The following is a 72,089-nucleotide window of genomic DNA, read 5'->3' on the forward strand; positions in this document are numbered from 1 at the left end:
AACATTAGTTTCCCAGATAATAAAGCAACAGAGTCAATTTTTTTTGCTTTATCATCTCTTGTTTACATCACAAAGAAAGATCCCAGACAGTCTATATTCATGTGAGGACATTGCTTGATGCATTTTTTGTATCTTTAGAGAAATTGTCAAGTAGCTTTAAAGGTTTTTCACCCTTGTTCAGAGACACAAAACAATTTATAAACTATTATCTTTATGAAGAGAAGTGAAATGAAGTGTTTGTTTTGTCAAGCTTTTAGCAGATTTTAGCTTAAATGGATTATTATACTTCTGATATGAAAGAGAAGAAAGGCTTTTTGTAACTGCTACAACTTGTTAGTCTCCAAAAAATGATTCAAATATTTTACTAGATTATTCCAGGAGGCAAAAAATATATGAACTTTTTTTTTAAAGGCATGTGGTTTTCTCTCTTGTGCAACATTCCTTGGTCTCCATCCCAATCCCTGCAAAGGGGCAGTGGTCCATGGCCAGGCTTGACTCCAATCTTACTGCTGTACAGTTGCTAATACATTACTAACCCATGATGCCTCTGGGGTAGTGATACCTTTCCTGTGATCATGATAAGCAGGTATTTTTTCTTCTTTAATTTACTTACTTGAAAGTGTCACACAGAGAAATGCAACAGCCAGTGTTAGGCAGGGAATTTCATTCGGGTCTCCCACATGGGTGACAGGGGCCCAAACACTTGGGCCATGTTCCGCTGCTTCTCCGAAACCATTACCCGGAGAAGCCGAGACGTGAACCTTCACCCATATGGTATGCTGGCTTCACAGGCAACGGCTTTGCTTGTATACCAAAAGGCTGGTCCCAGATATTCTTTTACCTTAGGCAGACATAGCCAGAAAACAAGAAACATAGAAAACAAGCTATTAGACCTCATTTGTAAACTTCATGTGCAAATATAAGGGAGAATTTTGGAGTATCACTCTCTAGAGTATTTGTGTATGTACAGATTTCATTGATCTTTATAACAGAGATATACATTTGGTGAGAAGAGGAATGATTTTTCAAAGGATGAAATTCAGATGGCCAACAGACACATGAAAAGATGCTCAGGATCACTAGCCATCAGGGAAATGCAAATAAAGTTTGCCTTTGGAGGCAGCAGGTGATGGCTCTAGTAGTTAGATCTCTGCCAACTGGGTTAAGTTCCTGTCTCTCAGTGTCAGCCTGGCACAGACACAGCTATTGCAGACAGCTGAGGCTTGACCAACAGATGGGAGATATCCCCCTCTTGTCCTTTTTTCTCTCACTCTCTCTCTCTTGCCTTTTAATTAATGAATAAAAAATAAGCTACCAAATAAACAAACATTAAGTATTCAGGAAGATATGCATGAATTACATGAAAATTATCTGCCATACAGAGGACTTGAACATACACAGAGTTTGGTGTTCACTAGGAGTCCTAGAACAAATCACTCATGGATACCAAATGATCATTATACGTCAATGTTTATAAATATTTATTAAATTTAATAAATAGAGTTTTAGCAATGCTGTTAGTAGTGTCACTTACTCTCATGTAAATCTTTTACGTATTGAACTTAAGAAAGTGACCCGGCCAGCACTGTGGCATAGCAGATAAAGCCGCTGCCTGCAATGCTGGCATCCTATATGAGCGCTGGTTTCTAGACCCAGCTGCTCCACTTCTGATCCAGTTCTCTGATATGGCCTGGGAAAGCAGTAAAAGACGGCCCAAGTCCTTGGGGCCCTGCGCCTGTGTGGGAGACCTGGAAGAAGCTCCTGGCTCCTGGCATCAGATCAGCTCAGCTCTGGCCGTTGCAGCTACTTGGGGAGTGAACCAGCAGATGGAAGACTTCTCTCTCTCTGCTTTTGCCTCTCGGTAACTCTGTCTTTCAAATAAATAAATAAATATTTTTTTAAAAAGTGACTTATTCTGTCTATTAAATAGAGTTACAAAATATTTCATGAGCTATTGGGAAAGTTTTATGTTTAAATACATTAGCTTTATGCTATGTGTGCATGAGATGATGGTGTATTTTATGTATACATATGTATATACTTTTCTACAGTGACCATAGCAAATAATTTTATAATTAATATGTTATAAAATTAATCGTCCTCATGCATCTATAAACCACAGATATAATTATGTTTATTATAAAATTAACTTATTTAATGCTATTAACTTCAGAAACATTTCAAGATTTTGCATCACTTGAAAAGTTACATTGGTATCTACCTTGAGGTCTAATTGAATTCTTTTAAAATGGTATTTTTAATAAATAATTATGAAATAAACGGATAGGACAGAATTTGGCACTGTACTTTGTCTTAGGCCCTGTTAGAATTAAGATATTTTCATGCATTTCTAATAAAATTTAATTACAAGTGATTCATTCTGTTCTCTGGTAAATTTATTTGCTGTTCATTGAACTGCTTGAGAGTCCATTACTGCGATTTTTACTAGGAGGACAATTACCTAACATCTCACACTGCATTAATTTAGGTTGTGAACTGATTCTGTGATAGAGAATATTAAATTTTCTCTCTACTGAATCTTTAGATTTAACATGCTTTGTGTTTGGGGAAGTGTCTTTTAACTTTCAAATAGGCTGTTTCTAGGCAGACCATTAAGATTTGCCAGAAAGATGAGATACTTGGCACTGCTGGTGTGGTTTTATGACTAAAGTGATGCTTGTAAACCTCAAAGACATGCTGTCCACTGCCTGTGAATTAGGTCCCTGTGCCTGCTGGTAGGGGACGATATAGGAAATACAGTCAGACTTGAAAAGGGTCAGATTGGAAAGGTCACAGTTGATTTGGGCAGCATGGGAAACACTTTGAAGCTTTAGTAGGCAGTGTGTGTTACTCTCTCACAGGCAGATTGTTTTTAGAGACTGGGATTCTTATCCGCAGTGCAATTTAAATAGGGACAGGTATAGTTATCTGTAGAGTTCCTGCACAAATTCTAAGTCTGTAACTTGTGGCTTAAAAAGCTGACATCAAAAGACAAAGTGTTTAAGAAACTATGTTGCAGTGTTGAGTTCAGCAGGAAGAAACTTATTTTGGCTTCTCTCTGTGCTAGCATTATTATTTTTAAACTATTTTTTGACATGGCCATTTACCTACCTGAGCACCAGATTGCTCAAATAATTATAATTCATAATGGATCCTCAGGGTTTGTAAATCTTTTAATTGACTACCCTAGGAATTATACATACATCAAAGCGTAACCTTACAGGGAATAATAATGCATCATAACATAGAGATTGCACTTGAAAATATTGTTTTTTTCCCCTTCAGTGCTTTCTCATTCTGACATCTGAAATTGCTTTTCTCAAATCGGTTGACAAGTTCAGATACAACATAGTTAAATGAGTTTCTGAGCATTTGAGGAAAGGATGAAGCTGGTTTGTAATGAGTTATAACTCTGAAGAAGCGAAATAAAACCCAAAGTCTCGCATTCTACAGTTTTGCTAGGGAATTTTTCAAAGATTAATCCCCCAAAGTTCCCATTTAACTGGAAATAGAGGGAATGAGACGCTGTTTGAGGTATTATTTGGCTGGCCTGTGAAATCATATGGGAAACTGGAAGTTTTGAGAATTACTAACTCCATACAACGTTTCACACAGTGTCTAACTTCTGATTTTTTTTTCAGGAAGTCCTGAAATACTGAACTGCTCTTGTTTTTCATGGTGTTTATCAGGAGTAACAAATGTTACTCTTTTACAAATGCAAATTCTCTAACAATAGCAATTCTGAAATCAATGTGGTTATCTGAATGATTCATTGGGCCATCATATGTAAAATTTAACCTACCAGAGACAACAGACATAAAATATCTGATAGACACTGAGATATGTGGGTTCTGTAATTGTGGTGCAGAGGGTTGAGCCACTAGGTGTGATGCCAGCATCCCATATCAGAGTGCAATTTCCAGGTCTGACTGCTTTGCTGCTGATCCAGCTTCCTGCTCATGTGCCTCGGAAGACAGTAGAAGATGGCCTAGTACTTGGGCAGTTCATGAGTGAGCTCTGAGTGAAGTTCCTGGCTTCTGGATTCCACCAGGCCTAATCCTCTCTCTCTATTCCTTTGCTTTTCAAATACATAAATACATACGTACATCTTTGAAAAATCCAGATGTATGACTTTGATTTGAACAAACCTTTAAGGATCATGTGATTTGCATGTTACTTTTTACCTTTGCATTATAATTATGGAAGAAGTCAAGTAAAGACTCTCGAAATTTAATCTCTTCCTGGATTATTTATTTCCATTTGAAAGTGACCATTACTCATTGTTAGTGGCACTTGAATTTCATCAAGTATTCTTAATCCATTGTCATAGTATTAAGTTTGATAGAAAAATAATGCTTCCTTTCAAATAGTTATATATCATTTAAAATTATAGGTATTGACATTAAATATGTATATTATTTCTCCATTAATATTGAAAAAGACATTTTTGTTAATAGACTAAAACCCAAGATTTAAATGAAAAACTCAACAAACATACCTACTCCTTTCTCAGAATTCTTGGTTATGCAAATTTTACTAGATGGAGATGATTGGCAAAGAAAATTTTTTGGAACTTGGGTAGAGTACTTGTGGATCTAAAGCTTCATTTTTTTTTTTTTTGCAAAATCATCTTACTATAGTTATTCCAACTTCATAGAATTTTACTTTTCTCCAGCCTTCGTTCACTCATTTTATTTGTTTTCATGTCAACATTTAAGTTGGAATTTATAAATTAGCAGAATTCCAGGAAGAAACATCTACATTTTGCTTCTTCTTGTCAAGAACAAAGAATGAAATTTTGTTTCTGTTGTCCTGTGGTATCTTGTTAGATAAAAGTACAAACTAATCTATAGGAAACACTCTATGAGATCAAAAAACAAATAAAATACATGGCCCCATTTCCAAGTCACTGACTCTTCACTTCAAAGCATAAGCTTTGAGGTTTATCAAAGGCTTATAGCCTTAGACTTGTCTTTGAAGAAACTATAGTCAAACACCCTGCAATGACACTTCATCAGTGTCAGCTCTAAATCTTTAAAGGTGAGAAGTTAGAGTGTGAAATACTTAATACCCTGAAATGAAAGTATTAACTCAGTCTTAACTACTGACTGTAGGTTGTTGGGAGACTGTAACCTGCTGTTACCACTCATCTCTCTCCTAATATCAGTTACATACTAGACCTGAATAAAAAGTTTCTTGAATGAATCTTGAATATGATAGATTAGATGTTTAATAACAAGCTATCACTTAATGAGAATTTAAATGGAGCACTACAGTATGGGAGCTCACAACACATGATGACAGTCTCAATGTGATAATGGGCAATGTCACTAGTACCATTTTTATTGAACATTCAATAGTTGTTTTTTGCAATTTTTCTTCAGGGTAAAATTTGTAAAAATGCACAGTCAAAACATAAAACTGAATTTTTCTAAGTCTACTACACCATACAAAAATCATGTTGAAGTAATATAGAAAAGTTACACATTTGTTAAGTTTTATAAAATATTAAGGCATCACATTCCACAAAAGATTTGAGACATAATCTGAGATAAGTACCCACTTCAAGAGATTTACAAATTTGAAAACTTGATGCCTTTCAATGTAAACATTAACACTTCTAAACTCTTATTTCTTTTGTTTTAAAATGCTAGCACAATGAAATACAATTATTTCCTAATTTTAACATATGACCATATGGAAATCCTGATATTTTGCTTTCTTAAGGAATTGATCCTTAGTGAACAACATGTTAGTAGTCCATGTCATACACATTGACTATTTCTTTGATTCATGTGGAAAGCATAGGACAAAGATAGCAAATTCAAAAGCATCCTAAGGCAGCAAGGAAAAGACAAGGAGTGAATTCAAGCCAGTGTTGGACTAAAGGGCACAAGTTTGCCTGAAGACAGCTATTTAGTCCTCTAGATATAGCTAACTTTTGCTATAAGAAGCAAGGCTCCAAGTCCCAAACATTATTTAACAGAATACAAGCTGGAAAATTAAATTTGAACATGAGGTTTCTTAGTTTTTAAAAGTTGTAAAATAGTTTGTAAATTTGAAAATTGTTCTAAGCCAAAACCAAAACCAAACTACAACAACAAAAGAACTAGGGCTAGGGGAAGGATATAGCAGAAACGCATGTGATTTTTAACCTCTGACCTGGGGATTAGTTATGTTCATTTAGAGCAGAACTAGGATCTCAGTAGAGTTGTATTCATGTAGTGTTACTAACAGTAATGTGGTTTTAGGAAGAAATCAATATAAGGTAACTTCAAAAGGTTTGTACAAATTGAAACTAAATGATGTTTATTTTGGTACAAAGTGTTGAAATGCATGCATAGTTTTCTCATAATATGTGTTTTTCATGAAAATTTTGAACACCCCTTATATTTATAAATTTGAAAAAAAGTTTGGACACCAATGTAAATTTATTTTTAACTTCACTTTCCATAAACTTTTGAAAATATCTTTATCTATGTAAAATAGTTTTGAACATTTAACCTTAACCACTTTGTTGTGGTGATAGGCAAGTGTACATGTGGACTTTTTGGTGTTCTATGCTATTGTTTTTTATTTTTATTTATTTATTTAGTTTTTGACAGGCAGAGTGGACAGTGAGAGAGAGAGACAGAGTGAAAGGTCTTCCTTTTCCATTGGTTCACCCACCAATGGCCACTGCAGCCAGTGTGCTACGGCCAGTGCACTGTGCTGATCCGAAGCCAGGAGCCAGGTGCTTCTCCTGGTCTCCCATGCGGGTGCAGGGCCCAAGGGCTTGGGCCATCCTCCACTGCACTCCTGGGCCATAGCAGAGAGCTGGACTGGAAGAGGAGCAACCGGGACCAGAACCCAGAGTGCTAGCGCTGCAGGCGGAGGATTAGCCTAGTGAGCCATGGCACTGGCTGTATGCTATTGTTAAGAAATGGGTAGTCTTAATCTGTATTTCTTTCCCATTATATTTATTATTATAAATAATTTGGTAAATTTAATATTAACAATATTTCAGCTTAAAATTTATTAGCTATGGTATTACTCCATTTACTGAGATTTTTATTAATCGGTGCTTTGTAATTTTCTTTCTTTTTTTTTTTTTTAACTTAACAGATAGAGTTAGACAGTGAGAGACAGAGAGAAAGGTCTTCCTTCCGTTGGTTCACCCCCCAAATGGCTGCTACAGCCAGAGCTATGCTATCCGAAGCCAGGAGCCAGGTGTTTCCTCCTGATCTCCCATGTGGGTGCAGGGGCCCAAGGACTTGGGCCATCCTCCACTGCCTTCCCGGGCCACAGCAGAGAGCTGGACTGGAAGAAGAGCAACAGGGACTAGAACCTGGCACCCATTTTATAATTTTCTATCTTATAGGGCAGGGTCTTTTTTTTTTTTAACTTCTGAAGGAGCTTCATAAAGCTCATTGAAAAACAGAATTATAAGATGTTTGATTTGGTGCAAAATTTTTTTGACATCCATACGTAGGGGCCGGTGCTGTGGCACAGTGAGTTAACACTGAAGCACTGGCATCCCCCATATGGGTGCCACTTCGAGACCTGGCTGCTTTACTTCCGATCCAGCTGTCTGCTATGGCATAGGAAAGCAGTAGAAGATGTCCCAAGTCCTTGAGTCCCTGCACCCATGTGAGAAACCCAGAAGAAGCTCCTGGCTTCTGGCTTATCAGCGCAGCTCCAGCTGTTGCAGCCAATTGGGGTGTGAACCAGCAGATGGAAGAGCTCAGTTTCTCTCTTTCTGCCTCTTCTCTCTCTGTGTAACTCTGAACTTTCAAATAAATAAAAATCTTTGTAGCTTTATCATAACATATTTACCATGAACTTTTTTAAGATATTTTGCGTTTAGGTAATTATCTTTTTTGGTGCTCTTATAAATGATGTTTTTATTAATTTCAAATTTCTGTTGTTTATTGTCAGCACTTAAGAAAACAACTGGCTTTTCAATAATGATTATGTATTTTACCTTATTACATTTTTATTTTAGTTCCAAGTTTTTTTTTTTTTTTTTTTTTTACAGAAGATCAGTTTAGTATATATTAGGTAACGATTTCAACAGTTTGCCACCATATAGCAACACATAGTGAAATAGCATTAAATAACAGCGTACAGCACATTAAAGACAGAGATCCTACATAATTTTTTTTCAAATTAATTAATTTTCTATGCCATTTCCATTTTAACACCAGGTTGTTTTTTTTCATTTCCAATTATCTTTATATACAGAAGATCACTTCAGTATATAATTAGTAAAGACCTCATCAGTTTGTGCCCACACAGAAACGCAAAGTATAAAAATACTGTTTCAGTACTAGTTATAGCATCACTTGGCTTTAGACGACACATTAGGGACAGATCCCACATGGGGTGTAAGTACACAGTGACTCCTGTTGCTGATTTAACAATTTGACACTCCTGTTCATGGCGTCAGTAATCTCCCTAGGCTCTAGTCATGAGTTGCCAGGGCTATGGAAGCCTTTAGAGTTCGCTGACTTTGATCTTATTCCGATAGGGTCATAGTCAAAGTGGAAGTTCTCTCCTCCCTTCGGAGAAGGGTACCTCCTTCTTTGATGGCCCGTTCTTTCCACTGGGATCTCACTCACAGAGATCATTCATTTAGGTCTGTTTTTTTTTTTTTCCCATGATATCTTGGCTTTCCATGCCTGCTATACTCTCATGGGCTCTTTCGCCAGATCCGAATGCCTTGAGGGCTGATTCTGAGGCCAGAGTGTTGTTTAGGACATCTGCCATTCTATGAGTCTGCTGTGTATCCCGCTTCCCATGTTGGATCTTTCTCTCCCTTTTTGATTCTATCAGTTAGTATTAGCAGACACTTGTCTTGTTTGTGTGATCTCTTTGACTCTTAGATCTATCAGAGCTATCAATTGTGAACTGAAATTGATCACTTGGACTAGTGCGATGGCATTAGTACATGCCATCTTGATGGGATTGTGTTGGAATCCCCTGGCACATTTCTAACTCCACCATTTGGGGCCAGTCCAATTGAGCATGTTTCAAATTGTTCATCTCCTCCCTCTCTTTTTCCACTCTTAGATTTAACAGGGATCACTTTTCAGTTAAAATTTAAACACCTAAGAATAATTGTGTGTTAATTACAGAGTTCAACCAATAGTACTAGAACAACAACAACAACAACAAATACTAAAAAGGATGAAGTATTACATTGTACATCTAAAGTCAGGACAGGAGCTGATCAGTTCATTGTTGCTTATAGTGTCCATTTCACTTAACAGGTTTCCCCTTTGGCACTCAGTTGTCACCGATCAGGGAAAACAAATGATATTTTTCTCTTTGGGACTGGCTTAATTCACTCAGCATGATGTTTTCCAGATTGCTCCATCTTGTTGCAAATGACTGGGTTTCGTTGTTTCTTACTGCTGTATAGTATTCTATGGAGTACATGTCCCATAATTTCTTTATCCAGTCTACTGTTGATGGGCATTTGGGTTGGTTCCAGGTCTTAGCTATTGTGAATTGAGCTGCAATAAACATTAATGTGCACATGGCTTCTTTGTTTGCCAATTTAATTTCCTTTGGGTAAATTCCAAGGAGTGGGATGGCTGGGTTGTATGGTAGGGTTATGTTCAGGTTTCTGAGGAATCTCCAGACAGACTTCCATAGTGGCTTAACCAGTTTGCATTCCCACCAACAGTGGGTTAGTGTCCCTTTTTCCCCACATCCTCTCCAGCATCTGTTGTTGGTAGATTTCTGAATGTGAGCCATTCTCACCGGGGTGAGATGGAACCTCATTGTGGTTTCGATTTGCATTTCTCTGATTGCTAGTGATCTTGAACATTTTTTCATGTGTCTGTTGGCCATTTGGATTTCCTCTTTTGAAAAATGTCTATTGAGGTCCTTGGCCCATCTCTTAAGTGGGTTGTTTGTTTTGTTGTTGTGGATTTTCTTGATTTCTTTGTAGATTCTGGTTATCAATCCTTTATCTGTAGTATAGTTTGCGAATAGTTCCAAGTTTGTACTTTGTTCCATGTAGATAACAATTTTGTCTATGAAACAAAAGGAATTTTCTTTATTCCTTTTTCCGTCTTCATGGTTTTTTGCTTAATTTTTTTTTGCCTTATTAGACTAATTAGGACTTAGAGTATGTTTTTGAATAGAACATTATAGATTTTTACTCTTGGCAAACTTGTCACTTTCCATTCTATCTCCACCAATGTATTTTGATATCTCAGCAGATTTTCTTAAATACCAAGGGCAACTTTAAGGCATTTCATCAGCCTTATTGCATTATTTTGGTTGTTGTCATAAGCTGTAGTATAATATTTGTTTTTGTTTGGAAAAGGTAAAATTACCTTTTAGTCACATCAAAAGGTCTCCATTCATGATGGGATTTTTGGTTCTCTAAAAGCAGGATATAGCAGGATGGTGTTATTCCCAGGGTAGGTGATCAAAATGCCATACTTCTAAATCATTTTTCCTTTCTGCTTTTCATTTATTTATTTAATTCTGTTTGATAGGCTGAGAGACAGAGACAAATGTTCTCTCTTTGAATTCATTCCCCCAGTGCTTACAGCAGCTAGAATTGGGCCAGGCTGAGATTGCAAGCCTGGAACCCAGTCTTGAGTGATCACTTGCTGCCTCCCAAGGTATGCATGGGCAGGAAGCTGGAAAAAGAAGCTGAAGAGCCAAAATTCAAACTAGGCACTGGGTTATGGGATGTATGGATCCCAAGGATGTCTAAACAGCTGCTCCAAAGATCAATCTCATCTATTTTACTGATTGTGTTTAACATGTGTGTTAGTCAGGGTTGTCCAGAGAAATGGAACCATACAATATATAAATTTCAGGGAGTCTTCCATGCAAAATCTGTGTTATGAAAAAGATGCATGAATTTCCAATGAATTTTGTATCAAAATAAGCTTTTTTCTACTTCCATTTTCCATGAATGTTTTGGAGTCGTCCCACGGATATTCGAGAGGGAAGTTATTATAGGAATTGGTTCACATGATTGTGAAGGCTGAAAAATCTCAGGATCATCTATCTACAGGCTAGTGACCCTCGAGTGCCAGTAAAATCTGTCTAAATGCAAAGGCCTCAAAACCAGTGCTGTGATTTCAGTCCTAAGCACCTGGCCAGCTGCTGCAGATGTAAGTCCTGTAGTTCAAAGCCAGGGATCTTGGAATTCTGATATCACAAGGAGCAGAAGAGTCCACTTCAGCTCTCAGAGAAGAGATCAGTTCGCTTGTGTATTTGTTCGCTTCAGGACTCTGCTGGCTGGATAATGCCAAACTACGCTGAACACGGCTCTTTCCTACTCAAATCTATTCAGTTTCTCATGTTAACCTCCTCCAAGATCACCATCACAGACACACACAAAATAATGTTTTGTCAGGTGATGAAGGATTTCTCAATCCAGCCAAATCGACAGCTAAAATAAACCATTACAGTATAATAACAACATTAAAGTTTTCTGAATAAGCAGAATCAATGATATAGTTAGTAGATTGATAGATAGACAGACAGATAGTAATTTATTATGAAGGACTGGCTGATGCAGTTGTAGAAGCTGGGGAACCCTACAATCTATCTGCTACAAGCTGATGTACAAGAAAACTGGTGATATAGTTCTTGTCAAATCAGGGAAGCCCGAAACCAGGGAATCCAGGGTTGAAGGTTTGAGAGCAGGAGCTCTGATGTATACAAGCAGTTCTAGCTGGAGATCCTGACTCACCAGGAGTGTTCAGCCTGTCTTTTTGTTCTATATAGACGCTCAATAGATTGGAGGATGCCTGCCCACCCATTTGCTTCAGTCAGTTCACTAATTCAAATACTAATCTCTTCTGGAAACACTCTCACACTGATAAATAATGTTTTGCCGGTTTCTTAGTTTCTTTCATGTTGCTATAACAGAATACCAGAGACTGGATGATTTATAAAGAATAGAAGTAAAAAAAAAACCCATAATAGTGACATTTTCTGGACATGATGCTTCAACTCATGGTGGAAAGAAGGACAATCACATGCATGCACAATGGAGGACAGTAAGGGGTAACCTAGTTCTGTGACAGCCTGCTCTTGTGGTAATTCATGGGGACCCAGGAAGCCAAGAAGTCATTCCCTTGAGAAGATGTTAATCCCTTCATGAGATCTCCACTCCCAAGATCCAAATTTCTACCACTGGGCCCCACCTCCCAACATTGCAACATTGAGCAACTAAGATTCCAGCACATGAACTCTAAGATTTACGCTCAAACTGCAGCACACTATCCCTTCTCACAATGCATTTTGCATTGATTCCAGATCAATAGAACAAAGTCTGAATTCATTCTGGCACCACCCCAAAAGTCCAATGTTCAAAATCTCACTTGACTAAAGGCAAACTCCTTCCAGTTGTGAGCCTATAAAATCAAACAAGCTATGTACTTCCAATATGATTGTTGGGTCAGGCAAAAGTGTATGCATTACCATTCCAAAACTGAATGTGAATATTTTATTTATGTGCCAAAAAAGTCTCCAGTAGAACATATTCTCAAACCATAAACTCTATGAAAAGATGAATAACATTGCAATGTAAGGAGTCTTCAAAACTTTATGGAAATGCATATTATGAAAATTCTCTGCATGGATTTCAAAAAAATTATACTACAATAAACATCTTTTGACTCCATTTCCTTAAAATTTCTAAAGTACCCTCATACATTGGGTGCTGCCTTGTTATCACTAACTCTGTAGTTGCTCTTCCTGAAACCTCAGCTTTGATGCTGCATTCAGGATAGAAAATTTCATATTCAAGACATCTTCAAAGGGGCTGTGACTCTGGCTTCAAATAGGTGCTCTCCTTTGAGTAGAGTGGGCTCCACAACCAATCACAATTCTTGGTCCTGTCCTCAGAACCCAAGCTTTCAGAGCACTGAAACTATTGAATGAGTATTTGGACTAAACGGAAAAATAGTGAAAATATATGCTACGGATTTTGAACATATGCAACTCTCTATGTAACTTAGTGGAAAGAAAGTTTACAAAAACCGGATTAAATATATAATGTGGTTAAGGGTTATGGCATATGACCTTTCTTAACCAAACTGCTTTATTGTATAAACAAAATTTTTAAACATATCCTTTCACGTTATTCTTTTTACCAATCACTTTACAATTAGCCAATAATAGCACACAGAATGGAAATATGTCCTTACATTGATTATGACAAAATTTCAATGTTTTGTGAAAGAGAATAGAGATGTTTGCATGTATTCACGTGCTTTCTATCTATGTCTAACAATTTCTGTGCTTTAAATTCAGTTGAGGTTGTGAAATGTGACTAAAATTCTAAGAAGAATTCTGTATTTTTATGGTAGTCTGTGAATGAAAGTATGGATGGGAGCAGTGTTTTGGGGAGTTTGTAGGCCATTGAACAATTTCAGCTTTATTAATGTCAACATATGTATATTATGTATTTTTAATTTGGATTTTATTCTTTTTCTCAAATTTTATAAAATAAGTTACTCCCCAGTTCATCATCTTTTTTTTTTCTCTCTTAAATATAGATTCTCTTGAAATATCACTGTCAATGATGTTTTTCCTTTAAATTTTCAACATTAGCTGTGGTAAATACGGCTAAAAGCTACGTATTGATTATGTATACAGCTAGTTTGAATTTCAAAGCTTTTTTTTGTTTGTTTTGAGCAATTGTAAACATGGATTTATAAGCTCTAAGTGAAGCACTTTAAATGCTATACAAACCACGGGATCATTTCATGCAGGAAAGCTTTGAAAGAACAATTTGTCAGAGACATTTAGACAGAACTCTCAAGTTTTGTATTTCCTGAGCATCTCCATGAAAGATATCTAAATCAACCTGGTAAGGTTTTACTCATTTGTTTTCTTGATTAAAATAGCCAACTCATCTGCATAAATTGTAGTGTAATAAATATATTTATTTATACTTAAGTTTACTTTGTGATGCTTGTCTTCTCAACTTCAAATTGATCTCCTGTGATTTTGAAAACTGTATGATGAACATATTCCTGGTGGATAAGGAGTAAGAACTTACACCATGTTCTTTTTTCTATATGAAAATATGTACTAGTTCAACATATGGAATAAAATATAATAAAATTTTTATATTTTGTAGCATATTAATATTATTTATAAATGCTAAGTATTTCAATAGTAGGGAATAATAGAAGTTGGTAGGTGTATTTTATATTTTATTTTCATATTTTTATATAGTTCTTGTGTTTTATTTGCTTGCTTTAGGATTGACAGAATAGTAGCAGTTGTTTAGCATGGGACCTATAATTAATAATATTAATTCTCTACTGAAAATTTGATGGCAGTAGATTTTAGATACTCTTATACACACACTTGGAGTATAACTATGCAAAGTGATCTATATGTTAATTTGTTTTCCTGTAATAATCATTCCACTATGTATACCAAAATGTGTTGTGTACATTACCTTAAATACATGTAATAAAAATAAATTTTAAAAATGTATAAAGTATTTTAAATTCTGACTTTATTTCACATTGTCAAATTAATATATGCTTGCTTAGTTAACCTAATTGTACTTAGTAAGGAATGTTAAATGTATAAGGTGTCTCCCAAAAGTTCATGAAATTGTGTATTTTGCAAAAACTATTATATGTTTCAACTTTTTAACACTAAAATAAATTTACCTTTTAATTTCTTTTTTTATGAACATTTGAAATACCCTTATTTATTGCTACAAGTTTGGAAGTACTTTTTTACAAAGTGTTTTGCTGCTGAAGAGGCTTTGGGCACTTTAAATAAAATTTACATTTTAGTCACATCGGTATAATTAGAAATAAGTAGCATCTTTATGTTACCTTAAATCTCAACCCTGGATAGAAACTATGCTTTATTTTTAGACTACAAATCAATTCCACATATATTATTTTGTTTGTTGTTAGGATTTCTTAAATTGAATTATTTTGTTTCATTTTCCCTATAGACATCCATAAAAGTTCTATGTTCTTGTTTTATTAAATAGAAAAAGAGCATATTCATCTACAACTACTAAAATTGTTATTGAAGAGTCTATTTCTCCAAATCATATATTTCACATTTTTTCTGCTTTTGTGATATTCCTCATTATAATAGCATTCTTTGAAATGAACTTGATAGAGACAAACCTATGTGACCTTTACAATCAATATTTTGTGGTATATACATTTTTTGTTTTGTTGATAACTTCATCCTAGGACTATTTAAATTTTTTTTTTAAATAAAATGTTAATACTCCATCTTGTGTTGTGTTTTTCCCTTGTGAACTTCTTTTCTCTAATTGAATACTTAGCTACACTTTCAGAGAATATTCCTGTTTTTACCTTTCATTTTTTAAAGACAAAATATGGATGGCAGTGAAGATACTGTGAACTGAAGGAGGAGGCTGTTAGTCCTTGTTTTGGGGCACGTAAACCACTGGAATGGTATCTTATAGAACTGACAGCCTTGCTGCATTAATCAGATTAAAAACATTTTTCCAGACATAATTAAAGTTATGTAGGGTTATTCTCCTTTCACTGTAAGGGTCTTTTAGATTAAAAGACTATCATAAATTTGTCTGAATATTAATATAATGAATTCTTATAATTAAACACCATGATTTGGGTTTTAATTAAAATTTTATTAATATAAACAGAAAAGATTTCATATAGTTCATTGATACAATTCTAAGACTATAAAGCTACTCCCCTCCCATACCTTCCTTCCTTTCTTTTTAAATTTTTATAATAGTGTATTTTTAATTTACTATATAGTCAAAAGATTGATGCTTCACAAAATAAGGAGTTCAATAAGTAAAAAGTGAAGGATCACTGTTCAGCAGGAATATAGACAAGGGTTATAAACACTAATAATATCATAATATGTCAATTAACTCATATATATTAATTTTTTAAACTCTACGTATTGGTTACCACAAATCAGAGAAAACATGTGATATTTACTTTTGTGAGTCCAGTTTATTTCACAAAGTATATTGATCTCTAGTTGCATCTATTTTGTTGAAAAACTTGGGATTTCATTCTTTTTTTTTTGGCTGAGTAGGATTCCCAGTTACAAATGCTATCAGGGAAAAATCAAAGAATAACAAACATTAGAGAGGATGGAAACAAAAAGTGCTCCAAAACACTGTTAGTGGGAAAGTAAACTGGTATAACCATTATGGAAGATGCTATGGAAGTTCCTCAGAAAACTGAAAACAGATCTGTCATATGACCCAGCTATCCCACTCCTAGGAATTTACCCAGCTAAACGAAATCAGCGTATGAACGAGATACCTGTACCCCCTTGCTTATAACAGCTTAGCTCACAACAAACAAGGTGTGGAATCAACCAAGATTTCCCTTCAACTGATGACTGGTAAAGACAATGTGGTACATACACATGATGGAACACTACTCAGCCATAAACACTATTATTTTTAGAGTGGCTTATAGGGCATTGGTGTTTTAGTGATTATGATTGCCAATGCTATAATGATCAGTGTTTTAGAGGTGATTAATCTGAAACAAATGCTTTTTTTTTTGCTGGGCTCTCATAACTGGAAAATGCATTGAATGATCCAATTCATTGTGCAACTTCTACATCCTTTCTCACCTGTCAGATCTGCTCACTTTTCTATTACTTTCAGTTTAAATTCTTCTGTAGAGTCATTTTTCCTTTTCTTTCATCTTTTTTTTTTACAAAATTCAAATTCTTTTTTTTTCATTTTTGTCTATCCCTTCATTTTCTGTTGCTCTGATTCTGATTAATCTGCTCTTTCATATCACTTTGCAATGCATTTTATGCATTTTTTCTCCGTTGAGCTCAGTGAACTTCAGTTGCACATAACCTATGTGTCATGTTGGAACCCAATGGCTTTTCTTCTCCTTTGCAGGGAGGCTTCTAAGTAGATGATTGGTACTTTGACTTCAGGATTCAAAGATTCCTTTCATCGTTGTTTATAAAATGTGTTAAAGAGTTTGATCACTCTATTTTCTGGAAGCTTCCTTTCTATTATTTCTATCATGCGTTACGACTTCCTTTACCTTGCTGTTAGTTTCCCTAACTGTTGTGGTTGAATTCTCATCCCAGGGGATTCCCTTTGTTGTAGGTCTGTTCTCTGAAACAGAGTCATGTGTTGGGGACTTTGGTGAGTTTCTTCTTCCTAGGCTATGCCAGCATCGTTGGATCTCCTTGCAATCCTGCAAGCCTCACCTCACCTTCACTAATTTCATCTTCTGTCTTCAAGCCATCCCACCATGTCTCCCCTCTGGATGAAGGCTTCCCTTTTCATAGGGAATCCTGGTTCCCCTTCCTTTCAGGATGTCCACTCTCACTGACTTCTGTTTCATCACAATTGGTCACGTTACTCAGGTGGTTGCTGAGAGTGGCCTGCCTTTTTGGATTTTGAGATGTATTGAAATCCTTCTCACTTTTCGAAAGATGTATGTCTTAATGTTTTCTACCTTGTCACTGAAGTTGCTTAGCTTCTACATCCTTTTGATGAAAGGTTTATGGAGATCGAAAAATGCTATGAAACAGTGATCTTGTTCTCACCCTACACCTCGTGTACCATGCTTGCATCCTCATGAAGGATTTTGGTAAATGGCAAGTAATCTAAGAATCTGGGGGTCCTCAGGGGCTTGTGGTTTACTTAGTAATATGATGCCTTCAAAGACTGAGTAGACCTCATAACTCTTTGATTCCAAACAGTATCCTTTACCAAAGTGCTTTTCATGACATACTCTAAAAACATTTTTATTACTTCTTTCATGTGCATGTTTCTTTATACCAGTTTAACGAAAATCAGCTTGAAACATTGTGAAGTCAAGAGTACAAAGTCTCACCTTAGATGTGATCTTTATCCTAGAGCATGGTATTTTTCCTGGAATGATGTACTGGGCCTGGGTGGACAGTCTTTTCCAATTGATTGCTTCACCATGGGGGTTTAAAACACTCAAGTTTTCTTATCCTACAAATCGTCACATTTCTGGACACTTCATTTTCTTTCAGTGGTTTCAAGGGAGCATATATTCTCACATTCTATCTACTGCAGGTAAAACTTTTACCAAATATATTGTTACCACACAGAAATATCATCTCATTTTAATACTCTGAAGTAATTTCCCTCATTAGTCTTCTTGTTTCAAGATTTGTTGTGTCTGGTTTTGGCAGAATTTCTCTTCATGATACCTGTTTCTTTACTGGACAGAGGAAAGTCAGCTCTGTGGAGGCAACAAGCAACACCCAGAGGCTTAGTAAAGTAAAGCCCTGGGGGTACTTTAACAAATCAATGTCGGGGCAGGCATTGTGGTGCAGCAAATTAAGTTGCCAGATGGATGCCTGAATCCCATATTGGAGTGTGTTGGGTTGAATCCCAGCTCCATTTCTGATCCAGCTTCTTGCTAATGCAGCTGGGAGATAGCAAATTAGGTCTCACGTACCAAGGTTCCTGCCATCCATGTGGGGTACCCAGATGGAGTCCTTGGATCTTCAGTTTGTCTTGGTCCAGTTCTGGCTGTTGCAGACATTTGTTACAGATGGAAGATTTTTCACTCTCTCTGTCTCTCCTTGCTCTCTCTGCCTTTCAAAAAATAAGTAAATCTTTAAAAACATTTGCACATTTATGGAAAATGGAATTAAAAGTATGAATTTATTTTGACACAATAACAATTTCAAAATCCACACTCTCTCATATTATGTATTTTCTGTATATTATGAGCAGAAACATTTTCACCAATTTTTTTTGTACTGATATAAACTCATACTTCTAATTACACTTTCCATGAGCCTTTGAAGTAGCCTCATGCAAGCCTCATTCCTTTCAGTGTGCGTTGTAGGACAGACAGATCTATTGTTCCCATTCAGGCACTGGAACCAACATCTGAGTTCCTTCTGTTGCATACGCACGTATAGCTGCTTTGCTATGTAGCTTCTTTGGTTACACCTCAGAGGGGGAGTGGATTGCATCTTTTATTGAGCACCAAGTTTGGAAGTGCTTGCTTCTGATTACATCCTACTGACCAGGATTCAGTGTCTTGACGTTAAATGAAACTCTAAAGGAGATCTGGAAATGTAGTTTTCATTTTTGTTCAAGCAGGCATGGCAAACATTTAACATCTGCATACTGAAGTTATAATGTACTGAGTCCATACTTTTGGTCATTCAAAGCACATGAAATGGACTCTTCTGGTCATTCTTTATAATTTCAGTAATTAATTTTCCTCTCAATAGGCTAAAAAGTTATTTCATCACCGTTTTTTACTTCAGAGATTATTTATTTCCTTATTTATCTGAAAGGGGGGCGGAGAGAGAGAGTGAGAGCGAGAGCGAGCTCCTATCCATTGGTCTATTCCCCAAATGCCTAACTGCAAGGAGTGGGTCAGGTTAAAGTCAACTGCCCAGAACTCTGTTCAGTTCCTTTACCCATTTCATAAATGGGTTGTTTGTTTTGTTTCTATTGAGTTTCTTGAGCTCTCTATAGATTCTGGAAGTTAATCCTTGTCAGTTGCATAGTTTGCAAATATTTTCTCCCATTTTGTCGGTTGCCTCTTCACTTTATTGAGTGTTTCTTTTGCAGGGCAAAAGCTTCTCAGTTGATGTTAGTTTGGCTTTGACTGCCTGGGGTCTTTCAACACCATTTTTTTTAAAAGACTTGCGACAAGTGTTTGGTGAAGTCATTAAAATGATGCTTGGGATGCCAATGTGACGTATTGGATTGCCTTTTTGAGTCTCAGCTACTATGCCTCTGAAACAACCTCCTGCTAATTCACATTCTGGGAGGCAGTCATTAATTCTCTAGTTTTTAGATTCTGCTACCCACATGGAAGTCAGGGATTGAGTTTCAGGTTCTTGCTTCAGTCTCTGGCTCTTTTGGACATTTAAGGCATAAATCAGCAGATGTAAGATCTCTGTCTCTATGTATGTTTTTTTCATTTAAAGTGAAAATACATAAGTAAAATAAATAATTCAAAACTAATAAATACTATTTTATATACATACATATACATACATATACATACATATAAACAAAACCAATATAACCTCTGAGACCAGAAACCACAAATGATAGATGAAAACTAAAAGTGTGGATATTGAGGTGGTGCTTCCAAATAACTTGAATGAAAAGTCAGTAACAACTGCTCAGAAGATAAGAAAATCCCAAACATGGTGAGAATTATGGTAGTAAACTGAGAACTTAATCCATAAAATATGAAAAATTTAATTTTAATGAATATGTGTCTATAGAAGATTTTTTCTAAAGATAGGGATCAAAGTACAAAAATGAAATATAAGAAAGAAGTATGTAAATTTTAAGCTTTTCTTGGAGCTTTGTTAGCTTATATGCCTGTTTGTGAAGCAAACCAGAAACAAAAGTTATCTAAGACTATAGAAAGTGTACTATATGCTGCCACTTATTTTTTAAATTCTCAATTATTTTTAAAGGTTTATTTGTATTTGTCTGAAAGGCAGAGTTAGAGAAAAAAGTAAAAGACAGAGAGAAAGAAATAGCCTATCTGCTGATTCATTCCCCAGATGGCCTATGCTGAGCCAGGCCAAATCCAGGAGCTTGGAACTCCAACTGGGTCTTCCACCTGTGTGGCTGGGGTGCAAAAACTAGGGCTATATGCTGCTTCTTTCACAGGGGCATTAGCAGGGAGCTGCATCAGAAGCAGAATAGCGGAGATTCAATGCTGTGCTCCAATATGGGTTGCCTGCATCACAAGCAGCAGCTTAACTTGCTGTGCCACAATGCTAGCCACCCAAATTTTCTTTAGATTATGACAGCATAGTTAACCAAATTTCTGTATTTATGTAATTTATATCTTGAATGTTTATTGTTTTATATAGTAACAATTTGATGCAATTTTGTTTTAGAACCGGAGTGTAGAGGTCAGAACAGTTTGAGTGAGAGACACCTAAAATACTACTTTTCTGTGAGAGAGAGAGACAGAGAGAAAGGTCTTCCTTCCATTGGTTCACCCCCCAAATGGCCTCAATGGTCGGAGCTGTGCCGATCTGAAGCCAGGAGTCAGGTGCTTCTTTCTGGTCTCCCATGCGGGTGCAGGGGCCCAAGGACTTGGGCAATCTTCTACTGCTTTCCCAAGGCATAGCAGAGAGCTAGATTGGAAAAGGAGCAACCAGGACTAGAACCAGTGCCCATATGGGATGCCGGCACTGCAGGCGGAGGATTAACTATTGCACCACAGTGCAATCCCTTTAATGTTTCACTGACTTGCTGGAGTGAACATCAGCTGTCCCTAAGCACATCTCAGTCTCTCCTTTTTGTCTGGATTCTCTCTAAAGTTGTCATGGACATTTTATCTTATCCCCGAATATCTTTCAAACAGGAAGGAAGTTTTAAAGATGATGCTTTATAGGCTCAAGTTAAACCTGCTTGACTAGGAGACATTAAAGGTGATACTGTGTCTCACATACTGCATTGATAAGGAGTGGATCTGCTTGATAAAATCCAGGACCCCCTGTTACTGTGGGGGAAATAATTATACTAAATTTTATGTTACAACTGAAGTTAAAATTTAACTGAGTCCTCCATCTTTCTGTTTTCTAAATCTGACATGCTTATTCAGAAGACATAAAAGCTTCTCAAATTAACTAAAGAAATGATGATAAATTGTCCCATATATATATATATGTATATATATAATTTAGAAATATGTATTTCCATCTTTTAGTGAACTATGGGTGGGTTATTTTGATACTATATAAACTCACACTTTTCATAATTTAACTAAAAGACCAATTGATTATACTTATTTAATTGATATATTATCAGGCTTCACAAAATGATCCTGATCTAATTCTATCTTCACTTGGATATTGGGAGCATCCTTGTGGAAAGAAACACTTTCCCTTGCCAGTTGAGACTATTAGTTTTGCTCAAACTAGGTTTGTGAAGAAAAGGTAGGAGGGCAGGGTCAATGCTTCAGCAAAAATAAAGGAACCTGCCAGGAACTGGATAAATCAAAGGTCATTCCTTCTGTGAACCTTACAACAACTACAAACAATAAACAGAACACATAAGTAACTGATAGAGTTTGCTCCAAGAGCATAGGTTCTATGGACTCAAAAAAATAATGATGGCATCAGGGAATCAGGAGTATAGTGGAATGGAAAGAGAGAGGACACAGTCAAGAGTTTGCAGGAAGAATGGCACTCAGCAGAGATGGAATTTGAGCAAAGAGTAGGAGGAATTGAGACAGCCAATTTCTAGGGAGGAACCGGCAGGGAAAATGGCCAGAGCTAATGTCCCTAGGCATGGCTGAACCAGGGGGCTCAGTGACCAGAAGGGAAACCACTGCGGGTGGAATGCAAAGAAGGGGAGAGTTTTAGGAGATGAGTTCCAAGACAGAGAGATGCAGCTGCAAACAGAGATGGAGATAGAGCCAGAGATAGAGGTAGAAGTAAAGGTAGAAATGGAGATGGAGACAGAGATTAGATCTTCTGAGTTCTGTATAAACCACTGCAAAGACTTAGAACTTCACTTTCAATGAAATGGGCTTCCATTTAATTAATTTACTAATGAATTAATTTGAAAGGGGAGTTGAGAAAGTGAGAGTCAAAGAGAGGAAAAAGATCTTCCATCTACTAGCGCACTTTTCCAAATACCCACAATAGCAAGGAATAAGCCAGGCCAAATCTAGGAATCGGGAACTCAATTCCTGCCTCCCATGAGGGTAGTAGGGAACCCCACCGCTTGAGTCTTCCCCATTGACTCTCAGGGTGTAACATATTAGCCAGGAGCTGGAATTGGAAACAGAGTCAGTCTCAAAGCTAGGCACTGAAAGATTGAATGCAACTCTCTCAAGCAGCATCCCAATTCCTATAGTAAACACCACCTCTCAGTGCAGTTCAGTGTAATATCATTATTATTTCAAAATAACCAGATTGTCACAACTGCAGCCAATGGGGAGTCTCTTCAAACTAACTCACATCTGTGTCCTGCTGATGAGCCCATAGAATTTTAGTCATACTTGGTGGTCATAGTTTGAGTAACCAGAATGTATATTCATCTTTTTTTTTTTCTATTTCATGGGTGATTTCTCAGCTTCTATTTTCAGGGTTTAAAGATTCACATTAGCTGCACATTTTTTTAAAAATGTTTTTGACAGGCAGAGTTAGACAGCAAGAGAGAGAGAGAGACAGAGAGAAAGGTCTTCCTTTTTCCTTTGGTTCACTCCCCAAGTGGCTGCTATGGCCAGATAGGCGCAATCCGAAGCCAGGAGTCAGGTGCTTCCTTCTGGTCTCTCATGGGGGTGCAGGGCCCAAGGACCTGGGCCATCCTCCACTGCACTCCTAGGCCACAGCAGAGAGCTGGACTGGAAGAGGAACAACCGGGACAGAACCGGCGCCCAACTGGTACTAGAATCCGGAGTGCCGGCGCTGCAAGTGGAGGATTAGCCTAGTGAGCTGTGGCGCCGGCCTCACATTTTTAATTTAAGTAATCCAAGTAGAAAATTTTCCTGGGATATAAGGGATTTTGAGACAAATATCTTTAGACTCTAAAAGACAATAAAGGAATGGGAGGGATTTGTCTTGTGGAATCCGGGAGCAGAACAGGAAAAAGGAGACTCCAGGACACTATGATGGGACACATCGGTGGATTTGCAAGGAGAGGCAGAAAAATCAGAGTGTAGATCAAGGTTGAAGCAGCAGGATCTGGGGTCAAAACGCAGATTTCTCTTTAAAACTTTGTGGAAAGACCACCCCTGCAGAAACTGTTGAAAGTTCTGTTTCTTTGACGTTCTTCTCTGCCTCTCACGCTTTTTCCTTTGCATTATTTTATGTGCCTAACCGTGCCCTTACTGCAAAGTGCCATTTCCCATAAAACAGAAACATTTCCTAATTGCAGCTGTACTGTTGAAAAGGTCCAGAAATAGGCCCTGGGAGCAATTCTGAGTGACTGCAGAACAGTTCTTAATAACTTCCTAACATTTCAGGGTGATTTGATGGCCACTCTAGGGGAGGACATTAGAGAGGCTGGACATTTTTATCTGGTTCTTGCAATGAAGGGTTTTACTGCAAAGTATGGGATTTTTAGAGATTTAGACTACAAATGCTCCAAGTATAAATATTATAACTCAAAAAGCCCACTAATTTAGAATTTCTTGCCCTTCATGTTTTTTCTAGCTTGAGAAATTATCTCACTGTACTAAAGTCTCTAAAACAAAAGCAGCACCTCTGCTTTACTGGCTCTAAAATTTCTAAAACAGATTGTTACTTCCTGATGTGGCTTGAAAAATTCAGTGCTTTTTTAAAGATTATGTCTTGGGATATGCACAACAATTTTGAAGGTTTGACAGGTTGTCTTCCTTTTAGGCACCTGCACACAACTGCATAGTACAACTATGACTTTTAGAAGAATTCCTGGTGTCTGAAATTCAGATTCTAACTCAGTTATTGATTTGGTAATTACAAGGAGATAGAGAATCAAGGTAAGCAGAAGGTGTAAGTTTAGAAAAAAGAATTTAAAAATATAACTATCTTTTTAACTATCTATTCATGTGAAATGTGCACACACACACACACAGAGAGAGAGAGAGCGAGAGAGAGAGAGAGAATCTTCCATCTGCTGGTTCATTCCCCATTTGGACACAATGGCCAAAGCTGGGCTGATCCAAAACCAGGAGCCAGGAGTTTTTTCCAGGTCTTTCACATGGGTTCAGGAGCTCAAGCACTTGGGCCATCTTCCACTGCTTTCCCAGGCCACCAGCATTTAGGAGATGAAGCAGTAAGTGGAAAGTTAGTCTCTCTCTCCCTCTCTGTCTCTCTGTTTCTCTCTCTGTCTCTCTCCCAGTAGCTTATCAAACATCAAGTACTTCTTCTAAGTATTTTATTCTTGAAATAAGTTCATCATAAACATTTATTTGCATTAACATTACTAAAGTGTCACCTGATGCCTAAGTCATTCCAAGAAGCACCAAATCAGTCTAAATCATTGCAGCGTAACTTCTGGACAGGAGAGTTTGGAACATAGCATGCTTGTCCATTCACGAATTCACTCTGTCCAAAAGTTGTAATTAAAAATGTAAACTCTTTTTTTTTTTTTTTTCCCAGCGGAGGGTTTATTGGCGTAAATGCAACCATATAAAAACATAAGTTATGAAAAACACAGTCACGATGTGCCCTCCCCATCCCCCCAGCCCAGGCCCCTAAAACCCTCTTCTGTGGGAGGGAGGGAGAGGAAGGGGGAGCCCCGGAACCGCCTAGGAACGCCACGGGCCACGCAGGGCCGGCCGGCCGGGGCGGCAGACGCTGGGCGCTGCTCAGCGCATCCGGTAGTCGGTGGAGCAGGACAGCTCGCACAGCTGACCCTTGAAGTCCAGGTCGATGGTGAAGTCCAGATCGCGGTTGTTCTTGGCGTTGGGCCGCATGCCGATGGTGCCGAAGATCTCCTCGCCCGTCTTCACCGTCAGGTAGTCCTCCATGTAGAATACGGTCTGCTTCCAGTGCGTGTACGGGGACTCGGGGCTGGTGGAGAAGCCGGTGCGCTTGTGGCAGCGCGTGAACTCGATGTTGAAGTAGGCCACGAGCGCGTGCACGTAGTCGTTCCGCTTCACTTGCAGGCAGAAGGGCGAGGTGAAGGTCAGGTCCTCCACTTTCACGGTGTAGATGTCCACCTCTTTGATGAGGCAGGCGTAAAATTCCTAATGCCTTGTAAGGCTTATCACTTTGATATAAACATAATAGTTTTATTTACATTGAGCATCAATATGTACAGCCCTGAAGAACTGGCATGGATTAAAATAAAAAGATTTAAAGTATATGACAGATTCAGGTGCTGGCTCTAGCTCTGTAAGTGTGACAGTTGCATGATTTTGGACAAGTCCATTTTTTTAAGCCTTAATTTTTCTAGATAAAAAGTTTTTGTGATTTTTGAAAAAAAAAAAAAAATGTAAACTCTGGGCCGGCGCTGAGGCTTCACTTGGCTAATCCTCTGCCTATGGTGCCGGCACACCAGGTTCTAGTCCCAGTTGGGGCACTGGATTCTGTCCCGGTTGCCCCTCTTCCAGTCCAGCTCTCTGTTGTGCCCCGGGAGTGCAGTGGAGGATGGCTCAAGTGCTTGGGCCCTGCACCTGCATGGGAGACCAGGAGAAGCACCTGGCTCCTGGCTTCAGATCAGTGCGGTGCGCCAGCCGCAGCAGCCACTGGGGGGTGAACCAATGGAAAAGGAAGACCTTTCTCTCTGTCTCTCTCTCTTTCTCACTGTCTACTCTGTCAAAAAAAATGTAAACTCTGATAGGCTGTTTGAGCTATTTTATATTGTTTTTTGAATTTAAGCTGAAGTATAGAAAACTCACTCTACTCTAAAAACCATTGCATGTGCTGCTTTCCGTCCATTTTCCATTGGCCTCTTAGATCTTTCTTTCCTGTTTATCCTCCCCTGACCCTGCTTCCTCTCACCTTTACACAGGCAGCTTAAAGACATTTCTCTGCTCCATGTCATGCTCCTTCCCAAGTCCTCCATTTCTGGTTTTGGTTTGAGTGCTTCGTCTTCAGGGAGGGAGGCTTTCCCTAGCTCCACTCTACCTCATACCCCAGGCCAGATAAAGATGCCTTTCCATGAGCACTCATCTCACTTCCTGTTACTTGCCCCTTCTTGTCTTTGATTTTTGCTAAAGGAAACATGACTCATGCTACTTGTTAAGGAACCACAAGGCAGATTTTGCCTGGGACCATTATGATAGGTGCAAAGACCATTACAATAAAGTTTTCCTAGAGGAGAGATTTTGGATTCAAATCCAAATGCATGGACAAGTGGGAATTTAGAAACCAGAGACTGAGTAGAAGAGGGGGTGGTGGTAGATGTAAAATGATTCAGAAGAAATAAGGAATAAGGAAGCATTCTGACTAATCCCAACTAAAAGGCTTCTGTCTGAAGGCAGGCCAGGGTAAGACATCATCTGGGCAGTGGTGGAAGATGAGCCTGTTCAAGTACCAAGGGTACTCAGATCTGGAAGGCAATAGGCTCCGGGAAACCTCAGTGGGGTCCCTGATAGAATTGGGCAATGTAGAGACAAACACAAGGCCTACTGAGGAAAGTTCAAAGGAGCCTGACTGGAGTTTGGCCAAGGAGAGACGTTTCCTCACCTCACGGCCAGTGCTTTGAGGAAAGAATACATTGCTTTATTCTGGCTCAAGTTGCATCACAAGGAATTTTGAATACACAGCAATTCCTTCAAGAAATCTTGCTGAATGAGTGACTTGATTGATTGATTGATAATTCAGATTTAGGGTCAGTGCTGTGGAGTAGCAGGTAAAGCTGCCACCTGCAGTGCTGGCATCCCATATGGGTACCAGTTTGAGTCCCGGCTGCTCTACTTCCAATCCAGCTCTCTGCTATGGCCTGGGAAAGCAGTAGAAGATGACCCACGTCCTTGGGCCCCTGCACTTGTGTGGGAGACCTGGAAGAAGCAACTGGCTCCTGACTTTGGATCGGTGCAGCTCCAACTTCTGCAGCCATCTGAGGAGTGAACCAGTAGATGGAAGACCATTCTCTCTCTCTCTGCCTCTCCTTCTCCCTCTGTGTAACTCTGACTTTCAAATAAAGAAATAAATCTTAAAAAAATTCATATGATAGAGGATGGTAATACAAAGTAGATATTGAATGAATGACATTTGAATGACATTGATATTCATTTATTAATACAAATATACTAAGTGTGCTGTATACGTTAGTGGCATTGGAGGTACAACGATGCGGACTACATGACAAAGTCTAGACTCAGGGATCTGGGCCCCAACCAATGGCATTTAGTCTGAGCATTTCCACTTCTCCCACCTGCTTTTTTCCCCCAGTTGGCTTCTTTCCCAGGCAGCCCTATTTTTGTGTGTAGTTGTCGTATTTCTGAGTCCTAGAAATTCTCACAAAATTTCTGGAAATCAATCTATCTGGATCAGCTTGGGTCAGGCTGCACCACCTGCAGCCTCCTCCATGGACTGAGGGCAGGCAGGGATGATGATACGTCATCAGTTCTGGGACACACACTGCTTCCCTGGTGTGGGGTAAAGCCTCACTTAAATTACCCAGAGTGAGACTAAGAAGACAGATGATTCCTGACAGAATTCTGGGATAATGTGCCCGAACAACTTGGAATGAAGAATTGCCAACACTGTAACTTTTCTGCTGAAATTTAACTAGACAAAAAAGGGCAGGCGAGTTTCCTGCAGAGGACACAGCATATGCTAATGCCCTTGTAACTTGAACAAACATGCAAAGAAATAAGATTTGGGTGAGGGCCAGTAAAACTGATGAAGTGATACTGATAGCATATAAAGAGATGTAAAGTATCAAAGTATCATAGATACTCAAAGAAGGTCAAGTTGTGGAAGGATTAGAGACTTCAGAGATAATGGAAGATATTAAGAAGTTTTTGTGGCATGTTTACAATATATTGGCTGTTTTAATTGTTATACTTAATAAATCAAGTTATGTGGCTAAATTTTTAAAATATATTCAATTTTAGAAATAAATTAGTTTCATTTTCTGAAAACAATTGACAGACTAAAATGCATTATTACTACTAACAGTAGTTCTAAATTAATATGTAGTCAATTTTAAATATAATTATCATACAATGATATATATAGTTGGAGCTAATAAAATGGGATTACACATTTATTATTTTGAGGGTGTTAATTTTTCTCCAGATTTATAAGGAAACTTATAGATGCATTCTTAAACTAAGAAAAATAGTATATGTTTTGCCAGACTGTTAAATGTATGGCAAGAATTTACACTCTTATATTGTGACATTTCTAGAAACTTGTTTTGATATTGGTGAGCCATGTAATTCATAAGCCACTCAGAAGAAGTAAGCAAAAACTTCCCTGGAAAAAGCTAGAAATAATATTGAAAAGAAAAGAATAAAAATTTCAAAATATAATTAAGATACCTGATTTGTTTCATGAGGAAATTCACAATGTGCTACAAATACAAATGCTTCAGGTGACTTATTGGACCTGTTGTGGGTTGAGACTTGGGACATTATTTAATTATGCCACTGGAGTTCCTCTCCAGTGGCCGCAATGCTTGCTTTAATACAAGTTTCCTTGAAAGGTTAATTATTTAAGCCTTAATATAGATAGCACATAATATCATTTTCTAATTAAAATGATATTAACTTGCTCATTTAAATTGTTTATGCTCTTAAATCTTAATAATGTAGTTTATAACTTGTGTGAAAATTTTCAAATGATCCAGTGGGTAGGTGGGACTGTAAACAACAGCTGTTGCACAGCATCCATCCGCATCATTAGCAGAAATTACTCAAATTAAAAAAACACACCTTGGTTCTTAAGCAAAATTATTTATTAATAAAATCCATTATGTAATAATTTAAAATGAGGGTGATGATTTATCATGTTAACTGTATCGTACTTTATGTGAATTATTTAGTAATATCTATTACACTGTTTGTGTTTTAGATGGCATATAATCAAAAGTAATTATGCTGACTGTGTATATCTTCAAATGCATACATTCTCAACAACTCTATAACTTCTAGAATCTGAAAGACATATTGGCTTACCCTCTGAAACAGTCATTCCTGTTTTTCATCTACTATTTCTGCTTACTTTTCTAGGCAGATATTATACTGCTTTTTTCTGCTCCCTTGGGCTTGGGGGGCATGAGGTGAATTGAGGCCAATACACTGACCACAGTTTACTTACCCCTCAGGTAAGGGCCCCTTCAGAGTTCCTTGTTCCCTGGCATTGGCAATGTTTCAGAAGGTGGCTAACCCCTTAGATCGAGGGTGTGAGTAGCCAACATGAGCTAAAGGCAGCTGTGAAGGGAACATTGTATGAATGAGGATGACACACATCCATGCCTCTTTTTATGGATCCTAGACTTAATACTGGAGGAAGAACAGGACCATGAACGGAAACCCAACACCATGAGCCATTGGTGTTGGTGATAGAATGCAAGTGAGGAGGGCAGCTATCAGAGGCTTTAGGGGAGGGAGTTTCTGCCATTGTCTAGTAGGAATAGAACTGAATGAGGAAGTCCATGGATTAAAGGATCTCAATGGCTTGAAAAGGGAACAGTTTCTGAATTTTGAACCAGAAAAGGAAAAATTAAAAATGACCATTGTGAGTAACAAAAACCAATCAGAAGTCAGTGTTGCTGCAAGGAGAGCTTAACTTTCCAGTCTAGGGTGGCTGAGGAGAGGTGCTAGCACAGAGGCAAATGCCACAAAGAACTCTGGAATTTGATGAGATTCAAGAGCAACACACAACACTGGATAGAGTCAGATCTATGAAAATTTCAGAAATGATCAGATGTTAGGAAACGATGCAGTTCCAATCATCGTATTGCACAAAGCCGTGGAGGAAGGCTGAGATGTTATTCTGCCATCCAATGCCTGCACCATTCTGCTCTGAGAGTCAGGTTCTGCTGCTGGAGACTCTCCGTTTTCCTGGCCTGTGGGTAAGAGATGAATCATGCTGTCTCCAGGCAAAGCAGTGGCAACGTCGTGAAAGCTGTGCCTGGAAAGCTTGATATTTCAGGAAGCTCAGGCAGGCACACACGAACAAATGAGAGCTTGACCTCTTGGAACACAGTTTGTGCCTGAATCAAGGACCAGCAAAAGGGAGGCCTGAAGTGAGGATTATCATTCCAGGGTTCCCAGAGAGTAGTTGACCCCCGCTGTGAGAAAACAAAACAAAACATAACAAAAGCACCTTCCTATGAACTGTAGCATGCTCTTGGGCAATCTTGTTGTCTTTGAAGCTCTTGAAATATCACGGACAGAATTGTTAATAGTATCTGATAGCAGGAGTGATCTCAGGAAAAAAAGAGAGGAGATCAGAGTCAGGATTCCTTACAGAGCTCAAAATGTGTACAGACAGAGGCAAATTGGACCAACCCTATCCCCAGAATCAGGACTTTTAACACATAAGAAACTTCAGATCCTCAGTGGAATACAACTTTGAAATAAGCACCCAGAGTGGGCTGAGCCAAGAACAGGTTAAGTCCTATCTTAACATGAGAAAATCCATTAACCAGAGAGAGGGAAATAAAGCCCAGTGATGAGGATAGGAAGATACAAGTTTAGTAGAAATTCCTGAACAGACAAATGACAACTAATAATTAATGTATAAGCCTAGTCAATCAGGAGAGAGTGAAAGGAAATTCACTTAAAACATCAATACACGCTCTGCAACTACAGTCATTATTTTCTAATTTTAAACTAAATCAATAAATATAATGGGGAAATAAGCACTAATATATTGGGCGCTAGTGCTGTAGTCTAGCAGGTAAAGCTGCTGCCTATAGCTCAGGCATCCCATATAGGCACTGGTTTGAGTTCTGGTTGTTCCACTTCTGATCCAGCTCTCTGCTATGATCTGGGAAACAGTAGAGGATGGCCCAAGTGCTTGGGCCCTTGCACCCCTGTGGGAGATTTGGAAGAAACTCCTGGCTCCTGGCTTCGGATTGGCCAAGCTCTGGCTATTGCATCCATTTGGGGAGTGAACCAACTGATGGAAAACCTCTCTCACTCTCTCTTGTACCTTTCTATAGCTCTGCTTTCCAAATCAATACATAAATCTTAAAAAAAAAAAAAAACAAAGACAACAATTTGATAAAATGTAAACAAGGTAGATGGGATTAAAGGAAGATGAGTTATGCAAGGTGAAAAGGAAGCAGATGGTACAGTGGCAACAATGCAGTAGATAAGAGGTAAACATCTATGACTGATTTAAGTCATCTCTTGTAATTTAAGTTACAAATTACATTCTCCTTGTAAATAAGGTTGGAGTTTGTAAACACAAGAGGCTTCCATAGCCTTTGCAGCTCATGACAAGAGCTTTGGGTGATTACTGATGTCATAAATAAGAGTGTCAGTTTTAAATCAACAACAGGAGTCACTGTGCACCTGCTCCCCATGTAGGATCTCTGTCCTTAATGTGTTGTACTATGCAAATTAACGGTAAAACTAGTCTTCAAACAGTCCTTTATACTTTGTGTGTCTGTGTGAGTGCAAACTGTTGAAATTTTTACTTAGTATATATTAAGTTGATCTTCTGTATATAAAGATAATTAAAAATGAATCTTAATGAAGAATGAGATGGGAGAGGGAGTGGGAGATGGGATGGTTGCGGGTGGGAGGGTGGTTATGGGGGGAAAACGTCACTATAATCCATAAGTTGTACTTTTGAAGTTTATATTTATTTATGTATTTATTTTTGATAGGCAGAGTTAGGCAGTGAGAGAGAGAGACAAGGAGAAAGGTCTTCCTTCCGTTGGTTCACCCCCCAAATGCCTGCTGCGGCTGGTGCACTGTGCCGATCGGAAGCCAGGAGCCAGGTGCTTCCTCCTGGTCTCCCATGCAGGTGCAGGGCCCAAGGATTTGGGCCATCCTCCACTGCCTTCCTGGGCCACAGCAGAGAGCTGGACTGGAAGAAGAGCAACTGGGACAGAACCGGCGCCTCAACCGGGACTAGAACCCGGAGTACTGACGCCTCAGGCGGAAGATTAGCCTAGGGAGCCGCGGCGCCAGCTGAAATTTATATTTATTAAATAAAAGTTTTAAAAAAACAAATTACATTCTCTTTTATTTATATAATCATGTTGGACATGCACATTAACTTCGCTAATGAGTGAAGCAACATGGAATGCATTACACACATACTGAAAAGTTTACATAAAATATTTAATTATAATTTTTATTTTATTTGAAAGAAAAAGACAGGAGGATAACTTCTAACCACCTCTTCATTCCCCAAACACCTGTGATATCTGGGACTGGGCCAAGTTAAAGCCAGGAGTCCAGAACTGAATCTGGGTATCTTTTGGCGCCAGCACTGCAACACTGTTTAAGATCAATGACATGTTTGAGAGAAGTTTGGCCTTCTTTCAGGTGAGTGATTACTGTACTGGTTATTATGCCCACGTCTCAGATCCAGGTTTGATCCTTGGCTTCTGGCTTCCTGCTATTGTAGACCTGGGAGGCAGTTGTGAGGACTCACATGATGGGGTTCCTGTCTCCCATGAGGGGAACTTGGTTTCTGTTCACAGTTCTTGGCTTCAGTCAGCCTAATTACAACCTTTGTGGATATGTGGGAGTGAAGCAGCAGATGAGAACTCGTGCTCTCTCTGTTTCTCAAACACATAAATAAATAAGCAAGTAAAACAAAACAGATTAGTAACATTGTGTTATTTTGAAAAGTAGTGTAACCTCACAAAGACACTGAAAGTGGACCATAAGAAGTCCACAGGGGACGCTATAAAAATGCCTGGGAGGAAGCCATTCCACTTCTATACTACACAGCAAAGCAGAGAAGTGAAATAACATAGAAGTTTATTCCTTTGGTTTTCTGCTTGTTTGATTGATTGATTGTTATTCCTCTCAAACAGGCCAGCATGACTCAGGTAACTTGTCACAGGAGTTTACAACATGAGCTCAAGTGAGTTTCTGGCATGCTGTGGTTAACACCATCCTCCTGGACGCTGTCCTTCTTGGTTTGGCTGCCGTTCTCCGGTTCCAGCTTGTGGGGAGAGGAAAGGGAAAAAAATCACATGTGAACATTTCCTTTGTACCCTGTAAGATAGGCTCTAGGCAAAACTTTTCAAGCACATTCCACCGACAGAAACTTGGTACAGCCTCATTACTAGAAGAGCCAGGAGATTAGATTGTGGTTGAGCAGCTATACATCTAGGAAAAAAGAGGATGGATTTTGAGTTCGTGTGTGTGTGTGTGTGTGTGTTTCTTTGTGGATGCGGGAGTGGCCTGGCAAGCTTCATGACCTTTGAATTTCAAACATTAAACAGGAAGCATCCAGATAGATGGAACAATTTATTTATAGTTCAATAGTATGAAAATATGTGTAAAACTATTGGAAGAAAAGGATCTCCGACACTTATGGCCAGATAAATTATCATTGACCCGTTGGGTTGAATGACAACCTCCAGGCACCCAGTTTTAATTTCTTAATTTTGTTCAGACAACTACTTCAGAAAATGCTCTAATCAACAACAATTGTCTCAAAACTGGGAGCGAGTTAAAAAGGAAATAAAATGAAAGATAAAGAAAAAAACCAATGATAAGTGAAATTTTATATGAAGTTAACATAATTATATTGTGCTTATGATTTTGTACTATCAAACCAAGCAAAATTTATTGAAATGAAATATTCACATAGCAAAGGGTAAAAGAACATAGGTTGTATAGAATACAAAATCATTTTAAAAACTGTGTGTGACAGGTGAGTTGGAGCAAGGAGAAAGGAAAATGTTCCCTTCAGGTCTAAAGCTCCTAGATAAGATAAAAGTTTATTTTATGTAATGATAAGAGGCCATGTGCTTGAAAGACAAATTTCTCATGAAAGTGTAAGCAAAAGCAACTTAGCATTCCAAGCATAATTCCTGATCTATTAGAAATGCAAAGAGAACTTGATAGAATAGAGTTATACTTTTGGAATGCAATATATCTTTTTCAAAATTAGAAAGGCTTACTAGAAATAAATAAATCAGAACATATATGGAATGGATACTGTAATAAACTATACTCAGACATAAATATCTGATTTTGCATTCTATGAATATTGAGAATATATAATTTATTGGTCTATGAGGAATATTTGCAAAATTAATCATGTACCTGCTATAAGGAATGCATTAAATGTTTTTTAAAAAGTTTATATATTTTAGAGTCTACATCCATTGCCATAAATTCAATAAACTCAGAAGTAAATTGTAAAACTGTGGTATAAAAATTTGAGCTACTTTAAAACAAGAAATATTCCAATAAACAATGATTAACTCCAGACACTAAACAAAAATACTCCTGGAATTATCAACTTTAAGAAAGTTGTTGAAAGAGAGTACAGATAATTAAAAAGAATAAACACCAAAAAGACGACTAACTTGAACATGTTTTAAATACCTTTATATTCAAAACTGAGTGAAAATAATTGTAGTAAGTCATCATCTTTTTGCTACCATAACAAATGTGCCAGATCTCACTGCTGCATTGGCCATGGTTTTGCCCAGAGGAAGCGGGCTGAGGTCCAGGACTCAGGTTGAGAAATAGTAGCTCTGTAGAGAGGCCAGAAGAAAAGCAAAAATCACGTAATTGCATTTAACCATTTTCTTGCTCTTTTTTACTAAGATGTCTTTGTGCAAGCAAATCAGATTTCAGTTCTGGTAGTATGACCAGTGACATATATGTGGCTTATCAAGAGGCACTGAAATCACAGGACAAGGACAGGGTTACATAATCCTCTTACAGGGATAGGTTGGATGAGAAGGATTCTAAAAAATAAAATAAGCTTTCACATGTAAGCCGTCATTACCTGGAAGAAAGCTCGTTAACAGTAAAAGCTGTAATTAACATAACATTAGAAATGAAAAACAGCACATAAGCACAGGTACAGAAATGATTGCTTAAAGTATATTAATAATTTTATAATTGAATCTGTGAAAATAAAAAGCCTTATGAACTAATGAAATGGGTGAGGCATTAGCCAAGCAAAAACTTACCAAATCTTTAAAGAAATACAAAGGCTCTAATGAGCTAATTACTAGATGAATTAATGTTAATTTATAAAGGATGGTTTCACCATTAGTTCTATATAAATGTTGAAAAATAAGTGTTAATTAAGTATCCACAGAGACCTTTATTTTATGTATATATTGAAAGACTTTATAACAAAACTTGAAACACTTCAAATAAATGGGAAATGGGGCCGGCGCTGTGTAAAGCTGCCACCTGCAGTGCTGGCATCCCATGTGGGTGCCAATTCAAGTCCCGGCTGCTCCCAATCCAGCTCTGTGCTATGGCCTGGGAAAACAGTAGAAGATGGCCCAAGTGTGGGGGACCTGGAAGAATCTCCTGGCTTTGGATTGGCTCAGCTCTGGCCATTGTGGCCATCTGGGGAGTGAACCATTGGATGGGAGATCTTTCTTTCTCTCTTTCTCTCTCTCTGCCTCTCCTTCTCTCTCTGTGTAACTCTTTCAAATAAATTATAAATCTTAACAAAAATTGGGAACTCATAGAGCATTTTCCTTACAGATACATGTAAAAATTTGAAACAAAGTAGGACCAAATAGAGTCAGGCAGAGAGTTAGAAGACTTACAATCTAATTTGTTTAATGGAAGGAATAGAGTCACACCAGAAAAAATTTAAAAATATAATCAAAATAAGGGTTTATAAAAAATTGTCATCCATTAAGAGATGCCTAAGGAGAGCTTGCCAAAGCCTAGGAACCATTCTTAACAACCGTTCTTAACCAGTAAATAGGACAGAAAACCATATTCCATATTATTATCCTAATCATTTGAATTAGGTTTCTACCACAACAACACCTCATTTAAACTGACTCCATAACCCAGTGGCTCCCAACACCTGTATGCATTTTTCTACTGCAATAGTTATTGTATTGACTTGAGTAACGTATGTTATTTGGTCAATGGTAATCCAGGTTTCTGTGAAGCTATTTGTAGATGTGCTTAATATCTTTTTAAAAGATTTTATTTATTTCAGAGGTAGAGTTATAGACAGTGAGAGGAAGAGACAGAGAAAGGTCTCCCATCTGCTGGTTCACTCCTTAAACGGCCGCAATGGCCGGAGCTGGACCAATCTGAATCTAGGAGTCAGGACATTCTTGCAGGTCTCCCACTTGGGTGCAGGGGCCCACACACTTAGGCAATCTTCTACTGCTTTCTGAGCCTGTTGAATCCCAGCTGCTTGACTTCTGATACAGCTCTGTTAATGTACCTGAGAAAACATCAGAAAATGGCCCAAGGGCTTGGGTCTTTCCACCCATGTGGGAGACCCTGATGGAGTTCCAGGCTCCTGGCTTCTGAATGGCCCAGCCTAGGCCATTGCAACCATTTAGGGGAGTAAACCAGCAGAGAATCTTTCTCTGTGTGTCTCTCTCCCTGAGTAACTCTACCATTAGAATAAATAAATCTTAAAACAAACAAAACAAGCAAAACAATGTAGACTGAAGGCTCAAAACAGCCTAGTCAAAATATTAGGCATAAAGGACAAAAATGCTGAAAATAACAAAGTTCCTGTCATCCCAGCATCCCAGCATTCTTAAAAATGATATAAATTGGCCGGCGCCGCAGCTCAATAGGCTAATCCTCTGCCTTGTGGCGCCGGCACACCGGGTTCTAGTCCCGGTCGGGGTGCCGGATTCTGTCCCTGTTGCCCCTCTTCCAGGCCAGCTCTCTGCTGTGGCCTGGGAGTGCAGTGGAGGATGGCCCAAGTGCTTGGGTCCTGCACGCCATGGGAGACCAGGAGAAGCACCTGGCTCCTGGCTTCGGATCAGCGCTGTGTGCCGTCCGCAGCGCGCCTACCACGGCGGCCATTGGAGGGTGAACCAACGTCAAAAGGAAGACCTTTCTCTCTGTCTCTCTCTCACTGACCATTCTGCCTGTCAAAAAAAAAAAAATGATATGAATCAATTATGGGAAAACTTCAGGAAGGCTCCAATAATGCAACGGTAAATGTTGCAGAAGCCCACATTAGGGACGCATATCTCAATCGGATGTGCCAGAGAGTCTTTCTCGAAAAGCGTGGGTCAGAGCTGAAGTTAAACGATAAATGTAAGTACTCTGGGGCTGTAAAATATGAAATCCGCAAATACCATACTTGAAGCATTTCCTCTTCATTTTAGAATGAGAAACACAAATGATTTCAGATCATGAAAAAATATGTTACAACGAAGTAGATAAAGTGAAACCAAGATTGTTACAGTAGAGAAAGACCCAGCTTTTAAAGAATGAGGGATAAAAATCTTAAAGCCATTGTACATTCCTTATTGTCAAAATATGTGTTATAAAATCAAGATACTCGGAAGTATGAATTCATTTGCTGAGATGATAGATATACAAATGGAAATAATTTTGAACATGAGGTAGAAATACAAATATATTAATAATGATAGTTATAGAAGCTAACATTAAAATACATTGATATTATCAAAAACTATGAGGGATAAAGAGAGAATTCTATAAGCATCTAAGTAATAATAATACACACACTTGCAGATAGACTTACGTATTAAAAATACTGGAAGAACAATTTTGTTGCCTTAAATTCTCAGTAGTGAGGAGCACACAGAGGCTGGGAGGTGCTCGTCTCCCAGTGAACTTAATTAAGGTGGCTGCCAACACATCCTTACCACACCCCTTTATTTACCCACTTGTCCTCACTCAACTATTTTGTGTCCCAGAATACCAATAGGTCTTACTTCAGACAATTATAATCTGACACCAGTCTATTCATCTTGACCCATGGAAGGGAGTTTAGAGATTAGATGCTGGCCTTTGGCATACATAACATAATAGAAGAGATGAAAGATGGGCCCATAAACAACTCCCACCCACACAGGCAACAGTTTGTATTTTATCAGCAAACCTGTAACTCAGAGTGGAACAGGTCTCTATGGTTTGGTGTTTGTCGAGAAAATTGATTGGAATCAGTAATAGTTTCAGTGGTCTTGTTTAGTCATTTGGGCAGGGCTACAGATTAGCTATTCCCTTGAACATCAGGCTTGGCGTAGCCCAAGGCCAGAGGGCTCCAGGAGAACCAGGTGACTTTGACGCTGATGCATTGATGGGTCAGTCCACGTCTTTATAAAAGTGTGGATCAGCTGCCTCTGAGTGGGCATATGGCACAGCAGGGCAGTGTTGACTTGTCCACAAGTGCTTCTGCATTTAAATAGCTCACACGGGTGTGAACAGAACATCCAACAGTTCTGGCTGCTAGCTGAAGCTGCTGCTGTACTCAGGTGGATCACACAAATGCATCACTATGATGCGGTGCTGAGTTGGCAAAGAGAATGTGCAGAGCACTCTTTCTCATCTATCTCCTGACAACTCCCATGATCCTTTTCCAGGTGCTGGGGTGGTTTCTCTCTGCTGCTCTGAAAATGGTGTGTCTCACCTTTTTTTTTTTTTTTTTTTTTTTTTTTTTATCTCCCTCAGCCCTAGATCTTTTGTATTAAAAGTCAGATATAATGGGTCCAACAACTTTTACAAAATTTACCGAAAACTATTTTATCCATACAGCTTTGTAGGATGTTACAAATAATTGTGCATTCAACCAGGTTGTCATTAATTTTTTGCTATGGCAACTCAGCCAGAGATTCCAGAATTCAAATCTTCTGAGAACTCCTTTATCTGATATGACACCTGGAGAGTGTTCCTACCAGGGTGACTGGAGACTGAGGTTATGGGAAAGCAACATACCATGCTCAGGAGTGGTCATGATAAAACACTGCATTTATAAAAATATTTTGGATAACTCTTCAATGATTATCCACTGAACATTATTTACATAATAGCCAAGAAGAGAGGCACCTTTATGGGGACAGTAACATATAGTAAGTGCCCTATTATAAAGTATGTGGCCCACAACCATGTCAGATAGGGAGAGTCAGATGTCATTTGAGCCAATTTTTGAGGAATTTCCTCCATTGTTCAATGAGACACACAGTTAGCAGAGTATATGACATGCCCATCAAATACATTGCTCCATTGCTGGAGTGAAAGTTTGACAAACTAAATGATATTTTTCAGACTGCATATAGTATAGCATACAACCTATATCAAAGAATATAATTTCTTTTTTTTCATTTATTAAACTTTTATTTAATGAATATAAATTTCCAAAGTACAGCTTATGGGTTACAATGGCTTCCCCCCTCCCATAACTTCCCTCCCGCCCACAACCCTCCCCTTTCCTGCTCCCTCTCCCCTTCCATTCACATCAAGAATCATTTTCAATTCTCTTTATATACAGAAGATCAGTTTAGTATATATTAGGTAAAGATTTCAACAGTTTGCCCCATATAGCAACACAAAGTGAAAAAACTACCATTGGAGTACTAGTTATAGCATTAAATAAGAGTGTACAGCACATTAAAGACAGAGATCCTACATAATATTTTTTTAAAATTAATTAATTTTCTATGCCATTTCCAATTTAACACCAGGTTGTTTTTTTTTTCATTTCCAATTATCTTTATATACAGAAGATCGATTCAGTATATAATTAGTAAAGACCTCATCAGTTTGTACCCACAGAAACACAAAGTATAAAATACAGTTTCAGTACTAGTTATAGCATCACTTCACATTAGACAACATATTAAGGACAGATCCCACATGGGGTGTAAGTACACAGTGACTCCTGTTGCTGACTTAACAATTTGACACTCCTGTTCATGGCGTCAGTAATCTCCCTAGGCTCTAGTCATGAGTTGCCAGGGCTATGGAAGCCTTTAGAGTTCGCTGACTTTGATCTTATTCCGATAGGGTCATACTCAAAGTGGAAGTTCTCTCCTCCCTTCGGAGAAAGGTACCTCCTTCTTTGATGGCCCCATTCTTTCCACTGGGATCTCACTCACAGAGATCTTTCATTTAGGTCTTTTTTTTTTCCATGGTATCTTGGCTTTCCATGCCTACAATACTCTCATGGGCTCTTCCGCCAGATCCGAATGCCTTAAGGGCTGATTCTGAGGCCAGAGTGTTGTTTAGGACATATGCCATCCTATGAGTCTGCTGTGTATCCCACTTCCCATGTTGGATCCTTCTCTCCCTTTTTGATCCTATCAGTTAGTATTAGCAGACACTTGTCTTGTTTGTGTGATCCCTTTGATTCTTAGACCTATCCAAACCATCGAATGTGAACTGAAATTGATCACTTGGACTAGTGAGATGGCATTGGTACATGCCACCTTAATGAGATTGTGTTGGAATCCCCTGGTACATTTCTAACTCCACCATTTGCAGCAAGTCCGATTGAGCATGTCCCAAATTGTACATCTCCTCCCTCTCTTTTTCCACTCTTAAATTTAACAGGGATCACTTTTCAGTTAAAATTTAAACACCTAAGAATAATTGTGTGTTAATTACAGAGTTCAACCACTAGTACTAGAACAACAACAGCAACAACAAATACTAAAAAGGATAAAATATTACATTATACATCTAGAGTCAGGACAAGAGTTGATCAGGTCATTGTTTCTTACAGTGTCCATTTTACTTCCACAGGTTTCCCCTTTGGTGCTCAGTTGTCACCGATCAGGGAAAACAAATGATATTTGTCTCTTTGGGACTGGCTTAATTCACTCAGCATGATGTTTTCCAGATCGCTCCATCTTGTTGCAAATGACCGGGTTTCGTTGTTTCTTACTGCTGTATAGTATTCTATGGAGTACATGTCCCATAATTTCTTTATCCAGTCTACTGTTGATGGGCATTTGGGTTGGTTCCAGGTCTTAGCTATTGTGAATTGAGCTGCAATAAACATTAAGGTGCAGATGGCTTTTTTATTTGCCAACTTAATTTCCTTTGGGTAAATTCCAAGGAGTGGGATGGCTGGGTTGTATGGTAGGGTTATATTCAGGTTTCTGAGGTATCTCCAGACAGACTTCCATAGTGACTTAACCAGTTTGCATTCCCACCAACAGTGGGTTAGTGTCCCTTTTTCCCCACATCCTCTCCAGCATCTGTTGTTGGTAGATTTCTGAATGTGAGCCATTCTCACCGGGGTGAGATGGAACCTCATTGTGGTTTTGATTTGCATTTCTCTGATTGCTAGTGATCTTGAACATTTTTTCATGTGTATGTTGGCCATTTGGATTTCCTCCTTTGAAAAATGTCTATTGAGGTCCTTGGCCCATCTCTTAAGTGGGTTGTTTGTTTTGTTGTTGTGGATTTTCTTGATTTCTTTGTAGATTCTGGTTATCAACCCTTTATCTGTAGTATAGTTTGCAAATATTTTTTCCCATTCTGTCGGTTTCCTATTCACTTTCCTGACTTACTTTTGCAGTCCAGAAACTTCTCAGTTTGATGCAATCCCAATAGTTAATTTTGGCTTTGACTGCCTATGCCTCCGGGGTCTTTTCCAAGAAGTCCTTGCCTGTGCCTATATCTTGCAGGGTGTCTCCAATGCTCTCTAATAATTTGATGGTTTCATGTCGTAGATTTAAGTCTTTAATCCATGTTGAGTGAATTTTTGTGTAAGGTGATAGGTATGGGTCTTGCTTCAAGCTTCTGCATGTGGAAATCCAGTTTTCCCAGCGCCATTTATTGAATAGACTGTCCTTATTCCAGGGATTAGATTTGGATCTTTGGTCAAATATAAGTTGGCTGTAGATGTTTGGATTGATTTCTGGTGTTTCTATTCTGTTCCATTGGTCTATCCATCTGTTTCTGTACCAGTACCATGCTGTTTTGATAACAACTGCCCTGTAGTATGTCCTGAAATCTGGTATTGTGATGCCTCTGGCTTTGTTTTTGTTGTACAAGATTGCTTTGGCTATTCGAGGTCTTCTGTGTCTCCATATGAATTTCAGCATCATTTTTTTCCAGATCTGAGAAGAAGGTCTTTGGTATCTTGATTGGTATTGCATTGAATGTATAAATTGCTTTTGGGAGAATAGACATTTTGATGATATTGATTCTTCCAATCCATGAGCATGGAAGATTTCTCCATTTTTTGGTATCCTCTTCTATTTCTTTCTGTAAGGTTTTTTAGTTTTCATCGTAGAGATCTTTAACATCTTTGGTTAAGTTTATTCCAAGGTATTTGATTGTTTTTGTAGCTATTGTGAATGGGATTGATCTTAAAAGTTCTTCCTCAGCTGTGGCATTGCCTGTGTATACAAAGGCTGTTGATTTTTCATTGCAGGCAGAACTGTAAATTTCTTGTTAGAGATGCCACCTGCCTTTACCTGGCCAGCTCTCCTCCCAGGCCAGCCAAGTAATGAAAGTTAACAGAATGCCTTCCCCTAGGAGGTTCACACCTCCCTTAGGATGTACCCCATGTGAAGAGATAGATAGGTCTGGGCCTCTTCACTTACAAGGCCTAAAGCCCACCAGATTATTATCAAGCCCCTTCTATCAGGTTCTATTTGCCTCTAAATCAGAAAACTTAATTGTAGCTTAGACAGCACCTTTCTTAGCTCCTCTAATAATGACTCTGTCCTTTGTTCTAGACCCTGTCTAGAGCACTTGGGCCTCATTCCTTTGTAATCATAACCTCTACTCTACCACCAATGGCTCTACTCCCAACCTGTGTGTACTGATGGTCCTCTTCCCCACTTAATGCTGTATAATTGTTCAAACCTGGTAAATGCCACTCTTAGGATCATTGGTTACTATCCTCACCCTGTCTTTTATGACCTTGTCTAAATATGATCAGAGTCGGCAAACTTGGAAGGCTTCCATAGCCTTGGCAACTCATGACTCGACAGCCTAGGGTGGTTACTGGCGCCATAAACTAGAGTGTCAATTTGTTGGGTCAACAACAGGAGCCACTGTGCACTTGCTCCTCATGTGGTATCTCTGTCCTTAATGTGCTGTACATTTTGATTTAATGCTATAACTAGTACTCAAACAGTATGTTTCACTTTGTGTTTCTATGTGAGTGCAAACTGTTGAAATCTTTATACTAAATTGATCTTCTGTATATAAAGAGAATTGAAAATGAATCTTGATGCAAATGGAAGGGGAGAGGGAGTGGGAGAGGGGAGGGTTGCGGGTGGGAGGGAAGTTATGGGAGGGGGAAGCCATTGTAATCCATAAGCTGTACACTGGAAATTTATATTCATTAAATAAAATTTTAAAAAAAGGCTGTTGATTTTTGTGCATTGATTTTATATCCTGCTACTTTGCCAAACTCTTCGATGAGTTCCAGCAGTCTCTTAGTAGAGTTCTTTGGGTCCCCTAAATAAAGAATCATATCATCTGCAAAGAGGGATAGTTTGAGTTCTTCCTTCCCGATTTGTATCCCTTTAATTTCTTTTTCTTGCCTAATACCTCTGGCCAAAACTTCCAGAACTGTATTGAATAGCAGTGGTGAGATTGGGCATCCCTGTCTGGTACCAGATCTCAGCGGAAATGCTTCCAACTTTTCCCCATTTAATAGGATGTTGGCCGTGGGTTTTTCATAAATTGCTTTGATTGTATTGAGGAATGTTCCTTCCATACCCAGCTTGCTTAGAGTTTTCATCATGAAAGGGTGTTGTATTTTATCAAATGCTTTCTCTGCGTCTATTGAGAGAATCATATGGTTTTTCTTCTGCAGTCTGTAAAGACTATAATTTCAAAGGCAATGATGTGGCAAGACTTGGATAGTAATACTAGAACAGCAGACCCATAAGTTGAAACAAGTCCATGCCAATAATTCACTCACAGTAGATTCCAATAAGCAGTCAACGATTCAGTGTAGTCTACTTGCCTGAAGTAGAAGACTTTGCCTCATGTGACGTGGCTTTTCTTATCCTAACACACGCTGTCCAACTTCTTTGCAGGAGACATAAGTCTGCGATAGTCATGATTTTGGCATCAGAAACCAAGTAATTTACTGTGAGTGTCCGTTCTGTGAGGAGGATGTTTCCACGTCCAGTGTGATAATATATTCAGGACAGGATTATAGCTGAATGGCCACTTCAGACTTGATGAGTAGATTGGTCCCAGTGGTTTTCCTTGAAGAAAGGTCTGATCTGTGCTTACTATATCTACATCAGAGGCTCACATGGCCATGGTTCATGATCCTTAAAAGGATACTTTAAAATATCAGTCCGTAGACTATTAAGTAGCAGACCAGATGGCTGTGCCGTTGACTATGGCAACGTAACCTGCCAAGTTCTAGGATGTATTGTTCAAGGCAAAGGCAATGATGCCGACCATCCCCACTGTGGTGATTGGCTCAGCATTTGTTTTTATTTTTATTTATTTATTTATTTATTTATTGACGGGCAGAGTGGACAGTGAGAGAGAGAGAGAGACAGAGAGAAAGGTCTTCCTTTGCCGTTGGTTCACCCTCCAATGGCCGCCGTGGCCGGCGCAGCGTGCTGATCCGAAGCCAGGAGCCAGGTGCTTCTCCTGGTCTCCCTTGGGGTGCAGGGCCCAAGCACTTGGGCAATCCTCCACTGCACTCCCGGGCCACAGCAGAGAGCTGGACAGGAAGAGGGGCAACCGGGACAGAATCCGGTGCCCCGAGTTGTCTCAGCATTTGTCTTCCAGTGTTACTGGTACAGCGGACTGCTGCTACAACTCCACTGATATCACTAGCTTTTTTTCTTAACCCAGTAATTGGTAGACAAGGTCCAGACATTCAGACAATTACTGCAAACTGAAAGCCTCGTAGAGCTAATTGATTTCTTCCTGAGAGGGGAGTGAGAGATAAAGTTTCCCCAAAGATGTAAATAGCACTTTTTCAATAAAACTGAGATGATGATGAAGCCAGGTTGGCTGCACTCTTCAGTACAGAATATCCATTTCCCATAAAGGACTACTGGACCTTTCCCTTGTTTGTTGTTGAATCTGAATTGGATTACCTCTTAATGGGCTCCCACAGTTTCAATAAAGCTGGATGACCTGCTTAAAAAGAGGTGCGCTGAGGGCTGCAGCAGGCAGGTGGCGCGATTCTACTAGGAAATGGTTTCTCTGATTTTGGCAGCAATTAATTCTTTAAGTCCAGCTGGGATTCTTCTTTCTCCTGCTGAGATTCTGTGTTTTTCCTGCTGACAAGCTTGGAGGGGCAGGGAACATCCATATGAATGACAGAGTGTGGGAGTCCTTGCATTGGGAGAATTTTCCATTACATCTAATGGTTGAGAAGGGCTAACTTGTAAATAACAGTAACAGTTACACCTCTAGCCATAAAGCCCACAAAACCACTGTCAAAATGCCCCAGTTCCCACAATACAGCCAGTTTGAGTCCTCCTCACCACTGCAAATGACCATTAGTTGAATTCGGGCATGTTTTCTCCCAAAGCTGAATACTGCTCAAATTCTTTAACAAATGTGCGTGCAACGTTATTTGTGCCTGGCTGGGAACTTGAGGAGTGCGGCATCAGGAGAAGAATCTGAAAGGGATAGAGAAAATGATAGGACAGAAACTTCCTTTTCTCCTTTGATTGTATTAGTAGACACGGGATCCGGGGTCCCTTCTCATGAGGTGTCACCAAATAATCAGCATCGGGCCGGCGCCGCGGCTCACTAGGCTAATCCTCCGCCTTGCGGCCCCGGCACACCGGGTTCTAGTCCCGGTCGGGGCACCGATCCTGTCCCGGTTGCCCCTCTTCCAGGCCAGCTCTCTGCTGTGGCCCAGGAGTGCAGTGGAGGATGGCCCAGGTGCTTGGGCCCTGCACCCCATGGGAGACCAGGAGAAGCACCTGGCTCCTGCCATCGGATCAGCGTGGTGCGCCGGCCGCAGCAGCCATTGGAGGGTGAACCAACGACAAAAGGAAGACCTTTCTATCTCTCTCTCACTGTCCACTCTGCCTGTCAAAAAATAAATAAATAAATAAATAATCACCATCAAGGTGGAGCTGCTCAGAGAGAAGCTTCGTCTATTTGGGAGAAGTAAAAGGACCCTGGGGAGATTTAGTTCCCTAAGGAAAACGCCTCCCTGTGAAGCATGTTGTCAGTACTCTTATGGAAATACTGAGGGGCGTGTCCAGGATATAAAAAAGGAGTGTGTTTTCATCATTGCCATTCCCAAACCTCTCTTTCCTCCTGAGACCTGGTAGGACAGTGAGGAAACCAAGATGGAGGCTGTTGAGGAAATGAGTGTGGGAAGATGGTGTTTATCAAAGTCCCACTCCTTATGCCCTTACCCCCTTATTTCTGTTCTCCCATATCTGTGCCTCTATGGTAACCAAAAGGCCCACTGCTTGTCTAGCTGTCCGCAACCTGTTACTTAACGGTTTGACTCCATGCCACTTCCGTCTGTAAATTCATATAAGAAGATGGTGGGATAGCACTGTGGTGCAGTGGATGAAGCCACCATCTGCAGTGCTGGCATCCCATATGGGCTCTGGTTTGAGTCCTGGCTGCTCCACCTGCGATCTGGCTCTCTGAAAATGTACCTGGGACAGCAGTGGAAGATGGCCCAAATCCTTGGGCCACTGTACCTGCATAGGAGACAAGGATGAAGTTCCTGGCTCCTCGGTTCAGCCTGGCTCAGCCCTGGACATTGTGGCCATTTGGAGAGTGAACTCGAGGATAGAAGGTCTGTCTCTCTCCCTCTCCCTCTCTCTCTCTCTAATTCTGACTTGCAAATAATATAAATAAACCTTAAAAAAAGATGGGGGGTGTAGTTCAGTGCAGATATTTCATTGCAGTCCAGTCCTCTGCTATGGACAAGCAGTGTTATTGTGTACATTTTTGTCCACTTCTGCAAATAAACAGGTGCTAATTTGCACAAGTCTCCTAAGTTATTTCTTGGCGTGTCTGAAACCTGGACAATTTCTCAAGACCCAAACTCCTGAATCACAAAGGCCCTGTCTTTGCCAAGTCCACTTGCATGACTGGAGACTGTATATGGCTCTTAGCATTCAGTTAGAATGGGGAGATCACAACTATTGCTTCATCATCTTTATTTTTAAAGCAACTGAGATAAGTGACAAGAAGAGGTAGGTTGGTGGCCACAGGGATAGACAGAGATTCCTGCTATAGCAACTAGTTTTTTGCGGTATTTCTTGTATGGCATGGCAGCCCACTTGGTCTCTGTTAAGAGAAAAGGACCCCACTATCCTGTTCAACTGAAGATAAAATGTATTCAGGTATTTTTTTTTCCTGAGGCCTCTTTGACAGGATCTCTTCACACCTGTTATTGTGGAGAATGTCAGAACAAGTGCTTGCGCCCCTACCTAGAGAGTTTCCTGCCTGGCTTATACATACATATAAAATCACAAGACCTGCAGGATACCACTTTGCTAGCTTGTACTCATGCGACCGTTGACACTCTCTGAGCCTGCTTTTGGCTGCCACTTCCTGAGACACAGCCCTTTGGGACTGTTGATTCCTGATGTACAGCCCCTCCTCTGGGAAATAAAACTGTCTCCTTTCTCCTCTTCTCACTCACAAGATGGCAAACCATAATTTATCTCTTTCAGATATCTTCCCTTGTTTCATATTATGTGCCACAGCTAATAAAGTTTGCCAAATTTCTATTTCTTTTTATAGACAATGAAATAGGTTGCAAGATTAGAGCTACTTAAGAAAAGCAAACCAGTAAGTCTGTATATATATACCATTAATTTATTTATATACAGTAAGTCTGTATATATATACCATTAATTTATTTATATACAGTAAGTCTGTATATATATACAGTTTATTATTTATATACAGTATGTTTGTATATACATATATGTATTTCTATACAGTAGGTCTGTATATATTTATATACAATAGGTCTGCATATATATGTACCATTAATTTATTTATTCACTAAATGTTGAAAAAGAATATACAGAAATAATTGTAATATATAACATTACCTTTTCTTTACATTGTAATTAAAAATAAGCACACTGGGGCCTGAATAGTGGCACAGTTGATTAAACTGTCACCTATAATACTGGCATCCCCTATGGGGGTGGTTCTAGTTCTTGTTGATGCTCTTTCTTTCTTTTTTTAAAGATTCTATTTATTTATTTAAGAGGTAGAGTTACAGACAATGAGAGAGAGAGACAGAGAGAAAGTTCTTCCATCTGCTGCTTCATTCCCCAAATGGCTGCAACGGCTGGAGCCAGGTCAATCTGAAGCCAGGAACTAGGAGCTTCTTCTGGGTCTCTCACAGGGGTGCAGAAGCCCAAGTACTTGGGCCATCTTCTAATGCTTTCCCAGGCTGTAGCAGAAAGCTGGGTCATAAGAGAAGCAGCCGGGACTAGAACCAGTGCCCCTAGGGGATGCCAGTGCCACAGGCAGAGGATCAACCTACTGCACTGTAGCATTGGCCCGCTGATTCCCTTTCAATCCAGCTCCCTGCTAATGCACCTGGGAAAGCAGCAGAAGATGGCTCAAGTTGTATGGCAGAACTAGATGGAGCTCTGGCTCCTGGCTTTGGCCTGGTCCAACACTGGCCATTGCAGTTTTGGGGAGTGAACCAGCGGATGGAAAATCTCTCTTCCTAGTGAAAATTTTCTCTAAATTTTATAAAGTTAAGTAAAATGAGATTCTACTTCTAATTAGTAACTTAAAATGGCATGCACTTTTTATAATTATATGATAGGTTATATTGAGATAAGAGCATAAATAAAGATGCAATTTTCTGTCTTGAAATTATAGACTGCATTGTATTTTGTATAACATAAGATGCTTGATTAAGCTATACCCTTGATGAAATTTATACCTGATATGGCTGCTGTATTTTGAAAGGAAACAGCTGTTTTTCCAATATTCCTGTGGTTTTATGAACACAATGTTTCCTTTATGAGACATAGTGGATTCAAATGAGCTCTCCCAGCTCCCTCCAGGAAGAAATTTCTCAAATGTTTTTTAAGTTACTATTGCTTGATAAATGTTAGATGGCAGATTATCCTAGGTGTAGTGCCTGGGGCTCCTTAAATGTTACCATTTGCTTGTTTATTTTCTTCTCAGGCTAGGGAATTGCTTTATGAATTCCGAGTCATAAAAGAGAGCAACAGAACGGGAAGAAACACATTTGGTATAATACTTCGTTGACTGTAAGGGAAATTGGATTTTACCTATGGCAAAGAAGGTCACAAATATTACTGCTAAATGGACTAACCTGAACTTATTTTAAAAAAAAAAGTGTGGCTAACTTGGGAGAATTCTTTAATCCTAGACTTTCAGTAGATGTGTGATAATTTATATTTTTCATAGAATTTTCACATTTGGTAACCTTAAACTTTTTGTTATAGCATTGATTGATTGTTTTCCATATTTGTCTTTGACCTTGCTATATGGATAAAGTACACTTGTTTAAACACAGAGATTCTTATATGGGAAGTTGAGTTATTTATATTTGGCATAAACTTCTGGAAGTGATTTATAAGGCAGCTGAAATGTATTAAGCCAATGTTGAAAGGAAAAAGTAGTTCAATGTGAGTATATGTGCACAGTACTTATGCTGGCAAGAATTCCAATTTAGGTAGGTATAAAGTATTTTCAGAATCATTGTTTATTTTTTAGAGGAGCTGCATGTAAAGTAGAAAAAAGGAAATGAATCAAATTTATACTTATATAATAGGCTGTACATATTTTTAATCCATGTTCTTAAAGAAATGGTATTATCTGGACATTACCTATTTCTTTTAATAACTACAGAGGCCTTCTTACATCTAAATTACCTATATATTACAGTGAACATATATTATATTCCTTATAGTTTACTCTTAATTTTCTAAGATTATATTGAAAGAAACAGTAACAAAAATGATTTAACAGGAATGATGACATCAATTTTAATAAATGAAATGCATATTTATGCAAAAATGAAAAATACAAGTGCTTAATGTGTAACAAGTCTAATTTTTCATATTTTCTTTTTTTAAGATTTATTTATTTTATTTGAAAGGCAGGGTAACAGAGAGGCAGAGACAGAGAGAGAGAGAGAGAGAGGTCCTCCATTCGTTGGCTCACTTCCCAAAAGGTCACAACAGTTGGAGCTTCACCGATCTGAAGCCAGGAGCCAGAAGCTTCTTCTGGGTCTCCCACGAGGGTGTAGGGGCCTAAGGACTTGGGCCATCTTCTACTGCTTTCCTAGGTCATAGTAGAGAGCTGGATTGGAGCAGCCAAGACATGAACCAGGACCCACAGCACCAGACCCCTCATATTTTCTTGATAATGTTAAATATTACCTATGTTCTCTCTTTGAAGAAAATGACAGCAAAAAGGTTTGGAGCTATAAGCTGCCAAAATGGACAATGGCGAATGCCTTGGTGCTTTTCTCTAGGAGGCTTACATGTGGATCACTTTACACTATGTGGCCCCTGAAGGTTGCATACACTGCACTCAAGTTCTCCTTTGAACCCATTATGGGGGTTATCTTTATCTCTGTGACCACAAGTACATTTCGGAAGACTCGTGATCCTTGGGAGTCAGACTCATCATTTCTCCTTGCATCCTGATTCAACTTATGAATGTCCTAACCAGTCTGGGAATTCTGCAAGGTCTTTTGCCTAACATCTCCTTCTGTCAAACCAGCCCACATCTTGGTTTTCCACTGTCTTGTGGATTCTCACTATTCTTTCCAGCACTCATGCTGTGCTATTCTCCTGGTAAAGTGACTGTCTTTCATCCTCCAATCCCTAAAGCATCCTATCCTGAACCCATGGCTGCTGTGTGTAACAGGCTCTAGTGAAGGTCCTGTCGCTGTAGTAGGACTGTGTAGTTGCAAAGGCCAGAATCTAAACAGGGTGTTGCTAACACGTGGGGTACGGTAGTGTTTACTTCCTGCCATGACTTTGATTCGTTCTTCTCCTTCTACCTAATCTAAATCCCTCTTCTTTCCCATTCAATACCCTACAACCATGTTCATTGTTAAAATTAATTTATACTTTATTTGAAAGAGACAGACAGTACAGAGAGACATATAGAGATATCTCCCATTTGTTGATTCAACTCCCAAATGCCTGTAACTACTAAGGCTGGGCCAGGCGGAAGCCCAGAACAGTCTAACATGTAGATTGCAGGGACCCTGTTACTTGAGCCATCGCGTGCTACCTACAATAGTGTATGTTAGCAGGATGCAGGAATTGGAGTTGGGGGCAGAGCCAGGACTCAAATCCATGTCCTCTAACATGAGATGCAGGCACCCCAAGTGGCATTTAACCACCAGTTCCAATGCCCACCCCTGAAACACTAGACACTGAAGCACACTTTTGGGAAATTGCAAATTCCATTGCTTTTGATAAAATTTTTCCTAACTATAAAAACACATGAGAGAAGTCTCTTTTTTTGTCATAAAGGACTTGTCTAAGGGTAATGTCTTCCTCCAGATATCAAGCACAATATTATTTTTATTCTACATATGTAAAAGTTTGTGATTTATTTTTAGAAGTCAATCTTTGGAACTGAATTCATAAAACACTTGGTTACAAATGAAACATAAAGTATTAAAAGTCCCTTTATGAAAGCATTCGTAAAAGCATCAATGTTAGCACCTCTTAGCTGACAGTCACAACTATAAATTCAGATAAAAATAGTTTGGATACTAACTTTGCTAGTTATATCTTTTGTCAGTATTAGTCATAGTGGGTTTTTTTGAGTAAACAAAATTGTCAGGTTCACAGTTTGGATGTTGTATTTTCCATGAATCTAGATGTCACCATTAATTGCAGGTTTTTGTTTTGTTTTGTTGGTTTTTTTTTTTTTTTAAGCTTCTGAATAGACAAACTATTTTCATTTACAGAAATGACAGTTAAAGAGCATAGCAACATTTTGTGGGTGAGGTAGAATACTCACCTTTTTTCTCTTTTGTCCCAAGATAAATTCTCTTGGAGCACACTATCACATTTCCAAATGTATTTAAATTCTCTCCATATCCCAGACAATGTTTATCTCCGTGGTTTGAGAGGACTCATAATAGGCTAGATCTTGCATGTATGTTATGTATATTGCATGCTTATTTGTTGACTTTGATAGGCTTCCACATGCAATGATTTCTTATTAGTCTTTATGGTAGAGTCTAGAAAATAGAGAAGACAGTAGAGAGATTTCCCACATACCACAAACTGGGTTTACCCTCTGCACAAATGAATTTGAACTTTTCAGCTTCCAGAAATATGAAAAATAAATTCCTCTTGTTTATAAGCTACCCATTGTGTGGTATTTTGATGTAGCAACCACAACATGCTAAGACAGTTACAATCTTAACTGACTACACTGAGTTTGGAAATAGCACATACGAAGAAGATTTTATCTAATAAGTTTTATATTGCATACATATTAATTTTCACCAAGGTTCTTTAAAATAATGATAAAATAAGCTACTAGTTTAGGGATATGGGAATTACAGCTTTTAACAATTTTTATGTAGAAGAGGAAATCAATTTTACTAGTCAGTTATCTTTCTTAAAAATGATTTACTTCTTTATTTGAAAGGCAGAGTTACAGAGAGAGAGAGAAGGAGAGACAGAGAGATCTTCCATCTGATAGTTGGCTACACAGATGGCCATGGCAAAAGCCAGGGCTGTGTCACACTGAAGCCAGGAGACAGAAGCTTCTCATGGCTCTTCCACGTGAGTTCAGGGGTCCAAACACTTGCGCCAACTTCTGGTACTTTCTCAAGAACATCAGCAGCGAGCTGCATCAGAAATAGAGCAGCTTGGAGTCGAACTGGCGCACATATGGGATGCTGGCACTGCAGGCCATGACTTTAATCTGCTAAGCCACAGTGCTGCCCCATTAATCTGTTATCTTAAACCACCAAAAAAATTCTTTTATGACAGTTCTTAGTACTTTACGTTTGTAACGTTATTATTATGAAATCTTTATGAGACTTAATAGTGCATTGATGCTCATTGCACCAATGGTTCTTTATTAGACGACAGTGTTTCACAGGTGCTGTAGTTTAATTGTGACAATGTTTCAACTTAAGAACTATAATTAATATGACCCTTTGATTTCCTGAGGGCAAAGATGATCCTGAATATATAAATGAAATCGTGTGACTAGTTTAATAAAAGAGAAGCAAACTTATAATAAAGAAATGCTCAGAAACTCTGAGTAAAATAACAGTTACTGTGCACAAAGTATAATTTTTAATATAGCAGGAGAGTGAATGAAAATACTTTTGAAGAGATTGTTGCATCTAATACATGATACAGATCATATTTGAGTTGAATTTAGGTGAAATAAAGATTTTTTTTTGACAGGCAGAGTTAGACAGTGAGAGAGAGAGAGAGGCAGAGAGAGAGGTCTTTCTTCCATTGGTTCACCCCACAAATGGCCACTACGGCCGGCGCGCTGCTCCAATCCGAAACCAGGAGCCAGGTGCCTCCTCCTGGTCTCCCATGTGGGTGCAGGGCCAAGCACTTGGGCCATCCTCTACTGCCTTCCTGGGCCACAGCAGACAGCTGGACTGGAAGAGGAGCAACCGGGACAGAATCTGGTGCCCCAGCTGGGACTAGAACCTGGGGTACCGTCGCAGCAGGTGGAGGATTAGCCAAGTGAGCCATGGCGCCAGCCAAAATAAAGATTCATAAGAGACATATTTAAAAACTTTTATTTCACAGAATATGAAAAAAATCAAATTAAGTGGACACTATGGGAGACAATGACATGATCAGCCCTTGTCTTGACTGTTGAGGAACAACTTACTATTTTATTCCTTTTAGTATTTTTGTTGTTGTGGTTGTTGTTGTTGTTGCTCTGTTTGTTCTACATAAGACCACTTGTTGAACTCGGTAATCAATGCACAATCATTCTTAGGCATTTAAAATTAACACAAAAGTGATCTATGTTAAACATAGGAGTGGGAATAAGAGATGGAGGAAATATATAGGTTGGCACAAGCTCACTCGGACTTACCTCCAATGGTGGAACTAGAAATGTGCCAGGGGATTTCAACTCAATCATACCAAGGAGGCAGGTACCATTGCCAGCGCACTTGGTAAAGTGATAAGTATAAGTACACAACTGATCAAAAAGATAGGGTATGTGTCGAAGAGATTTCACAAATAAGACCAGTGTAAGCAAATAATGAAGGAGAGAATTAAAATTGAGAGTATGATCCTGCGGGGGAAGCAGGACACACAGCAGACTCATAGAATGGCAAATGTCCAAAACAGCACTCTAGCCTCAGACTCAACCCTTGGGACATTCGGATCTGGCTAAAAGGCCCATGAGAGTCTCACAGGCATGGAAAGCCATGGCATGGTGGCAAAAAACAATCTAAATGAAAGACCCTGGTGAACAAGACCCCAGCAGAAGGAACAGGCCATCAAGGAGAGAGGCGCCTTTCTCTGAAGGGAGGAAGGAACCTCCACTGTGACACGGCCTTGACTAAACAAGTTCAGAGTCGGTGAACTCAAGGGGCTTCCATAGCCTAGACAGCTCATAGCAAGAGTCTCGGGTGATTGCTGACGTCATAAATAAGAGTGCCAATTGTTAAATCAACAACGGGAGTCACTGGGTACATGCTCCCCACGTAGGATCTCTGTCCTTAATGTGTTTTACTACGAAACGTAAAAACACTACTGGTCGAACAATACCCTATACCTTGTGCGGCTGTGTGAGTGCAGCCTGTTGAAACCCTTGCTTAGTATATACTAAGTTGATCTTCAGTATATGAAGGTAATTGAAAATGAAACTTGATAAAGGGCGGGATGGGAGAGGGAGAGGGAGAGGGAGTGGGGAGGGCCATGGGAGGGAGGGAGGTGGGGGGGGGAAGCCACAACAATACAAAAGCTGTACTTTGTAAATTCACATTTATGAAATAAAAAAATAAAAAATATAAAAAAAACCTTTTATTTCACAGAATATGAAAAAAATCAAATTAGCCTAATTTTATTTAATATTTATTTAAATATCAATTAATTAATTTAAATATTAAATGGTATACCATTTAATATTTAAAAAATAAAATGAAGAGATTGTATCAACTTTGCAAATTATAAATGCACTTTAAATATTACTTTTCTTCATTTGAGGAAAAACAGAGAGAGAGAAAGAGAGAGACCACACACATATCCATTGGTTCCCTATCTAAATGTCTGCCATGCTGGGTTGGGTCAGACTAAATCCAGGAGCCAACATTCAGTTCAGATCTCCCGTGTGGGTGTCAGGGATTCAAGCAATTAAGCTGTTTTCTGTTGTCACAGGTGCACAGGTGCAGGAAGCTGGAATCAGAAACAGAGCTAGTGCCTGAACCCAGGCACTCTAAAATGTGATGCTAATACCCCAACTGGTGCCTAGAGTGTCATGCCAGATTCCTATCCCAGAAACTGCATTTTCACTTGGGTGTGAGTGATTGTTTATTGATTCCCCCAACATATATCAGAGGAAACTTCAAACATTTCTGTTCACACACCTCAAAATTTCAGCAACTAAGGGGCTTCCTGAAGAATAAATGTGATTCCAGTGAATGCATGGAATAACGCCTCCACTTATAGTCGGTATCAAAAGAACTAGAAAATGTTTCTAAAAAATTTCTGCTGTTTTGTTGTTTGGACTGGTGAGGCAGAGCCTTATTTCTGCTTCTGAATTGTCTTCTTCATCTATTCATTTGCAATTAGAAAAATCTACCACAAATATTTAGGGCTTCAAAGTAAATGCTTAATTGCAATGATAAAGTAAGCTACACATTAACAATCTTACTTAGAAAATTGATGATACTAGAGATTTGCTGCTTTGTTACTAAGCTCCATAAGCCAAAAGTAATGTGATATTGTTTTTTACTGACAGAGGGAGCTGATTGGCAAACCATGTAAATGCTTTGAAACTGACAGGAGACTCCCCCTTCTGTACCCTGTAGCTGACAATTGAAGAGCTTCAGGGTTCTGCACCTTCACCAAGATCTGTAAAGGTGTAACACAGATTTCAGCATCCTTCCTTGACTGAATAATAGGTCCCAGTATTTGGAAGCTGTATTTCAGAGATTGTAGCTTAGATTTGTGGCATTTTTAATCAAAGACAAATTATTTGCGAGGGGTGGGGGGAGAGAGAGAGAGGTATCTTCCATTCTTCTGCTTGCTCATTTCACAAATGATGCCTGCAACAGCTGTGGCTGGGTCAGGATAAATTCAGGAGCCCAGAACTCTGTTGTCTGGGTCTCCCACGTGATTGGCAGGGACACAACCACTTAAGACATCGCCTTCATCCTCCCAAGTTGTGCTTTAGCTAGATGAAATCAGAAGCAGTCAGGACTTGAACCAAGGCAAAGAGTCAAAAAAATTTAAGGAATTAAAGTTTCCACCCTCAGCTCCCTTGTGCTGCTTCCTGCTTCCTGTCCTCTTCTCTTCTCATGCCTCTTCCTTCTTTCCTGGCCCTACTTCTCCATCCCCATCCCCAACCCCCTGCCCAAACTCCCGATCTCTCTTCTGGATAGAAAGGACACTCCTATATTATTTTTTTCCCTTTGATTCTCCTGAGTCTGCCAGGTCTATTGCGAAAGCATGGGTTAGAAACAAGGCAATTGCTGAGTTCTGATCTGGGGATTTTACCTGTGTCTGCAGTAAGATATCTTTCAAGAGACTGCTGGTGTTTTGATACTATTGGGTACAGTGCATAGTATTTTTAGGAGCACGTGTTACAATATCCTTGCACGGCCCTGCTTCTCTTAGGGAGCCTTGAGATTCCATAATGATGAAATAGGATTACATCAGACAAATTTGATTTGCGTAGTTTACCAGATATTACAGAATATTTTATGGAAAAACTGAATGTGCATACCACTAATATTATCACTGAGTATGCTTTTGGTAAAAGTGTCTGCTTCCAGATCTATGACTGTAATCTGCAAGAAATCTTTGTAATCTGCAAGAATATTTGTAATCTGCATCTTTATAAAAAAGTTTAAATGCTGTCTCTTGCATTTGGAAAGGAAGACAGAAGTTGGGGGCCATTTGAGATCTTTATAATATGAAAGATTAGAAAATGTAAATTCTTTTTGCTTGGTATGGAGTGTGATAGTCACAAAATATTTGGATCTGCCAAAAAAACTCTCTTGAAAAGTAGAAATAAAATTGTTGCTGCTTGTAAAAAAGCTTGCTCAAATAAAAAGATTTTAAACAAAGTTTTAAACTTGCTTTTTTATTTCTTATTTTTTAATGATTTTAACTGATCAATGTAGTTTGTAGATACCATTCTACAAATATAATGGTATTCCACTCCTTCCTCCCTCCTTTGCTACTGACAATGAAAATCATAGCTAAATTTGTTCACAAGCTGTTGTATATTTCTATTAAATATAATGATCACAGGATGCAAACACATATGTTGAAAATTTTGCATTGTAATGATGAGGAGAAAGAATTGCTAAGACAAAGGATGGAGTTATTAAGACTAAAATATAGATATCAGAAATTTCTTTTGCTTACATGATAAAATAATGAATGTTTCCTGGCACAAAGACTCACATAAACAATATTTCACTCTTAGCTGAGGATGTCTGAACTATCAACAGAGAATACCTATGAGAATATATGAGGCTTCAGCAAAAACCACAATGGACACATTTTATCTTAACTGAAAATATGCAACAGCATCTGCTCTGATTTAAAGATGAGTGTTGGGGCAAAGTTGAGCAGCATGTTAAGGTACCAACTGGGCTCTCACATCCCATACTCAGGTCCCAGCTACAATGCTGCCATTCCAGCTTCTTGCTAGTGCAGCTGAGAGGCAGTGATTGATGGCTTCAGGCTGGCCCAGCCTGGACTGTAGTGGGCATTTGGAGAATGAACCAGTGAATGGAGAGTCTCTTCCCTCCAGTCCCTCCCTCTCTTTTATTCTGCTTGCAAATAAATAGGTAAATTAAAAAAGAGAGAAATACAAACTTCACAACAAGGATATTGACTTTATTTCTAATGTTTTTATGCATCTGTTTTTATACGTGGTAGACCCAGAAGAAGCTCCTGGTTCCTGCCTTAGGATCTGCCAAGCCCCGGCCCTTGTGGCCATTTGGAGAGTGAACCAGAGGATGGAAAACCTCTCTCTCTCTCTCTCTCTGCCTCTGCCTTTCTGTAACTCTGCCTTTCACATAAATGAAAAAAAAAAAAGGAAATACAAATACTAAAAATATGTCATTATTTTGACTATTTAAGGGTGCCAAACAATACTATTAGTGGGTTCAAATTAATTGTTTAATTCTCATAACTGTCATGGGCAAACACAGGCATATAGAGATCTTTCTTAGGAGCACTTATGTACTAGACAAAATTTTCTGCTTTGCCTGACTCCAGACGTCACATAGTAAAGCAAACGTTTTTTAAAGATCTATTTATTTATTTGAAAGGCAGAGTTACAGAGAGGCAGATTATAAATTATAAAATTTATAAGGCAGAGAGAGAGAGAGGGAGAGAGAGAGAGACAAAGTCTTCCATCCACTGGTTCACTCTCCAAATGGCCACAATGTTCAGAGCTGTGTCAATCCGAAGCCAGAAACCAGGAGCTTCTTCATGTCTCCACAGGGATGCAAGGGCCCAAGAAATTGAGCCATCTCCCACTGCTTTCCCAGGTCATATCAGAGAGCTGGATAGGAAGTGGAGCAGCCCGGACTCGGATCGGTACCCATAAGGGACATCAGCATAGCAGGTGGTGGCTTTACCAGCTACACCACAATGCCGGCCTCCAAAACAAGCATATTTTAAAGAACCAAAAAGCATTAATCATTTAAATAAAGTGTCTTGGGATTTTTTAAATAAATGACTAAGAATCTTAGAAATAGCAAAAAGATCACTGTATTACTATAAATGTCACATAAAATATAATTCAGCTCAACTGATGTAAAAGCTATAAAGGGTGATATATCTTATTGGTAAAGTTTATAGGCCTCCAACAAGAAACAATAGTTGTGAAATTTATATACTTGAAAACACAGGCCCATGGTCCATAAAACCGAGTTTGATTAATACATACAAGTTTATATTAATAAATACAGTACTATAAAAGATGAATTGGAGGGAGCTCTGGACTAAAAGCAGTCCAGACTAACACTATCCCACAGCTCCTTGTCAAGACATACAAACTGCAGCACTGGGGCTAAGCTGTGGTGTAGTAGGTTAAGCTTCTGCTTGCAATGCCAACATCCCATATAGGAACCAGTTCCTATACCAGCTGCTCCTCTTCTGATCCAGATCTCTGCTTATGGCCTGGGAAAGCAGCAAAGATGACACAAGTGCTCGGGGCCCTGCACTAATGTGGGAGAAATGGAGGAAGCTCCTGGCTCCTGGCTTAGGATCAGCCCCGCTCCAACTGTTGTGGCCATTTGGGAAATAATCCAGTGGATAGAACTCTCTCTGTCTCTCCCTCTTTCTGTTTGTAACTGTGCCTCTCAAATAAATAATCTTAAAAAACAAACAAAACCAGAAAGCTGCAGCACCTTCCCAGCAGATACACACTCAGCAGAACAGGATGGAAGTTCTCTAACAAGAACTTATCAATGATGACAAGATCTAGGTTTCAATGACAAGATCAAGGTTTAGATAAAAATAATCTACAAAGTGCTCCATTAAGATTCTCCCCTGGGTCCATATATTGTTACAGAAATTATCTGAGCTTTATTAAAATAATCGTATAACAATAAATTAAAAAGAAAGTAAAGTTAATGTTAAATAAGAAAACATACTATGTGGGAGCAAACTGTTGAAATCTTTACTTAATATATACTAAACTGGGCCGGCGCCGTGGTTTAACAGGCTAATCCTCAGCCTGTGGCTCCAGCACACCGGGTTCTAGTCCCGGTTGGGGCTCCAGATTCTATCCCGGTTGCCCCTCTTCCAGGCCAGCTCTCTGCTATGGCCCGGGAGTGCAGTGGAGGATGGCCCAAGTGCTTGGGCCCTGCACCCCATGGGAGACCAGGAGAAGCACCTGGCTCCTGCCTTCAGATCAGCGAGATGCGCCAGCCGCAGTGGCCATTGGAGGGTGAACCAACGGCAAAGGAAGACCTTTCTCTCTGTCTCTCTCTTTCACTGTCCACTCTGCCTGTCCAAATATATATATATATATATATATATACTAAACTGATCTGCTGTATATAAACAGAATTGAAAATGAATCGATGTGAATGGAAGGGGAGAGGGAGCAGGAAAGGGGAGGGTTGCAGGTGGGAGGGAAGTTGGGGGGGGAAGCCATTGTAATCCATAAGCTGTACTTTGGAAATTTATATTCATTAAATAAAAGTTTAAAAAAATTCCTAAAAAAAATAAGAAAACATAAGAATAAGTTCAGAAATTGAAAACAAAGCATATATTACTTAAATGACAGGTAAACCACAAGTTTCAAAAGCTGAATATTTATCTTTGGTCTTGTGTTCTTCCATATTTTTATTTATTTGTATATTATTTGCACATTCCAATAATTACATTTATTTTTTATAAGCTTAGTAGCTTCAATAATACAATTGACTAGGTCTGCAGAGTTGCTTTCCTGACTCCTGTGACGGATTTATTCCTTGCCTTTTCCACCAAAGTGTGCATTAGCAGGAAGCCGGGATTGGAAATACAGTAAAGACTTGAACACAGGCATTCCAGTGTGGGACGTGGGCCTCCCATGCAGCATTCCGACTGGTAGGCCAAATGCCACATGTGTTTTTAGCTTTTTAAATGATGAATTTTTGATCCTTCACCTTTTAAAGTGCTCTGGTTTATATTTCCAGTTTCTGTTTACAGGGTAGGGATTTAGCCTCGAAACTAAGAGGAACACATCTACATTGGACAACTTGGTTCTGTCTTGTACTCCAGCTTCCTGCTCAATGCAGATCCTGGGAGGCAGGAATGATGGCTCCAGTGTTTGAATTTCTGTCAGCCATGTTGAAGACTGGGATCACGTTCCCGGCTCTGGCTTCAGCCTAGGCCCAATACTGGCCATTGCTGACATTTGGAGAGTGAATCTATGAATCTCTCTATTTCTCTCTCCCTTTCCCTCCCCCTTCTCCTCTCTCTCTTCCTCATCTTCTCCCTCTTTCTCCCTTTTCCTTATAAAATTTATGATTCTATTTACTTTGAGGTTAATATAAATCTGTAACATAACAGTTTTAAAATATGACTTAATTGTCTTATTATTGAGCTCTCCCTTTGAAGGTGATGTCATACTTTGACTTTTCTTTTGCATGAAAATTTTGGCCTCAAGTGCATAATCTTAGACTTTATATTTTAAGCATGAATAGGCATTGTGAGACTAGTCCACATAATTTATACAAACTCTAAAAATAGCAGTGCTGTAGAATCTAGAAAATGAATCACCACACACATTTTTATGTACTAAGAATTTCATTTCTTATTTTCTTGCACTGTTGCAGATTTATTCTTAAAATAAAAGTCTGTCTTTTCTTTAATGTCTTGGGATCTTCTACTTGAAAGGAGCTTGGAAGTACCTTGTTTCCCTGCTATGCAGGCATTGAGTCCTTACGTTAGCAAATGGTTTGAGTACTCACTATGTACTACCTTAGGTGGGATGGTACCTGTGGCTTTGCATCTTTATTCCAAGTAAATCAGCCATAGTCACAAAGGCTTTTACTCACTATCTTCAATTATAGCTCCATGAGGTAAACACTTAAGAGTTTGGTATGTATTTTTTTAAAAGCTATACTTCTATAAACATGCCATTGAGAAATACGGCCATAGAGTGTTTTTAAAATGTTAGCAGAGGCTGGAGAAAATGCTGGTGAAGGAGATATAGGGAGAGGTTGGTCAGTGGATATGTGGTTACAGTTCCATAGGATAACTAAGTCTAGTGCTAGAGTACAGAGTAGGGTCAATACTGACAATAATGCATTGTACACCTCAAATTTCTAGAAGCGTGTCTTTTGAATATTCTGACAGTAAAGATCTAATAAATGAGTAAGATGATATATATTTTTGTGACTGTGATGCCTATTATACAATGTAGACAAGTATAAAAATATCAGTGTCCCCCATAAATATGTACAATTATCATATGGAAATAAATTTATTTTAAAGGGAGACTGTGAAAATAGGGTATATTATTCTAAACTTTTTTCCTGAAAAATATTAAATTCTTCCAAGTCCAAATCCTCTTACTGAGAATCATCACATTCTTTTAACATTTTTAATGGTTGCAAAGTATTTAATAACTTTTTAAGCTTATTTTTCCGAGATTTTGTATTGACTTACATCTTTATATTGACAACAATAGTCCTTTAATGCATGCATATGTACATTTACATTTCTGTATAATAGAGTCTTCAAAATGTAATTAGGAACATAAAGATGGATATGCGCATTAACAGAATATTTTTAAACATAGTTTGGCATTTATGTTCCCCATGAGAATAATAAAGTTCTTTTTGAAAACTCTTTCAGACACTGGATGTATTGAGATTCTGTATAAAATCCAATGTCTTAGACAGTGTTACTTATGGAACTAGTTAGTCATGCTATTTAAAGCTCCCAAACCAGTTTTTCAATGAATTTTACATCATCAATCAACTCTGAAAGCTATCTATCAAAGTCACTCATTATGTTGTGGTTTTACAACCTTGTCCTTATAGTTAAAGTTTTGCTTATATATTGCACTACTATCATACACTTTGGTTTAGAAAGATTTATGGATGATCTATCTTTTATTAGGTTGTGGAAATTTGGTTAGTAGAAACTCCCAGAATATTCTACAAAGGTTGCTGTACATTAGCACTACTTTATGGACTATTTGTTTTACCCATGTCACAAATGTATTACATTCATTTGATACATTTATAATCACATCATATCTTTCAACCTTCTTTTGCCTTGATGTTGATGTGATTTTATTATATACAACTGTTTTGGTTTTTGCTTTTTCTCCTTTAACTCAACTATAAGAACTGCCATTGGATACAAGTCTAAGTCAACTTCTGTGCTGGACTTTTTTCCTTTCGTCTTATGTTATGACTGATTCAGTTCCTATTTTTCCTCAGTTTCACTGCGTAGGACAGGAACTATTCAATACCTGAAACTATATTCCCATCAAATGTGACATTTGTCTAAACAGTACCTAAACTGATTTGAGCAGCTCTTATTAGGTAAAGATTTACAACTAACTATGTAACATCTACTACCATAGTTATTTCCCAAAGATCAAACCACATTATTTTTTATCATTTAGGTTTTCTTTCTGCTATGTCCAATCTTTCATCTTTTCAGGTATGTTTCCACACCCTTTCCCAACTGTCTGCTATTCACCCTGAATTTCTTCTATGCTTGCACCAAATATATTTAATTTTTTTAAAAAAATATCATTTCCAGCAACTTTCTTTACATGAAGTCTCAACATTCCCTAAAATATCTCAAATAAACTTTAGATAGCTGATGCTATCTAAAGAGGACACAACTTTTTCATAGTCTATTTACTTAAAACATGAGTGTAATACTTCCAGCCCATTTGCAGTTCCATTTTCTATGAATTTTTTGAAGTATGCTTATATATACATTGTCTTGAAAAATGTATACATTGAAAGATGTCTAAATCAAGCTAATTAGCATATGTATCAAATCACATAATTTTTATTAGTTACCTGACAATGCAATACACTATTTCTTCTTCTTCTTTTTAAATATTTATTTATTTGAGAGGTAGAGTTACAGACAGTGAGAAGGAGAGAGAGAGAGAGAGAAAGGTCTTCTATCCACTGGTTCACTCCCCAAATGGCCACAAGTCCATTTGGCCAAATGGCCAAAAGCAAGGCCAAATGGCCAGCAGCTTCTTCCGGGTCTCCCACAGTACTGCAGGGTCCCAAGGACTTGAGCCATCTTCTACTGCTTTCCCAGGCTATAATAGAGAGCTGGATTGGAAGAAGAGCAGCTGGGACTAGAACCAGTGGCCATATGGGATGCTGGCGCTGCAGGCGGAGACTTAACCCACCGTGCCACAGCACTGCCCCTCATATACTTTTTATGATTAGAACTCCTTCAATCTATCTTAACAATTTTGGAGATTACAATGTATTGTTATTATCTACAGTTTTGCTTGATTCCTTATTCTGAAATTGATAATGTATACTTTCACATGTAAAAAACTGGGAGAAGATGGATAATTTTAATTCAAAGTAAGCAGAATAAAAGAAATAATAACAACACAAATCAATGAATTTGAAAATAGGGCATTAATAGGGAAAATTAATGAAACCAAAAAATAGTTCATCCTAAAATTCAATAATATTTCTAGCCATACTAAGAAAAAGGAGAAGCCAAGTTGACATGATTCAACTAATATACAGTGAGATTCGATTTGTGTATACCTAATCCTGATTATAACTGTGTTCTTGAATACTGTAGAATCCAAGAGGAATTGCCTCAAAATATCAAACTTGTAAGAGGTAGGGGATAAGATGTGTGTTCCCTCCAGTTTAGAAGGTCTGACTGCTCTTGTGATTGACCAGATACATTAGGTTGGTCGACATGCACAGGAAATTTAGAACTTTAGAGAGAGGGAGAGAGAATTTGTGACTTACAGATACATCATTTGAGAATAGCATCTTATTGATCATCAGAAAAGTTTTGAAGACAGTACCTGGTTGGTTCCCACATCTGAAAAATCAGTATTCTATGTGAAAGATTCACTTTCTACTTTGGATAAATGGAATTTCATATTTTTACAACATTATCTTCTGGACATGCAACAAGGCATACAGAGAAAATTTTCTTCTTTTTTGAAGCTTAGTATAAATGGCACATATACTCATAGGTTCTTGGGCTAAAACTCACACCGACATTTCACATTTTGGGGCATGGGATACATAATAAAGTGATGGAGGCAGGCATGAGTGCTTTTCCTATCACAAAACATACAACGAACTCTTTGCCACCTTGTTTGGGGCAATTTTCACCTTTGTAACTCCATTAGGATCCCTTACTCACACTTATTTACATTTCCACCAGAACTCATTTACTTATACCACTGGATATACAGATAAAATTTATATAAACTTTTGAAAATGTATTAGCCGTATCCAGTAGTAGTACAGGGTTCATGACCATTCCCAATCGTAATACTGTGTTCTAGCACGGATTTAGTCTCCAGTCTCCATGTATGGATACATTTGGTTTGAGCAAAAACTTTCTCATTATGTTGGTGACTGTGGCAATTTAGTTGTAAAATACAGGAATATTTTGAATTTTAGAATTAAAAAAAGAATTAGTAAAAATATAATAGAAAGTTTACTTTGCATTGTTTCTTAAAAATTGTATAGATTTGTCCTGCACAAATTCCTTGAAATATGTTTGTACTGTGGAATGGCTAACTCATTAAAATATGTATGAGCTCACACACCATTTTTTGTAGTGCAAATACATAAAACATTTAAAATTTATAACTGTACACTATGAATAGCATAATCAATGCATTTATGCTATATATCTCTGCATATTCATTATATTCCATATTAAAATATAATATTAAAAGCAGATAAAATGAATCTGTTTTCCTTCTTCCTTGTATTCTGCCCTCCTTTATGACAAAATGCAGTCACATATAGAGTTACTGAGGTTAAATAAATTCCATATAATTTGCCAAGAGTTCAAGTATGGTATTTATGAATTTATGTGGCTTAGTGACTTAGAGATACCATCACTAATTTTAAGGTGGATTTAAATGTGCAAAGAAACAAAAATAAATTGAGTTAGATATGACAAAGTGTATGAAATTAAGTGTTGCTTGAAGCATTCATTTTTGAAAATATAGAGATAACTTCATATAGGATTCATTTTTTTTCAAATAATAAGTGATCCTGAAAATTCATTTGAAAAACAGGCAACATTAATTACAATGAGAACAATGAAACAGATGCAAACACAAAACAGAGAATGCAAAATTTTGTTGAAATGAAGTGTAGAGAAAGCAGACATACACTAGGGAAGCTTAAATAGCAGGGAATCACTGATTCCCTCTTTATTGTTCTTAAGGGTTATTGGCATTCTAGATTGTGACTTACTCTGTCTTCATCTAAAAAGGAAAAGGACCTTGACCAATCAAGAACCTGGTTTCCTCGTGGATTCTATTCCATTATAAATTTAACTTACCAAGAGCTTTGACTGAACAGTGAGCTCATTTAGAGCTCAGAGTGATTTAGATTTTTGTTGAGATTATCAACTTCTACACCACAAAATTACTGTGTTGGCTCATTAAGGAGCAGCTTACAGCAGACAAACTTCAAGAAACAAAGGATTGGTCAAGTGTGCAAAAGCAAGGTTATTTTCACTTTAGGACATTAAGCTGTGCCAAAAAATGATGCACTAAACTAACACAATAATAAATAGATTAAATTATGTGACAACATAATTACCACATAAATAACAATTAGAAAGTTAATATTCTCATAAAGCACGAAGACTAACATTCAAATGGAAAATGGCCAAAACTATGAAAGATAAATCAGCAAATACCAATTGCAAGTTGATAAAATACATATCCTCACCAACAAAGATGCTAGTTAATGAAACCAACAAATGAAAATAATGGCAGTTACCTAAGAGAAAACAATCTATTATTGATAATTGTGTACAGATTAATTAATAATTTGTAAAGGTAATTTGGCAATATGTATGATATATTTCTAAAAATTATATTGTGTAAACTATGGGTTTTAGAAATTATTTAAAAAATGTATATACTCTGAAAGATTTTTATGTTCTTTTAGCAGGCATTTTGTAATTTATAGCATATCCTGGATGTTGTTCAAGATGTTAAGAAATATCTTAAGAGAGATGTATTTAGAAATTTGTTAGATTTGGTATGTAATAGGTGAAAAATATTTTATATAAAATGAGGTTTATAACACTGATCACTTAATTAAAAATTTAGTGAAGTTTCTTTTTATATCAGACAATTTTCAACAGTATCAAATTTTTAAGTGTAAAATTTGAACTGAAAAGGTTAACAGAAGATTTTTTTTTAACAAATTGAGAGGCTTTTCTAATGAAACCATAAATCTGGTTTTTCTACTTACTGCTTGCTGATGATTTAGTTAGCAGAGGGTTAAGCTTGTGATTATAAATTAAATTGAAAATATGTCATTGTAAAAATTAAAAGAAAGATGGCAGGCGCCGTGGCTCACTAGGCTAATCCTCCACCTGCGGCACTGGCATCCTATATGGGTGCCGGTTCTAGTTCCAGTTGGGGGGCAGATTCTGTCCTGGTTGCTCCTCTTCCAGTCCAGCTCTCTGCTGTGGCCCAGGAAAGCAGTGGAGGATGGCCCAAGTGCTTGGGTCCTGCACCCGCATGGGAGACCAGGAGGAAGTACCTGGCTCCTGGCTTCGGAGTGGTGCAGCACGCCGGCCGTAGTGGCCATCTGGGCAGTGAACCAACGGAAGGAAGACCTTTTTCTCTGCCTCTCTCTCTCACTGTCTAACTCTGCTTGTCAAAAAAAAAAAAAAAAATTAAAAGCAAGATAAGAAGAACAGGAGTGAGGGTGCAGGTTGGGTGGGTAGATTGGGAAGTATCAGCATGTCTTTTTCTTAAAGATTTATTTATTTATTTATTTATTTGAAAGGCAGAGTTGTGGAGAGGCAGAGGCGGAGAGAGAAAAGTCTTGCATTTACTGGTTCACTCCTCAGACGGCCACAATGGCTGGAGCTGTGGTGATCCGAAACAAGGAGCCAGGAGTTTCTTCTGGGTCTCCCACGTAGGTGTAGGGGCCCAAGGACTTGGGCCATCTTCTACCGCCTTCCCAGGCCATAGCAGAGAGCTGGGTTGGAAGTGGAGCAGCTGGGACTCGAACTGGCGCCCATATGGAATGCCAGCACTGCAGATGGTGGCTTTACCCACTATGCCATAGTGCTGGCCCCTCATCATGCTTTTAAAAGTGCATATATGAAATACATGAAATTTGTTTCCTTTATATAAATAAAAAATTAAAAATAGACATACTCTGAAGTATTGCCATGTATAAGACATTTTTATACACATCCCAATCACAAATAATTTTTAAAAAGTGTAAGCAAATATAAATATATACATATATATTTAATAATACTTTTAAATAAAAATTTCCTAATGATAATGGACTGTATCAATGGGAAAATCACATAATTCAGGAATAGAATATTAATATCAATAGACAATAAAGAAATATAAATGAGATTAAACATTTGAAAATATACCATTTCATTGGTGATACTTAAAATGTCAACTAAAACAGTAAGATTACATTTCTTATCTATTTACTTTGACATAACTAATATACAAGCTTTATGAAAGTTGAGAAAATATGCCTTATGATCACTGCTGGTAAGAGAATTACATATTCCTTTCAGACTCAAATTTGGCACAAGGAACCTTCTGTCCCCAGCCAGTATGGAAACACTTCTATCAGACTGATCCTTTTCCTATAAGTACAACAAAGGCTTTCATATATATATATATATATATATATATGTGTGTGTGTGTGTGTGTGTGTGTGTGTGTATGTGTGTGTGTGTATGCTATATGATATACATGATATATATGTTGTGTGTATATATACATATATGATATTAGACAGTGAAGAACTAATCACGGAGAAAGAGAAAGCAGATGAGGTCATTATATGATCCTGTGTTAGTTTCCCCAGGCCCTGTAACAAAGCACCAGCAGCTCAGTAGCTGAAAACAGCAGTACCTGATTCTCGCACATTCTGGAAACCATATGGTGTTGTCCGGTCTCCTGACGGCCCGAGGAGAGTCCTCCACATCCGGCACTTCGTATATGCTTAGTCTCCATCTTGCAGAAATCACAGTTTCGTGTCAGTAAATAACTTAGATAATAATTCTCTACATTCAGAACCATGAATGATTACCTCTTGATATTTTGCTTCTGCATAAAGGCAGAAAAGCAATCATTATTAAAAACAAAAAAAGTGCAATATTGCATCCATTAGGGCATTTGACTGTTAGGTGGGACAGGTGTTTGGTCCAGCAGTCAAGAAAAAAATAAATTGCTATACATTAATAAAAAACCGATGATGCTTGAGACAACCACAACCACATCTAAGTGCCAGCGTTTCAGTGCTGGCTCTGTGAAGGATTCCAATTTCATTCCAACTTCATGTTAATATGTACCCTGGGTTGCAGGAAGTGATGGAAGACCTGAATTGCTTTCCTGGCTCCTGGTATGGTCTGGTACAGCCATGGTTTTTGTGGACATTAGGGGAAGTGAGCCAACAGATGGGAGATTTGTTTCTCTCTCATTTTCTTATGTTATGTCTATCTATTTTTCAATAATATTCAAAATCATGTGCAAAAATACAATGTTATGTGTTAATATCTCTAAACATTTTCATATAAATTTAGTTTAAAAAACTTCCCTATAACTAAACCAAAATTTCATTAATATTACTGACTTCCATTGTAATTTATGGTCAAATTTAAGACAGTGGTTAGGTGTTTCAGGCATTGGGAGTATGATCCAGTAAGGAATGTATAATTATGAATTGCTAACAATAATATCCTAAAAGACAGGTAAAAATTTTGTTACCTAACACATCATTTTTGGATATGCGAAGTTGAATTTTCTTTAATAAAAGGTCAAACACTTTATGGCACATTCAAATACATTTCTAAGCACACTTGATTTGAACGTTGTGTTCTTAGAACATATAAATCCATATTACCTAATAAAAAGTTTACAATTGAAAGGTACAAAATCATCAAAAATAATTATTTCTTCTTATACATCTTAAATATCTTCTCAGTTTGTAAACTCAGTCTATCAACTGTTATTATCTTTTGGATAGGAGCGAATGCAGGATTATGTGTCCAGGATGATGCATCTGTTCTGGTTTATTTAACCACCGATCGGTGACTATACATTTTAAGTAATTTTTGTTTGATTGGTAAAATAATTTTAGAGTAGTGTAAGCAATATTGTTGCATATGTGCAAGGATTTCCCAAACATTATTTTATTCTCTAGCATATCAAGTGAAAAGATAAAAGAAGTCTATTTCCTCCAGAATCCTTTAAACTTACAATAATCAAAAGCTACAATAACTACTTTTACTCAATTAAGAGGTTCTCTAATATGCAATATAATCATCTTTATCATTTTGAGTGTTTTACGCTTGATAATAGCAATTTTATCTTTGCATTTTCTTTTGAAACATTAAATCATTATTCTTCACCTAAGCAGTGGGCAACCATCCTTTTAGTTTGTCAAACAAAATACATAGTTGTCCAGAATTTTGTCTCCTATACTCCACTTCCTGGGAATCAGAAATTCTGCTGGATCTTTCTTTAATTTATTTACAAAATCTAACTGGCCATGTCTTACTCTCTCTGCCACCAAATGATAGGCTAAAACACCATGATCTTTTTCCTTGAGTAAGACCATGGCGTCCATCTGACCCTCTCCACCTCCGCCCTCAGCTTTCTTCTCTGGTGCTTCTCATCAGGAAACAAGAGAAATCTTTTAGCCAAAGATATCCAGAACTTTCCATAACATGCAAGTCAAAAGTCAAACCCCTTCATCCGAATCATAGAGTCCTCATGATTCCACTTAGTCACAATTCTGCCCTGATCTGGGGCCAGCATCCGCATTCCTTCCTCTTGATGAATGGTCTTCTTCTGCTCCTTACACATTCACTGTACACCTGTCGTGGGGCTTCCACACTTGCTGCCCTTTGTGCTTAGATCACTCTCATCCCAGGAAGGAAAGGTCCTGGCTAATTTTCTCCCTTTACTCAGCACTCTGCTATAATGTGCCTGCTCCAGAGATTCTGTGCCAGGGTGTGCTACTGAAAAATGATCCTGCTATGTCCTGATTCTCTTCCCTGTAGATATTTACATGGGTTTATAATACTTTATATATTGTATTTCCACTTAGCATATTAGGCATGCATTGAAAAACTATTGTCTTTTTCTACTAATTAGAGTGGCAGCTCCAGGAGAGGATGAATAGAGCTTACTTGTATTAGTATTCTCAGCACAAAATCAGGGTCCGGTCCTGTTTGATTGCACAGTAAATAATTGTGGAAAATAACAATTCCCATGTCTGAACTGTTCAATTCAATGAATTTAAAAATTATTTATATGTTTCTGTTCAACAATGTGAAAAGAATGATTTTATAGTTAACTAAACATTATAGGAAACACTGTGAATGTTGATCCTCTTCTCACAGCAAGGAGATAGTGGCAGGGATTTATTTATGTATAGTGATACACCAAATCATCAAATCTTGAAATATGAAATATTTTTAACACTTAAACTATGTTCATACCATTCTCTTTATTGTGTTGCAATATGCATAACATAAAGTTTGCCATTTTAGCAATTTCTAAGTATATAACTTGCTGTTTTAAATGCATGCAACTGCCTCCACCATTTATGTTTATAACCCTAGCCATCTTGTGAAATTGAAACTTAATATACATCAGATAGCTCCCCAGGCCCTGCTCCACCCAATTCCTTGCAACCACTATTGTACTTTATGTTTCTATTCTGACAATCGGGTTCTATACCATAAATACCTGACAAGCTGATAATATCAAAGTCAAACATACATTTATGTTTTAATTTCTTTCACTATTGTGCTATAGTTTTCACTGTGCATGTCAGTTATCTCCTTACTTATTTTAAGTATTTATTCATTTTGATAATATTGTAAATTAATTGTTCTTGTAATTTTCCTTCTATATGGCTCATTGTTATCATAAAGAGATGCAATTATTTTGTGTATTGACTTTGCATCATGCTGTTTGCCAAATTCATTTTACTTAGAATAACTTTTTTTG

At 38.2% G+C, this 72,089-nt stretch overlaps 1 protein-coding gene across 1 annotated transcript; it reads right to left on the bottom strand.

The window, feature by feature from the left end:
* Nucleotides 1–25,063: 25,063 nt before the first annotated feature.
* On the bottom strand, nt 25,064–26,634 carry LOC133774253 (protein arginine N-methyltransferase 1-like). Its single transcript, XM_062211922.1, has 2 exons — nt 26,536–26,634; nt 25,064–25,652 (listed from the first exon to the last, which is right to left on the bottom strand). Exons 1-2 carry the CDS (start codon nt 26,632–26,634, stop codon nt 25,272–25,274), a joined length of 480 nt encoding a protein of 159 aa, XP_062067906.1. The 3' UTR covers nt 25,064–25,271.
* Nucleotides 26,635–72,089: the final 45,455 nt, after the last annotated feature.

This window comes from Lepus europaeus, chromosome 15 (genome assembly GCF_033115175.1).
Source record: "Lepus europaeus isolate LE1 chromosome 15, mLepTim1.pri, whole genome shotgun sequence".
Lineage (NCBI taxonomy): Eukaryota > Metazoa > Chordata > Mammalia > Lagomorpha > Leporidae > Lepus > Lepus europaeus.

Coding starts and splice junctions, on each gene's coding strand:
- LOC133774253 (XM_062211922.1), bottom strand. CDS start 26,634: ATGTTTCCTTTAGCAAAAATCAAAGACAAGAAGGGGCAAGTAACAGGA. Junction 25,653..26,535: donor TATCTGGCCTGGGGTATGAG/GTAGAGTGGAGC, acceptor ACAAGGCATTAG/GAATTTTACGCCTGCCTCAT.